The sequence below is a fragment of the Pongo pygmaeus genome, chromosome 11 (genome assembly GCF_028885625.2).
Source record: "Pongo pygmaeus isolate AG05252 chromosome 11, NHGRI_mPonPyg2-v2.0_pri, whole genome shotgun sequence".
Lineage (NCBI taxonomy): Eukaryota > Metazoa > Chordata > Mammalia > Primates > Hominidae > Pongo > Pongo pygmaeus.
This window is the reverse complement of record NC_072384.2, coordinates 24,864,323-24,934,927: the sequence shown is the minus strand read 5'-3', so window position 1 is coordinate 24,934,927 and position 70,605 is coordinate 24,864,323. Positions and strand designations below refer to the sequence as shown.

The following is a 70,605-nucleotide window of genomic DNA, read 5'->3' as shown; positions in this document are numbered from 1 at the left end:
CCAGTTACTGTCCACCATGAACTGAGAGTCAGAAGTCAGCATCATATACCCAGCCAGTGCTCCGCTTGAGTCACAAAGCCAAGATCTGGGTGTGGGCACTCCAGCGGTGAACCTGCATTCGAGTTCTGTGTTGGCAGGATGCAGTTCCATCGAGTTGTGGGACTGAGGTTCCTGTTGCCGTGCCAGCCATGGGCCTCGGGGTTCATTGTCAGCCCCCTGTATTTCCTGACTTGTGGCCTCCTTCAAAGCCACCCTTGGTGGGCTGTCCTTATGTCTGGAGTCTGTCTTCTGCCTTCCTTGTTTTAAGGGCTCCTGTGATTACTTTGGGTTACTCAGCTAACCCAGGATCACCTCTCTATTTTAAGGTCAGCCTGTTAGTAACCACAATTCCATCTGCAAATTCCTTACTTAGAATTCTGCTCAGTACCAGCGGTCAGGCCCAGCTCGGCTATTCCTGCCCCACAACGGCCACTGCTTAGCAAGAGCTGAGCTGGGTCTCCAGGGAGAGCGAACCCTTGCCTGGCACCCTCCACAGCAGACCAGGGTGACAGTAACACCTGGGCATGGTCCCAGTCAGAGCATCTGGAAGCTGGTGGGAGTTAGGTTTCCCCTGTAGCCCTCTGGCTGCAGGACATGGGATGCTCTTGTTGAATGTCCTCTGAGGGCCTGGCTTGGGACAGGGGGATGACCTGCGCAGAAAGCCCAGGGAAATTTTCCCTTTTGGCCGGATTCGTGGATTTGCTCACGTCAGCTTCTTCACAAGGAAGCCACAGCCCACCTGGCCCTTGTGCCAGCCTCATTGCCCACCATTACCCCTTGGTCCCAGTCTCTAAATGAAGAGCACGCTGTCACCTCTACAATAGCCTCCTCCCATCTCCCTGCTTCCCCCACTGCCAGCACACACACACCAGTGTGGTAGTGTGCCCGTGGGCATGGACTTGAGTCACCCCAGCCCCAGGTGCGAGTCCAGGCTCTGTGACCTTGACAGATGACTTAGTTTCCAGCCCCGATCTGTGAAATGGAGATAACTTCCCAAAACTGTGACGGCAAAAGGAAACAATGAAGGAAACGTACAATGCCTCCATTATTTTCCCCCAGTGGTGGCAGTTAACTGCCTCTCAGCAGCAGATTGTGTGTCCCCTCCCTCGGGTCCCACAGGGTATCATCCTGTTTGCTCATCTGACTCTCTGGACTCCCTGTGACTTTCTCAAGGACAGGGACCCATCTCTTATCTCTGTGTTAGCAGTTTCCAGCACAGGTTCGTACGCGGTAAGTGATTCTGGAAAGTGCATGCGGGCAGGAAGACAGGAGCTGATGTGACATCTCCTGTGGGCTGAGCAGCAGAGCATGGGAACCTTCCTGAGACAAAGCAGCTTGTCTGAAGCTCACAGGTCCCAGTGTTACAGGGAGGTGCTGCTGGGCTCGCATGAGGACCTTCTGGAGCGTGACAGCCCCTCACGCTCGCACATGGCTTAATATTTCAAAGCACGATATCATCTGGAGCTCACTTCAGAGACAGAGGTGGCAAAGCACTAACCTCATTTGACAGATGGGGAAACAGGCCCAAGACCCACAACCGTGGTTCTCTGCTAACTCTGCAGCTGCAGACTTTCCACAGGGCCCTGCTGTTGGCCAGGTGGGCGTCTCTGCCCTGTTTATCAGCTCAGTCCAGTGAGAATGGCTCCCTGAAGAGCCAGACTCTGGCTGGGACCCCTTGAGACTTAGGCTCCTGTTTTAGCAGCTTTTTCCTTCCTTAACCCGTGTATTAATTTAACAAATACATATCAGGCATCTTCCCTGTGCCCTAGGCCCTTGTCCTGGGTACACACGTAGCAGTGAACTCTTCAGGTGGCTTCTCCTGTGCTGGTCCCTTCTCAGTTCAGGTATCACCCCCTTCAGGGTCACCTCTCTGACCACCCCACCCAAAGTCATTGTCTCACTTGCGTCTCCTTATTTCTCCTTTTCTTATATGGTCACTTTAGAAAAAGCTGGAAAACACATACTCATTTAAAGAAAGAAAATGCTGTAGTCTAGCACCTACAGAAGATCACTGTGAACATTTTACTGTGTTTTTCCTTCCAGTCGGTCTACTCAGCAAAGAGGTGTCATCCTCCACATACCCATTTGATTCTGCTTTTTTACTTATGGTTAATTCTAAAACTCACTTCACATTTTAACGTCTCTGGATCCTGCACTGTACAGTGGCTGATGTTTTACAGGCACTGTCAGCTGGTGTTAACATTCATCTCTTTCTAGAGGAGGTTGTATTCGTTTCTGCCAGTCACCTGGGGCACTGCCAACTTGACATAACCTTAAACAAATTCAGTTACAGCATTTGCTTGAGGTGTTTCCAGACCATATGTTTGTGCAAATTCAGACTCAAACCAGCGTGAGTACTGGCTTGTGCACGTCCTCAGGGGCAGTTTTGTTCCCTCCCTGCATCCGGGTCCGTGGTTGGGACACTGGCTCTTTCTGCCTGACGAGGCTGCTTATCATTCTCCTCACACCAAAGAAATAGCCCTTTAGGATCCCAGCTTTACTTAGACGTCCCTTATTAGATAACCATTCTGAGTTTTTTTTTCTTCCTTAAAGGTACGTGAAATGGTGGTGTGTTCTCTAATCAACAGTGTTTTAAATGTGATGAAATGCCATAGATAGAAACACTTCTCAGATTTCCATAAACATGTGAGCATCTTTTCAATGGCCCCACAATATTACATTGAAAGTAGTGCAGTACTTTACTCACCCATTGCCTTGTGTATTTGAGTTAGTTTCGTTCTTTTATGAAATGAAGGGACTGTGCTCTATCTCACGGCTTCTTTGCATCCAGATTGTTTTTAAGGGTAGATTCTCAGATACAGACACACCATGGTGAAGGAATGAATACAGTAGTCCCCCCTTATCTGAGGTTTATCTTTCCAAGTTTTCATTTACCTGCAGTACACCAAGGTTTGAAAATATTAAATGGAAAGTTTCAGAAATAACTCCTAAATTTTAAATGGCACTCTGTTCTGAGTAGCGTGACAAAATCTTGCTCCATCTAGCCTGGGACGCGACCCCTCTCTTTGTCCAGCATCTTCACACCGGGCGTGCTCCCTGGGCGATCACATCAGCTGCCGCCAGATCGCTGTTCTTCTGTTCAGGTCACCCTTGTTGACTTAATAATGGCTCCAAAGCACAAGAGTACTGTGCCTAATTTACAAATTAAACTCTATCGTAGGTGTGTATGCACAGGGAAATACATAGTGTATATAGGGGTTTGGTACTATCTGTGGCTTTGGGCATCTACTGGGGGTCTTGGAACATGTCCCCTATGGATAAGGGGGGACAACTTCATTCTAAAGACCCTTGACACATAAAGCCTAGTGTATCTTTTTTTTTTTTTTTTTTTTTTGAGATGGAGTCGCTCTGTCACCCAGGCTGGAGTGCTGTGGCCCGATCTTGGCTCACTGCAACCTCCACTTCCTGAGTTCAAGCAATTCTCCTGCCTCAGCCTCCTGAGTAGCTGGGTGGTACAGGTGCACCACTATGCCTAGCTAATTTTTGTATTTTTAGTAGAGATGGGGTTTCACCATCTTGGCCAGGCTGGTCTCAAACTCCTGACCTCAGGTGATCTGCCGGCCTCGGCTTCCCAAAGTGCTGAGATTCCAGGTGTGAGCCACTGTGCCCGGCCTTTTATTCTGTTTTCTGTGTTATCTTTGAGGAAATGGAGTCAGTGCCACCCCGAGTTGGGGTGTGAATCTGCCTGTATTGATAGCAGCTGGCAGAGCTTATTTAGAAAACTCCACAGGGTTGAAGAATTAAAGAGGCTGCAATCAAAGGTAGACTCAAGTATAGGGCTGTATAATATTAAAAGTCAACTAAAAATAGGGCCAGTGTTGACCTGTTTGTGAGTGTGCACATGCAGAGGTCGGGGTTTTCCGGGTCAGATCACAGCCTTCAAATGTTATGAACAACACAGTGAGCACTGGGATCATTTAATTTGAGGCATTCAAATATAATTTAATTAATTCAAACTAATATTTTGTGGAGGTGAGTGGGAAGCTTCCTGAATTATGGAATTAGGCAATCCAGGTATCAATTGTACTTAAGTTGACATTACTAAAATATTTTCAGAAGTTTTCATGTACAATTTAAGTTTTTTCCCCAGTCTCATTTGCACTCAATTTACTCAGCAAAACATTTTTTTTCTTGGACAAAGGTCATTCCCAGCCCGGCTCTCACCTGGCTTTGTCATAAATTCCAAGAGAGTGTGATGTGGACAAATGATGTGCTTCCTGCGTCAGAAACAGACGTTTGTAAAATTGTAATCCTAATTTCACTCTGGGTTGCCTTTCATTCTTCCATTGCCTGGTGCAAAGCAGCAAAAAAATAAAATAAATGCCTCTGCACGCCACTGAGAGCCAGGCGCTGGAGTTACCCCGTGAACAGTGTGGGGTTCCTGACTTGAAGGAGCATCTAGCAGTAGAGGAAGCAGCACAGCCTGGTGACTCAGGGGCCACAGGAGCATGGCCCTCCCCTGTCAAAGCTGACTTCTCATTTCTCAGGACAAAATCCATACACTTTACCATGCCCTTCAAGGCCCTGGCTGACTGGCCGTGGCCCATCTCTCTGGCCTCACCTCACTGCCCGCTGGGCTCCTGTGGCCGCATCAGCTTCTCTCTGCTCCTCAGACTCCCAGACTAGAGCTGTTGCTGCCTCAGGGTGTTGTTTTATGTGTTTTCACAGATGCCTTTAGGGGAGATAGACTTAAAAGAGTCTGGGCAACATGCACAGCCTCCAAGCAGTTCACTCATCACTCAGCTACTATGGCCAGATTGCCTGCTAGTGCCTGGTATGTGCCAGGCCCTGGGGAAGGAAGCAATGCCCTGTGGCCCTTGTTCCCAAGGACCAAGCACTTTTCCATGCAGTTAAGGTGCACAAACACGAAACACTGAATAACCCTGAAAGAGCCAAAGAGAGGACCAGAGGTCACTGGGCTGAATATGATGAAAAGTCAACTAAAAACCAGAAAAAAAAAACGTCGAAAATAAGCTATAGGGCAGCGATCAGGGGAGAAGCTTGTGTTCTCGGCTGCAACAGAACCCCGAGGAGACCACTGCCGAGAAGGTGCCCTGGTGTAGTTAAGCATGGGCCAAAGAAGGGACCACCTGGGTTCAAACTTGGCCTCGTCATTTCAGCAGCTGTGTGTCCTTGACCAAATGGCTCAGCCTCTTTGAGTCTAGGTTTTCTCATCTGTACAATGGGGATAATAATATCTACTTCACAGGACAAAGGTGAGATAATAGAGATACAGGCCTGGCACATTCAGTAGATGCCCGCATGGACACGTACTCCCCTCCCACACCCCACCCTGTGCTGCTATAGAGGAGAGTGCCCAGGAAGATCTGTGCTCAAGTCAGCTGGGCATAACTAAGGACACCTTAAATTGTGTAACCAGGTGACAGGCACCTCATTCATTCTCCACCCTGGGGCTGTTTCTGCTTTATAAATTAAGGGGGCCAGGGTGGCCCAGAGGTCCCCAGATGCAGGTCCAAGTGCAGCATTGCTGGCTACACACAGGCAGATTCTGGGGCCTCACCCCGAGAATCTTGGTGATTCAGACTCACCAAGTCAGAATCCTTGCAGGTGAGGCTCAGAAACCATTTTTATAAGTCTTCCCAGGTGATTCCAAGTACAGCCAGGTCTTCGCACCGACACAGCCAGACGGCCCCTGAAAAGCTTTCTCAGCCTTTGCAGTCTGTTTCTGGCCCCATCAAATGTGCTGAGCAGTGTGGGTTTGGTTCAGTGTTCATCCCCCACTTTCATCAGAGACAGGGGGGTTCTCTTGGTCCTCACTCATGGGAGGAAGCTGCAAGCGGAGACAACTAAGTGGAGAAATAAATCTCTAGCAGCTGCCTGCTGCCCTGCTCTAGAGGTTGTCTGCGAGGAAGGGAAACAGCTAACTTCCAAGAACTGGGGTGCTTTCTCCCCGCCTATCAGCTGAATCGAAACTGAAAATATGCGTCCGAGGCTGGAGATCCGTGACAGGATTGAAACCTTGACAAGCAATCCCTTCTCATGCGGCTGCTTTCCACATAAGAAAGAAAATGAAACTCCTCGGAGTTCCTGCTGGTCTTAGATTTTTCTCTGGTAAAAACAAAAATTATTTACTGTCACTGAGGTTCTTTCCAGATTACCCCAAACAGCCGTAACTTTCCCAGCTTTATCTGGGGGGATATTTGGGGTGGTGAATTGCTGTTCGCATAGTGAATTCCTAATGCAGATCCAGCGTTACTAGATTTCCCCCGTGAAGACAGGTCATCTCTTGAGCTCTGAGTGCTCTTACAGAGCAGGGGGGTTGAAGAAAGAGGTTCTCCCTGATGGTTTCTAAGTGGGTGCTTTAAAAAGCTCAGTAAGCGCCTGGCACAGTGGCTCACGCCTGTAATCCCAGCACTTTGGGAGGCCGAGGTGGGCAGATCACCTGAGGTCAGGAGTTCGAGACGAGCCTGGCCAACATGGTGAAACCCCGTCTCTACTAAAAATACAAAAACGAGTTTGGCGTGGTGGTGCATGCCTATAATGCCAGTTACTCAGGAGGCTGAGGCTGGAGAATCACTGGAACCTGGGAGGCAGAGGTTGCAGTGAGCCAAAATTGCGCCATTGTACTCCAGCATGAGCAACAAGAGCGAAACACTATCTAAAACAAAAAAACAAAAAAACAAACAAAAAAAACACCTCAGTAAGAGTGGAAGTGGTTTACGACTATTGATGCCACAACAACAGATGCATCAGCAAAAGGGAACTTCAGGAACAATATGGTCGGGATGGAGGTGTTGGAGGTTGTTTTTCTTTTAATTAACAAAAAAACAGGAACACATTTAGAAGTAGAGGGCCCAATTTTCTCTTTTTGGTCTGAAAGGGGCTTCAAAAAATTGTTTTCAGTGTTAAATAGAATAACAATGGCAATGAAGATAGTGAGAAGCGCCACCATCTGTTTAGCATGATGTCCCCGTTGGGACTGGGGGAGAGATTTGCTCCCGTTACGGGGGAGACTGAGGCTCAGAAGGGTCAAGTGCCTGGCCCAGGCACCTCGTCCTGTTAGAGGAGGGCACAGCTGCCTGTCGCCGCTCCTTCCCCATCTCTGCCTCTCTAATCTTCCTTGAGGAAGATTCCATCAGAGGTTTTAGTTACATATTCCTACCCCATGCCTGGAACATAGTAGGTAGTCAATAAATCCAACTTTTCCTGAGTTAATGGTGAGGAAAAGCTGGACTCAGGATTAGGCTGCCTACGAAGCCTGGCCTGTAGCTTGCCAGCTGTCCCAGCCTCAGGGTCCTCACACCCAGACGTGTGCGCAGTAGCAGAGCACTTTTTGCCTGCAACAGGGCCTGGTTCCCAGTGTATGCCAGTTGAGTGATCCATATTATTATTTTATCTTAAGAGGACTTCCAGCCTCCAGAACTGTTGACAAATAAATGTTTGCTGTTTAAGCTACCAGTGTGTGATACTTTGTTATGGCAGCTTGAACAGACCAGGATATTCAGAAAATAATTATTTAAAAAGAACTTTTTTTTTTGAGATGGAGTCTCGCTCTGTTGCCCAGGCTGGAGTGCAGTGGCGCAATCTCAGCTCACTGCAAGCTCTGCCTCCCTGGTTCACGCCATTCTCCTGTCTCAGCCTCCCAAGTGGCTGGGACTACAGGTGCATGCCACCACGCCCGGCTAATTTTGTTTTTGTATTTTTAGTAGAGACGGGGTTTCACTGTGTTAGCCAGGATGGTCTCGATCTCCTGACCTTGTGATCTGCCTGCCTCGGCCTCCCCAAAGTGCTGGGATTACAGGCGTGAGCCACCGCGCCCAGCCTAAAAAGAACTTCTAAGCAGACATTTGATAGAGCACTGACGTGGGTGGACACTCATTCTGTCCCATCCCTGCGCTGCGGTGGAGGCGGGCTGCTCCGGGAATGGCCATGTGCAGGATTGCTGATGCCCGGGGTGGAGTGCCCTCCTGTTTAGAGAGGGGTGGTGTTACAGCAGTCAGGCTGTCTTTGATCTTTACCCATTGGTTCTGCAGACTCCCTGTGAACCTTGGCAATGCTTCGGCATCTTATCTGCCCCCTTTCTTTCTTGGATTAAAAAAAGGCCGTAGGCAATACCATTCAGGACATAGGCATGGGCAAAGACTTCATGACTAAAACACCAAAAGCAATGGCCACAAAAGCCAAAATTGACAAATGGGATCTAATTAAACTAAAGAGCTTCTGCACAGCAAAAGAAACTATCATCAGAGTGAACAGGCAACCTACAGAATGGGAGAAAATTTTTGCAACCTATCCATCTGACAAAGGGCTAATATCCAGAACCTATAAGGAACTTAAGTTTATAAGAAAAAAGCAACCCCACTCAAAAAAAGGGCAAAAGATATGAATGGACACTTCTCAAAAGAAGACATTTATGCAGCCAACAAACATATGAAAAAAAGCTCATCATTAGAGAAATGGTCATCAGAGAAATGCAAATCAAAACCACAATGAGATACCATCTCACGCTAGTTAGAATGGTGATCATTAAAAAGTCAGGAAACAACAGATGCTGGAGAGGATGTGGAAAAATAGGAATGCTTTTACACTGTTGGTGGGAGTGTAAACTAGTTCAGCCATTGTGGAAGACAGTGTGGCGATTCCTCAAGGATCTAGAACAAGAAATACCATTTGACCCAGCAATGCCATTACTGGGTATATAACAAAAGGATTATAAATTATTCTACTATAAAGACACATGCACACGTATGTTTATTGCAGCACTGTTCACAATAACAAAGACTTGGAACCAACCCAAATGCCCATCAATGATAGACTGGATAAAGAAAACATGGCACATATACACCATGGAATACTATACAGCCATCAAAAAGGATGACATCATGTCCTTTGCAGGGACATGGATGAAGCTGGAAACCATTCTCAGCAAACTAACACAGGAACAGAAAACCAAACACTGCTTGTTCTCCCTCATAAGTGGGAGTTGAACAGTGAGAGCACATGAACACAGGGAGGGGAACATCACACACTGGGGCCTGCCCGGGGGTTGGGGGTTGGGGAGGGATAGCATTAGGAGAAATATGTAATGTAGATGACGGGTTGATGGGTGCAGCAAACCACCATGGCTCTTGTATACCTATGTGACAAACCTGCATGTTCTGCATATGTATCCCAGAACTTAAAGTATAATAATAAAAAAAAAAAAAAAAGAAGGGAGAAAAAAAAAAAGAAAGAGGCCTTCTGGAAGTTGTGTTCTAACCCCTGTCAAGATCAGTGTTTTGCATGTAGCTTTGGAGATGGGATGGGAGTGTGAAAAATCACTTACTGTTTGGGTCTGTGCTAAGAGCCCACCCACTTCGTGCCAGTGGAGCACCTCCTGCAGTGTTCCACAAGGAGTGCCATCTCTAGATAGCATGTGAGAGGGTGGGCAGCACACGTCAGGGTGGAGAACCAGGTGCCATGTCCCCACCTGCAAGACTGAATTCTAGCTTTTATTTTGTCCCAACCCCTCATTTGGACACAGCTGGATTCCTCTCTTAAGATAAAATAATACGGATCACTTAACTGGCATACACTGTGAACCAGGCACTGTTGCAGGCAAGAAGTGCTCTGTTACTGCACACACGTCTGGGTGTGAGGACCTTGAGGCTGGGACAGCTGGCAGGCTACAGGCCAGACTTCACAGGCAGCCTGATCCTGAGTCCAGCTTTCCCTCACCACTAACTCAGGAAAAGTTGGATTTATTGAGTACCTACTATGTTCCAGGCATGGTGTAGGAATATGTAACTAAAACCTCTGATGGAATCTTCCTCAAGGAAGATTAGAGAGGCAGAGATGGGGAAGGAGGGGCGGCAGGCAGCTGTGCCCTCTCTATCAGAACGAGGGGCTGTCGGGCCAGGTTGAGGAGGACAGAGGCTGCAGAACCCCAGAGAGTCTTGGCTCTCCAGCTCAGGTGCAGCTGCCCCTTGGGCAGACAGCCTGGAACACATCCGCTCATTAGTGGCCTACCCAGGCAGCTGGCCGAGCGCCTGTCCCTGAAGGCCTCCCTGAGCTCAGAGGCTCACCAGCCCTGGCACCGAGGGTGCAATCCCCAGAGCTGCTTTCCCAGGCTTGTTGCACAGGCAGGTGCAGCCCAGGTGTCTGACAACTTTGGCTTCAGCGTCATGGCCTCCACATCTAAGCCCTTGTGGGACACCCAGGAGTTTGAGCTCAGCAGTGAGCTCGGAGCTTGAGCTTGGGTTGCAGAATCCAAAAATCAATTAATGTGGGGCTTGGGGGGAAATCTGTCTGACTGGTGGTTTGGCAAAATCTTCAATCACTGTGAGACAGAAGATGTGTGCTGCATGCTGTGGCTATGGCGTGCATGGCTGCAGCTCCTGCCAAATAGAAAAGGCCCCCACAGTGTCTCCATCCCCCAGCCCTGCCTTTCCTCCCAAGTGCAGTGCAGGTGTCTTGAGTCAAGGGGCTCTCTAGGCACTCTGCCTCCTCCATAGTCCTCCAGACCCCGTTTACTTGAAGACTAAGCAACTAGCCCTTTGGCGGTCGGTTCTAAGGGTGAGGGGCCTGAAGTGTCAGCAAGGGTCAGAGCCAGGCGCCTGGCAGAGGCTTGAGGGGCAGAGGCAATGGTGATGGGAGCCAATGAGGCCAGAGCATGAGCCAAATCTCCCCTCTGATCATTTTGGACCAAGTGCAGTGAGCATGAGTTGGAGGTGTCCCCAAATTGCAATCATCTGGGGTCTTCCTCTGTCTCTTCTTTTCGGGTTAGTTTGGCAGTGGATGTGAGGAAGGTGCTCTTCATCAGTCACTGGGTTCATGAATGATCCTCATTTCCTGAATCCTTCTGGATCGTTCTCTGACTTCAGCAGGGGCATGTCTCCCTGGGCTGACGGGTGGGGCTCCAGGTGCATCTGGCTGCAGCAGTCTGGGAGGGGGCCCGAGGTGCATGCAGATCTTGAGTGAGTCTCAGAGAAAGAGACACATAGGCCCCACGTGCGTGTGCACACGCACACATGGGCATGAATGTGGGTACGAGGCATGTGTGCTCCACACACTGACTTCACTGGGAACACTGACCCCAGCTGCAGAGAGACCAGAGCAAGGGTTGAGGGAGGCTGAGTGAAGGAGCGCTCAGCACTGGGAGGGCGCCTGGGAGGAGAAGTGAGTCATCGACCAGTGGTCATGGTGGGTTTGCTTTGCGGAGCCATCTCTGGAGCCTGAGGTCACAGGGTCTCTAGCGCTGGCCCTTCAAGTTCCTGGGAAGGGTTTTGACAGGGAAGTTGTCCTCAAGAGCTTTCCCCCGCTGGAACACTGCCTAGCCTGCTCAGAAACGCCCCATGTATGTGGCAGGCTTGGTGTTCCTCCTGCCATTCCAGACTTTCTGCTGCCCCTCCCCTCCCCTCCCTTTCCTTTCCTTTCCTTTTTTTAAATAGAGGTGGGGTCTCCTTATGTTTTCCAAACTGGTTTCAAATTCCTGGGCTCAAGCAGTCCTCCCACCTTGGCCTCCCAAAGTGCTGGGATTACAGGTGTGAGTCACCGTGCCCAGTAATTTGTGTAAGCATACCTCGGATTCTCTACTAAACCGCCTATTCTTGCCAGTCACTTCCTGGTTTTTCCTGCCTCCTGGCCTTCCTTTATCTCAGTCCCCGGCTGCCTGGAATGCTCTAGTTCTCTCTCTTTCTCTCCCTCTTTTGTGTTTGTCAGAATCCTCATTGTTTTTTAAGCTCACTCAAGCTCCACCTCTCCCAGGAAACACGGGGGCCTACTTTACTCGAAGAAGACTCCTAGCTCTGAAGTTCTTTGAAATCATCTCTTCCCCTGAGGCTTCAGTTTCCTTACCTGTAAAAATGAGACAATACCATGTCATGGTTTGTTGTGAACATTCCCTGTGATGACCTTCATAACAGTGGCCAGCACGCAGTAGGTGTTCAGTGAAATCCTCATTCCTTTCCTGCTTTACGCCAGGCACAAAAATACAGATGTGAGATGCAGCTCTTGGCCTCTCAGGAGGGAGCAGGGCTGGGGTGGAGGAGGCCTGGGCGAGGGGTTCCATACCTACCCAGGGAAGGGAAGGGATGGCAGGAAGCCTTTGAGAGGACCTGCTACTGGGTTGGGTTTGAAGAACAGTTAGAGGCCATCGGGAGCACCCGAGGAGCAGGAGTACGGTGAGGCAGTGGGGCAGGAGGAGGACAGGCTGGGAGGATGGGAGACGGGTGGTGGGAGGGGCTGGGTGCGGGGCACTGTCGGGGGCAGCGGGAGAGAAGACGAGAGCCTGGACTTTATGAAGAGGTGAGGAAGTCACTGAAGGAGTTGAGGATGGGGGCAACAAGTGGGAGAGCCTGAGCCAGGAGAGGCGGCTCAGTGGCCTGCAAGGGTGGGTGTGGACCAGTGGAAGGCAGCCCTGACTCAGGCTTAGTCAGAGATCCTGGTCCAAGGTCCCCTGCCCGCTCCCCGCTGCAGCCTCACAGCGCCCTTCCTGGAATAAAAGGCGGAAAATGCGAGTTTGCTGTTTGGGGCTGCTGTTCAGCTTGCGTGGGCAGGGAGGATGGTGGCCCTTCCTGAGGGCCGCCCGTGTCCACGGCCCTGCTCAATCCCCATCTCCTTGCACCCACTGTGGTAACCAAGCTCTCCATCCTGACAGCTGGCTTGCCTTTCCTGGGGCGGTTTGTCCCTCAGGGACTTCGCTCCTCTGTTCAGCCTCTGCCGTTTGCACAGCCTCTCAGCTGAGTCGGTTTCAAGTAAGCAGAGCACACAGGGGATTTGAACACCAGCCATGCGGGGCTGGGGAGGAGGGCGGGGAGGAGGGCAAGGAGGAGGAACACGCGCTCCACGTGTTCCTCTGGATGCCCCCCCCACCCCCTCCTGGCGCCCTGTGAGGGTCTGTGTTGGTCCCTGTTGTGCCCTGATCCCCAGCACCATGCCTGGGGAACCGTTAAATGGATGCTTATTGAACGCCAGGGTCGCTGTCTCCAAGTCCCAGGTGTATCGCGGGTGCACAGTACCTGCCTCGGCCTTGGATGCCCCTCCCCCACCGCAGTAGTATAATTGCCCAGGATGTGGGGCAGGGACAGAGCGACAAGGGTGGGGGAGATGACCCTCTCCGCTCTCCCCTCAGCAAGGCCCTCTGCCAGAGTCTCACTCTGTCCTCCTCCGTGCATTCCGAGAGGTAAGCGCGACTGGGAGTGTGGGCCCAGGTGACCTACGACTGTTCGCGGGGCATGGGGCAGTCAGGAGGGGCGTGGCCTCCACTCCATGCCTCTGAAATGTGCTGGCCTCTGTCTGGAAATTGCTCATTTTTCTTACCACTGAGCTTGGCAGCCATTGGGGAATTTCTGGAGGGAGGGGGGATCCTGGAAGGAAACCACCTTGGGACCTGTTGTTTCCCCAGAAGCCCAAACACAAAGAGAGGATGGAGTGGAGGTGGTGCTGCAGAGGGGGCTGTTTTTTCCCTTAAGAACAAGCCGCCTCCTGTCGGAAAAAGGAAGGCAGTTATCCTTTCATCTCATGTTTTTTTCCTCCAACCCCGGGTCTCTGTGTGGGATTTCAGCAGCGGGAGAGCGGGTGGCAGGAGGAGGTCTCTGCATAAAACAGCGGCAGTCAGGTGGTTGCCAGCCCTCGGTGTGGATTGCACTTCGAAAGCCCCACAGTGACCTTGTAACTTGCCTGTTGTTATCCTCATTTGCCAAAGGAAGCTCAGAGAGGTAAACAGACTTGCCTGTGGTCACACAGCATGTACTCATGGAGCTGCTACTTTTTTTTTTTTTTTTTTGAGACAGGGTCTCCCTCTGTCACCCAGGCTGGAGTGCAGTGGCGTGATCTTGGTTCACTCCAACCTCCACCTCCCAGATTCAAGTGGTCCTCCCACCTCAGTCTCGTGAGTAGCTGGGACTACAGGTGCATGCCACCACATCTGGCTATTTTTGTGTGTGTGTGTGTATTTTGTAGACACAGGGTTTCACCATGTTGCTCAGGCTGGTCTCGAACTCCTGGGCTCAAGGATCCGCCTGCCTTGGCCTCCCAAAGTGCTGGGATCACAGGTGTGAGCCACTGCACCTGGCAGGAGCTGCTATTTGAACCCAGGTCTGTGTGGTGCCAAAGTCATGTTAAAGCTTCCCCCTGGATGAGAAGAATGGCAGGCCTACACAGGCCTGCTATCACCAGTCTTATTCTAGATCATTCCAGGCCTTCTCTCCATCAGAGCTTACTGTTTCCATGACCTCGTGGCTGTCTTTCCTGTCATGCCTTCTCCTGCATGTGCTGCTGAGTCAGTGTGAGGTTGGCTTCTGGGCACCTGGGTGAGTGTGTGGGGACTTGGGGAGACAGCATCTGGTGGGATTTCAGGCTGCCACACACTCACACTCAGCCTTTGGGTGGACAGAGACAGCTGGGTTTGGGGGGACAGGAAGCCTATTGCTAGGAACTGGGAACAGAAGCAAAGTCGGTGCCCACAGTTGGAAAGGAGGCAGCAGTCACAAGGACTCCAGATCCACTGTCACGGGGTGTGCGTTTGTCCTTAGTCTTGTGGGAGCTGACGGGCGGTTTAACTTGGATGCACCAGCAGAAAGCCACAAGTCTGAGACTGCCCAGTGGCGAGAATCATGCACCATGTGTCTGGGCCCCTGCCTCCCACTCTCCCAGAAGGGCTCATCCTCGAGCCTGCCCAAGGGGAGAACAGAGGTGGCCCTGGCTGTAAATAATCCCCAAGAGCCACAAGGCCCAAGGTCCCCTGCAGGGAGAGAAACAGCCTGTTTGCCTCCTAAGACCAGAAGACCAGGGGAGAAAGCTCAGGAATCTAGTTCACAGGGTGAAGATCCATGGAGTGCCTGCTATGAGCGGGGCTCAAAGGTGTGTGGGTCCAAAGAGGAAGGAAGCAGCCTCCTCACACCCTCAGGATGGCTGCTATTAAAAGAGCAGAAAGGGCCAGGCATGGTGGCTCATGCCTATAATCCCAGTACTTTGGGAGGCCAAGGTGGGCGGATCACCTGAGGTCAGGAGTTCGAGACCATCCTGGCCAACATGGCAAAACCCCACTGCTACTAAAATATAAAAATTAGCTGGGCGTGGTGGTGTGCACCTGTAATCCCAGCTACTTGGCAGGCTGAGGCAGGAGAATCGCTTGAACCCAGGAAGTGGAGGTTGCAGTGAGCTGAGATTGTGCCATTGTACTCCGGCCTGGGCAACAAGAGCGAAACTCCATCTCAAAAAAAAAAAAAAAAAAAAAAGCAGAGAAAAAAGCAGAGAAGAGCAAGTGTTGGAGGACATGGAGAAATTGGAACCTTTGTGCACTGCGGGTGGGAATGTGTAATGGTGCAGTTGCTATGGAAAACAGTATGATGGTTCCTCAAAAAATGAAGCAGAATTAACATAAGATCTGGCAGTTCCACTTCTTAGTGTATACCCGACAGAATTGAAAGCAGGGTCTCAGAGATATTTGCACACCCACATTCACAGCAACATTCTCACACTAGGCCAGAGGTGGAAGCAACCCCAATGTCCATGGGCAAGTGAGTGGATAAACAGAGTGTGGCATATGCGATGGAATGATCCCTCAGCTTCAACAAGGAAGGAAGGACAGGCCATGACACAGGTGAACCTTGAGGACATTATGCTAAGTGGAATAAGCCAGTCATGAAAAGACAAATACTGTATGATTCCACTGCAACCTGGTACCTGGAGTTGTCAAATTCACAGAGACAGAAAGTAGATTGGTGGTTGCCAGGGGCTGGGGGCACAGGAGGGAAGGGGAGTGAGTGTTCAATGGGTGTAGAGTTTAGAGTTCTGGGGATGGATGGTGACGATGGCTGCATGACACTGGAAATTTACTTCATACCACTGAACTATACACTTAACAGCTAAGATGGTGACTTTCATATCATGTATATTTTACCACAATTAAAAATAATTTTAGGCCAGGTGCGGTGGCTCACGCCAATAATCCCAGCACTTTGGGAGGCTGAAGCGGGTGGATCATGAGGTCAGGAGATCGAGACCATCCTGGTTAATGTGGTGAAACCCCATCTCTACTAAAAATACAAAAACAAAATTAGCTGGGTGTGGTGGCGGGCGCCTGTTGTCCCAGCAACTTGGGAGGCTGAGTTGGGAGAATGGCCTGAACCTGGGAGGTGGAGCTTGCAGTGAGCTGAGATCGCACCACTGCACTCCAGCTTGGACGACAGAGCAAGACTCCATCTCAAAAAAAAAAAAATAATAATAATTTTAAAATTAAAACAAAACAAAAAATAAAGTGGCCTGGTGTAGTGGCTCATGCCTGTAATCCCAGCACTATGGGAGGCCGAGGTGGGAGGATCACTTGAGGCCATGAGTTTGACACTAGCCTGGGCAACACAGCAAGACCCCCATCTCTGTTTTTTTAAAAAGTAAATAAAAAAATAAACAAAATGGACGTAGACTAACTGGCTTCCAGGGGCCAAATTGGCATGGTGCCCTTGGCATCGTATTATGTAATCTTCCCATCAACCTCTGTGAGAGAGAGCTCCCTTCATTCAGATGCAGAAACCGACGCTCAGAGGCATGCCTTTTCTCGCCCAAGGCTTTCGCTGGTCTTTATGTCTCAGGTGAGCGCTGATTCGGTGCATTGTGCTGGGCTGTAGCATTGGCACTCCATCTGCCAGGGCTTCTGATTTCAGCTGGGGGCCCTCATGCACTCAAAACAAGAGAAGAGGACAAGGGCCAAGTAATTGGTTGTGAAAATGTGTGGACAGATCAGGGAGGCCTGAGTCATCAAGAAGGCTTCTTAGAGGAGGAAGTGGGAGAAGTCCAGAGGCTATGGCTGGGCCACCACTCTTGCCCTTACCAGGGCCACCACCCAGCCCTTACCAGGACTCTGCTGGGTGGGAACAGGCTGTGTGGGATTCCTCAGGAGAAGGGCACATGCCACTGGAGCCATGGGGAGGAGCAGGGCCTGGGGAGCACCTCCCTCCATCCTCCTGGTGCAGGAGAGCTGCCGCACACTGTCTCACTGGAGTCCCCAGCTGTCCTCACTGGGGGATCTTTTCATACCTGGGGAGGGAGTCCCTCTGCCTGAGAGCCGTTTCTTGGGCTTGCCACTCTGGCCTCCCCTCTCAGCAGCTGGGGGATTTGACGCTGTTGGTGGGTGTGGGCCCCTGAGATTTGCCCACCTGGAGATTCCTGGGCTTGGGTAGGGTTGTCAGATTTTGCAAATAAAAATACAACATGCCCAGTTAAATTTGAATTTCAGATATAAAAATGCATCATTCTTCATGTAAGTATGGCCCTTGTATTGCATCGGTGTTTCATGTGGCAACTCTAGTCTTAGGGCTGTGTCCACTAGAAAAGGGGCAGTGGATGATGCTCTGGGTGTTCCAGGGCCTGCCACAGACATTGGCTGTATTAGTCTGTTCTCACACTACTGTAAAGAACTACCCAAGACTGGGTAATTTATGAAGAAAAGAGGTTTAATTGACTTGCAGTTCCACAGGCTGTACAGGAGCTATGGCTGGGGAGGCCTTGGGAAACTTACAATCATGGCAGGAGGTGAAGGGGAAGCAGGCACATCTTCGCATGGCAACAGGAGAGAGAGAGAAAAGGGGGAAGAGCCACACACTTGGAAACAACCAGATCTTGTGAGAACTCACTATCTTGAGAACAGCAAGGGGGAAATCGGCACCCATGATTCAATCACCTCCTACCAGATCCCAACCCCAATATTGGAGATTGCAATTCCACACGAGATTTGGGTGGGGACACAGAGCCAAACCATATCATTGGACATCCAGGCCCAGGCCCAGGCCCAGCCTGTCCCGGCTCTGCTGAGACACCTGAGGCAGCCTTGGTTGGAGCTGCCGCTCAGTGGGAGCTGACCAGGCAGGTAGCAGGGGCTCATCATTACCTGCCGTGATGGCTCTCAGCCTCTGTTCCTGCCAGTGTGCTGTGTGTCTCGCAGAGCCTCAGCAGGAGACTGGCACTGTCAGTAAGCTGGGGTCAGTAAGCTGAGCTCTGCATGGGCCTCCCCCATCTCCTGCCTGTGTCACCAAGCCCTCCTGAATAGCACCCCTTTATCCTTGAGTCTCCTAATCACCCTTCTAGCCATTCCCTCATCCATCCATCCATCCATCCATCCATCCATTTATCTGTCCATCCGTCCATGGACAGATATTTGTTAAGACCTACTGTGGGCCAGATGCTGTGGCAGCCACTTTGATGTATAACACCCCAGCTGCTAGGAGGGATGAAAAGAATTCATAGATATGACCTCTGGTTAGCCAGAGGACCCAATTTCCCATGCTCAGGCATCAGGTGATCTGGGGAGAGATTGTCTAGAGGCAACCTTTAGACACCAGCCACTCTAGGAATGTTCCTGGAGGTGGCTTCAGGCTATGATCCAGTGGGAGCAGGAACACTGGGAGGCCAGGAGTCCCAAAAGTCAGGGAGCTGAGCTGGTTCTGCCAAAGGTGTGTGAAGTGCTTCCCCCGGTGTTCTCTGTCTCTTTCATGCGCCCTGGTGCCGAGCGCCCACTCAGGAAGAGGGAGAGCCGTGGGACCTTCAAGTCACACTTTTCTGGCCGCTGGTGCCTGGCACAGCTCATGCCGATAGCAGAGGCTCAGCATGGGCTTGTTGACTGACTGTCACTTTATAGATGAGAACACAAAGGTCCAGAGTGGAGGTGACCTGTTAGAGGTCACACAGCTTTGCAGCATGGGTGGGAAGGTGGTGGACTGGGGCAGGGAGCATGGATATGGTTGTCAGGCATGCTTGCTTTCAGGCTTGGTCTGCCTCTCACCAGCTGTGTGATTTTGGAAAGACATTGAACTCTCAACCTGATAGGCCTCACCTGTAAAGAGGACATCACAGCTCCCTCAGGCTGTGAGATCCTGAACTGCTGAGGGGAGGGGTGGAGTGCTCTGCAGTGTCACTTGAGAGAGTCCCCATGGCCACACCTGCCCTAAACAAGTCCCTCAGGGCCTGCCGAGCCCTGGGCCTCTTCTCCTACCTGTCTGGGGTCAAGGCAGGGAGCAGTGGGCCCCAACAGCAGACAGCAGGAATTGGACCTCCTGCTAGTTGGCCTTCCTGGCGCCCTGCGGGAACCAGGAGGCCTTGCTCCAGGGTGTGCACAGCTGCCTGGAGAGCTTTCTGTGATTTATGGCCCAAGTGCCAAGACTGGATTTACTGCCTGCACGGGTTGTGCAAGGAGGCCCCTCCCCCGGGGCAGGGTGTGGAGGGGAAGGAGCCCTGAGCCCCTGCATCTGGAGCTTTCCCAGTGGGGACCAGGCCTTGGTGGGGACCTGCCAGAGGTGCTGCCTTCCCGCTGTGGAGCCCACCCCAATGTCATTGCTGCTTTATTTTTGTTCCTGTCTGCCAGAGTTCTTCTTAGCCATTGTGAAAAATTAAAACCCGATAGAAAATAGGGAATCACCCTTTGATCCCCACCCCAGAGATGTGCATTTTAATGGTTTGGTGGTCTTACCTCCTGGTGGAGCGAGGGTCTGGGGCCTTCTCAGGTATGTCCTTTTACCCCCCACACCACCCTGCACTCCTCAAGCCTCTGACCCTTTGGCCTTGCCCTGCTCTCGAGCAGATGCAGGGAGGGAATGGGGCTGTCTATAAAAAAATCCACAGTTTAAAAAATGCTGCTGATAAAAATTCACCAGGGCGGGGTTTGGCATTTGTGGGTGGGAGAGAGTGACAGAGGCTGCATGGTGCTTTGGTGAGGGGCCAGTCCCAGTCCTGGGGTGGCCCATGGCACTGACCCTCCTGAGGGCTGGAGGAGGAAGGGGGATGGGCGTGGGAGACAGAGGGGCACCCACTTTCCCTTTGAAGTGCACGCCACCCCTCCCCCCATCCTAGAATCAGCCTCCAGCAGTAAGCAGTGACTAAAGGGCCCTGAGGCCTCTGTGACCTCTTGACTCTCTGAGACCCGGGGTCTCCTCTATGAAGTGAGGATTGCTGTGAGGGGCCAGGAGAGCACAGCTGAACGTCTAACAGTGCCAAGCCCACCACCAACATCCTTTCCTTCCTCCTCCCCCTTCCTAACTTGGGTCTTCATGTCCTCTTTGTCTGTCTGTCCAGCCGTCCAGAGCTGGTTGGCTGCTAGCGTCATGTGCATCTGCAGATCAGGAGCACCCCTGGGCCAAGGACCTGGATCCGCCTGGGTGCCGTCAGCATGTAGGATAGGTGGGCTGCAGGTGTGGCTGTGGTTCCCCAGGGAAGGGCAGGTGTCTGTGACTGGACCCTCAGGTGCTCTGACGTTTAAAGGGCAGCAGAGGTCACGGGGAGTGTGAGGGAGATCCTGTGGCTAAGTGCAGTCCCCGCTGCATCTGGTGTCGAGGCAGCATCCAGGGAAGCCCTTGTGATGCTGTCAAGAGGACAGCTTAGCTGGGGAGGGAGAGAGGGGCCGAGCAGGGTCCTGTCATGCTCTTGGATGAGGTTGGCTTCCTGGTAGGCTGCAAATCATATTTCACTTTGGAAAGAGCTCAGCACGGAATCTAGACACTTGAATCTCATTTTATCTCGCAATGGAGTACTTCGCAGCTGTCACCCCATGGCGGCTTTTATCTGGTTACCTGGAGGTCGGTACCAGATCTGCAGTGGTTGTTCCTGTGCAGGTTGTGGGAAGCGCATTGCATGCGTCTGCGGGAAGAGGGAAGGGGGAGGACACGAGAGGACATGCAGTGGGGATGAGCAACAGTGAGGAAGGCGTATGTCTCAGTTACAAGACAGACTTGACTTCACTTCTAGGAGATAAGTCTTTGTAAACTATGACAGCAGAAAGATAAGTCCAGCTAATTAAATAATTTAAAATTGAAATTGAAATGCATGAGTTTTTTTCCTAATGTGTTTCCCAAGTAGCTTTGTTCCTGTTGGAAGATGAAAGCTTCTCCTTTAGCAAATGACTTGGGCCTCTGACTTTCTAAGAGAGCAATTCCCAGGAACATCTGGTGAGTGCTTGCTGGCTGGTTGGGCTGTAGGGACCACCTTGAGAGATGGTGATGGGGAAAGAGAAGCCCACAATACCACACTTAGGGAAAAGTGGTTTTTAAAGTCCCTAATAAGTCTGTTATAGTGGCAATGACTAAACTGAGAAACAGAGTCAAGCATTTGAATATGTTTGGGAATCAGTAAAGGGCAAGAGCTTTTTTTGGTAGCTGCCTGCAAAAGGCTGCAAGGAAAGGAAGGCTCAGGACTACTGCTCAGGCTCTCCACGAGGGTTCCCGCGATGCATTGCCCTTACCTGGTGCTTTGCATGAGAACTCAGGAGTCTGAGCTTTTTTTGGATGAGGGGTAGATCCCTCCATCCTAGTGATGTGAATTAAAGATCTTAGGTCCTCCTCTAAAGACCTCCCACAGCCTAGAACTTCAGGTTTTCATCAAGTGCCCAGGACGGAGTGGGAATGGAGCTGTAACTAACCATTTATTCCTGCATGTGAATGAACCTGTGCAACCCGTGCCTGAGAACGGACCAGACAGCAGGAAGTGAGGCGAGAACATCCGGGCACTGAGGGGTAGCGAAACACAGAGGGGAAAGCTGAGAGAAGGGACGAGGGCAAGCTCCTCTTCCTGTGGCTGCTTGGAATAGTGTCTGTCCAGAATCATCAGCAGGTGAGAATGGCTGTTCCCCCATCTGTAGATTGGCAGCCTTTTTTCTTTTCTAATTGATGCAGTCACCAAAGATCAAATACCCACAGGGATGCCCACAGAAGCTTGCCGGGCCTCTTTCTAATAATACCGTCTATGTGTACACTCCTGCCAGCTCATGGAAGCAAGTCTCCACTGCTGGCTGATGTTCTGGGAAATCCATACCCTCCCCCATTTCCTTCCTGGCTTTTGAGTACCCATGTCCCTGGTGTCAAAGCACCTCTAGGGATCTAAACTTCAAAACTTGCCTCTGGTTCCTCTGGGGTTTGGCAGGAAGACTGTTCTGTTTGGTCTTCAGCTCTCTTCAGCTCTCTTGCTCCCTTCCTCCTGCAATCTCTCCAAATCTGTGATCTGAGAGCTGATTACCATGTCTAGCCCTCTGCACCCCACTGTGTGTGGACCCCCGGAACAGCATCCTAACCTTGGTTCCACATCCACCCCTCACAGCCCAATCTCCCCACCACAGCCAGAGTAATATTTTTTCTTTTTTCTGACAGCTTCTTGCTGGGTCGTCCAGGCTAGGGTGCAGTGGCACGATCTCAGCTCATTGCAACCTCTGCCTCCTGGGCTCAGCCTCCACCTCCTGGACTCACTCAACCTCCTACCTCAGCCTCCCTGGTAGCTGGCACCACAGGTGTTCACCACTGTCTGGCTAATTTTTTAATTTTTTTTAGAAATGGGGTCTCGCCATGTTGCCCAGGCTGTTCTTGAACTCCTAACCCCAGGAGATTCACCCTCCTTGGTCTCTCAAAATGCTGGGATTATAGGCATGAGTTACCATGCCTGACCCAGAGTAATCTTTTTAAAACCAAAATCAAAGCATGTCAGCCTCCTGGTTTCAACCTCGTGTTATCCTTTTTTTTTTTTTTAAGACGGAGTCTTGCTCTGTTGCCCAGGCTGGAGTGCAGTGGCATGATCTTGGCTCACTGCAACTTCTGCCTCCTGGGTTCAAGCAATTCTGTCTCAGCCTCCTGAGTAGCTGGGATTACAGGCATCCGCCACCAGGCCTGGCTAATTTTTTTGTATTTTTAGTAGAGTTGGGGTTTCACCATGTTGGCCAGGCTGGTCTCGAACTCCTGACCTCATGATCCACCCACCTTGGCCTCCCAAAGTGCTGGGATTACAGGCGTGAGCCACTGCGCCTGTCCGTGTTAGTCCATTTTGTGTTGCTATAAAGAAATACCTGAGACTGGGTAATTGATAAAGAAAAGAGGCTTAATTATTAATTAGCTCATGTTTCTGCAGGCTGTACAGGAGGCACTGGCATCTGCTCCTGGGGAGGCTTCAGGAAGCTTCCAGTCATGGCAGAAGGCATAGTGGGAGCAGGCGCATCATATACTGAGAGCGGGGATGAGAATAGACAGGGAGGTGCCACGCACTCTTAAACAACCAGACCTCGTGTGAACTCAGAGCAAGAACTCACTCATTGCCAAGGGGTAGCACTAAGCCATTCATGAGGGATCTGTCCCCATGATCAAAACAGCCCCCCACCAGGCCCCGCCTCCAACAGTGGGGATTACATTTCAACATGAGGTTTGGAGGGGACACACATCCAAACCATATCAAACCTCTTCAGCAGTTTCTACCGCACTAGGAGTAAATTTCAAACCCCTCTGTATAACCAAGAAGCCCCTGCATCATCTGGCTCTTGCCTCCCCTTCCAGCCCTGTGTGACTCACTTTCCGCTGCTCACCATTCCAGGCCTCCTGGCCATTCTCAGCAGTACCAAGCTTTCTTCTGCCTCAGGACTTTGCACAGGCTTATGCCTCTGCCTGAATTACTCTCCTGTCCTTCCTCCCACCCCCACCTTTTGCTAAGATTGGTTTTTCTCATCCTTGAGGTCCTAGCTTAAATGTCACTTCCCAAGAGAGACCTTTTTGATCACCCAGTCTAAAATAATTTGTAATGACATAATTTGTAATTATCGGGGAGCTTGTCTGTTTACTGGCCTCTTCTCTGTCCTTTTGTGTGAGTTGTTCATCTTGCATCAGTCAGAGCAGGCTAAGCTATGTGCAGTAACAAACAACTCCCACATCGTAGTGTCTTCAAACCATAAGGGCTTATTTCTCAGTCATTCTAAATGTCCATCACAGGTTGGTAGGGGGCCTGTGCTCATTGTAGAAACCCTGGCTGATGGAGCAGTCACATTTCCTAACATTCTCAGTAGCCATACCAAGGACAAGAGACCTCTGGAGGGTCTTATATTGGCAATTAATTTCTCCAGCCTAGAAATGATTATGTGTCATTTCTGCTCACAAGTGATCGGTTAGAGCTAGTCACATGGCTCCACCCAACTACAGGGCTAGGAAGTTCCCAGTGCTCAGAAAAGAGGAGTAGAAATGTTTGTCAGACAGCACTAAAGACTCCCACAGTAATCAATAAATACTTTAGAAGGATGGAGTGTCTAGAATGCTCTTTCCATGGCTGCAGTCGTTTACAGCATCCTTAAGGAGTCCTGCTGGGGATCTTGTATTCCTGCTGCTTAAGCCCCTGGCTCTGCTGGGGGTCAGAGTTCTGGTAGGGAAACTCAGCAGACAAAAGGTCCCCTGAGACCTGGAGTGAACCACCTTAGAGGCAGCCGAGGCTGGTGGCCTCTTGGTTCCCTTCTCCCATTGGGACACGTTTCCCCTATTGGTGTCCTGTGTGAGACAGCCCCACCAAAAGGGTCCTGCCACTCCACTCTGAATATACTACACAGCTCAGGGTCTGGCATGTCCAGGATCTGAACAGATGATCCTGCTGGAGGAGTCCCAGTAGGACCCCTCCGAGTTCTAGGCAGGCAGAGAATGAATGCAGCATTTCTCAGGAAGCCCTGTGCATCCTGTTACCAATGCAAAGGAATGGCACTTCAGCACCCCAGAAAAGGTGGGGAAACCTCCTGCATCTGCTGTGGGTCCTAGGGGATGGGGGGCAGGTGGGAACAGGAGAATCCTGGCCTGTGGCCTGATTTCTGACCCTGTTCCCTCAACTACCATACCCTTTTCACTTGAGTAGGCTGCTGCAGCTTCTCTCCTCTCTATACTTGCATTTGACAAAGGCTACCACCACAGCAGGCCCTTTCCACCAGGCGGCACGCGGTCACACTTGATACAGATGGGCTTTGGGAGATAAGGCTGTGCCAGATTGGTGATCACGCACTTGACTGTACATCATGGCCTCTGGTGGCAATCACTATGTAAGCTCACATTCCTGAGGCACTCACCAAGTTCCTAGCACTGTACTGAGAGCTCTACGTGGACTTTCATGTACATCTTCATACCTATAGCATGGAGGTGCTGCTATTGGGCAGCTGGCGAAACTAAAGCCCACAGAAGTAGTTTCCTAATTAAGTAATTGCTAGTCATAAGGTAGAGCCCTCCTTTAATCCTATGCTTCCAGACTCCAAACCTGTGCACTTAATTGTTACTCCGTAAGAAAAGGTTTGGGTCTGATTCCTCTTCTAGGTTATAAATACTACGGAGCTTCCTCTTTGAGAAGCCTCCTACCCCATCTCCTTACTGTACCTAGCAAAGTGTCTGTCATACAATTAGCACTCAATAAAAGTTTTAAATGTGAATGAGAGTGGTAAAAGCAGAATACTTAAAATAGTAGGCTAACACTAGGATATTCTTCTGATTGCACGTTTTTTGTTAAGTTGGTCACTTAAGACTAAGGTAAAGCTTCTGTGCTTTTTGATATAGATGCTGATGGAGGGACTGGATCTGGTAGATACATAGCAATCTAATCATGGCCCAAAGCCTCCAATATAGTACACATGCATCCTAACTTATAATGATCAACAATGAAAGAATTAATTACACTGTGCTAGCAGCCATGGATATCACATTGCATAAGAGATAGTTCCCTCCCTTAGAGATAAGAGAGGCAGACATTTAAACTGTCAGTTGCGATGGCTTGTGACTCTCCTGAGGTCTGCGTAAGGGTCAGCACGGTCACAAAACCTGTGGAGGCAGAGATGGTTAGGAAGGAAAAATCCACCGAGATGAAGCTGTATTGGATACAAAATCACACGTTCCTGGGCTTTGGCAGGAGAAAACCTGTTGGCCGGGAGCTTGCCCACTGCACTTCCTGCCTCGAAGGCTATGGCTGGGGTGGGATTCTGGCCCTTGTAGGCGGCCTGGGTCCAGTCACCGCGATGCACTCAGTAACTCCATTAATGCTAATGGGATGTCACCAGCGAAGCGAGTGGTGGCCGCAGGTGGAGTCCCGCCCCAAGACCCCCTGGCGGCGTCCCCATCGCCGCGCTCAAGCACTCTTCGCCACCTCGTAATTTTCTTCTGTTTCTGTATGATCAGGTCTGTCCTTCGCTTTTGCTTTCCATTACTTCGTCCTGGCCCTGGCCTGAATCCCACAACTGGCGCCCCACCTTGCGCGTCCGCACCCGCCCTCAGTACCGGCGGGCAACTCCTCCACCGCCGCAGGGTTACCAGCTGCGTGTCCGGGGGGCAGAAAAGGAAACAGAGGGGGGCGGGGCAGGCGTGCCGGGCCCGCCCCCCCGTGCCTGGGGCAGCTTCTCATTGGTGAAACCTCTTCCCCGGCCGCCCGCTGCTTGGAAAATCCGCCTCGGATTGGCTGACAGCCCCTCGACGGGCGTGGCTTCCGAGGAGACGGCAAGAACGGAAGCGAGGGCGCGCTCTCGAGAGGAGGGGTTGCCTAGGCGACGCCGTGGGCGCGCTCGGGGGTGGGAAAGCGAGCCCAGCTGCTCAATGACAAATCGGCGGAGGACGGCTGGGGTCTGGCCCCGGGAGGGGGCGGGGCGCATTTAAGAGCTGCGGGCCGGGTGAGGACGGCGGAGGCGGCGGGACTGGTCCCTGGTAAGGGTGCGGCGCCCGCGGGCCCCGGGCGGGGTGGGGCGCGGGCTGGGGAGTGGGGTACGCCGCGCGCCCGCAGCCTCTTTCTCCGTGCCGGGCTGTGACCGGGTGGCGGCAGGACACGTCGCGCCCCGAGGCCGGCGGAGGGCGATGCCCCGGCAGCGGCCCCGCTTCGCTCGGGGGGACTCCCTGGGGGAGTCTCGGCCTCCCGGGCTGCCTGGGGCTGAGGAAGTGGGGGCGGCCTCCGCCTCTCCCTTGTCGCCGCGGTTCCTTCCCTATCCCGCAGATGGCTCTGCTTCCACTTCCTGCTGCGGGCCTCCCGCCCGGGACCGTCCACTTCCTCAGTCCTCTGGCCGCGGCTTGGGCAGGGTCAGGGCTTGGGAAGTGTTGCAAAAACTTACTGCCCTCGGAACTTGCGCGCGCCGTGAACTGGGCGGTGTTCCTAAAGGGCTTCGGTTTGCTGATTTTGTTTTGGTTCTGTCTTGCAAATGAGCATAAAGTTGTTTCTCCCCCAGCTTCCTCTCCTTTCCTTTCTGATAGGGACCAGCGGCGAAGGGGCTTCTAAGGGGAAGCGCCTGGACTGGGCATCGCCTCCCCGGTTCTCGCCGCCTGTGGGGGTGTGAGGTTAACCGTGCTTTGTGCAGGGTTGCGGGGCGCGGAGCTTGCTGCGTCCACACTGCTTGTGTGAGCAGTGTCCTCTCTGTGCTCATTTCCAACGAGAAACGTTGGAACTTTGGTGTTCTTATCAGGTGAGTCTTCGGGAGAGAAGTGCTTGTGCCTGGCGGACTGAGTGAATTGGCCGTGGAAGAGACTTGGCTGATTGCTCATCTGGGTTACCTGTGACTCGTCTTCAGCCCTTGTAGAACAGTGCACTTTCTGCTCTGTCCTGGTTTCCTAACCTCATTTCTTCTGAAGTTTTGGGGATGGATGTTGGGCATGGAGTATCAGAGGGGATAGTGAATCTTTTAGAGGTGCCAATGACTGATATTCCAAGCAGAGCCATAAGATTGTTGGATGTCAAAGCTCAGAACCGGTCAAGGCTCAGAATGCTCCTTAAACCTGGAGCAATAGAAGCACAGTATCGAAGTTCCCAGAAATGGGGCGACCATGAAAGGTAGCACTGCATATTGGGAAAAACAGGAGGGGTGAGTTTGAAGACCTGGGTTTGATGCAGGTTCTGAGAGTTTACCGATGTTGTGATGTGGAGCACGGTCTTTCCCCCTCTGAGCTCCTTAAACCTCAGAAATAGGAGCGGGGGAGAAGGCCAGGGAGACACATCCTTTGTGCGTGGCTTTAGTTGTCAGCCGGTCTGCTTTATTCTGACCACATCTGGGGCTTTCCTTCCTTGCCCATTCACATTGCTTCCCATTGGAAACAGCACTCTTATCGGAGATCTCAGCCAGATTTCCCTCTGCCCGAGGGGTAGAACATTTTCCCAGGATTGTGTGTGGAAAATAGTGTACGTTATTAGATATCTTTTGGGAACTTGGGACCTGGACCATAAGGATAAACAGGATTTAGAGTCTTTTACGGCATATGAAGAGATTTTGGTAGGAGATGAGAGTAGAAAAGTTCTAAATTCTTGCCTTGGCTGAAGATGGCTTGAGATTCCATGAAAAATTTTAAGCCTGAGAACTGAGATAATCCTTTTTTTTTTTTTTTTTTTTTTTTGGAGGCAGGGTCTTGCGCTATTTCCCAGGCTGGAGTGGAGTGGTGTGATCACCGCTCACTGCAGCCCCCACCTCCCAGGCTCAGGTGATTCTCCCACCTCAGCCTCCCGAGTAGCTGGGACTACAGGCTTGAACCACCATGCCAAGCTAATTTTTGTATTTTTTGTAGAGATGGGGTTTCACCATGTTGCCCAGGCTGGTCTCGAACTCCTGGGCTCAAGCCATCCTCCCACCTTGGCCTCTCAAAGTGCTGGGGATCACAGGTGTGAGCCACCCCGTCTGGCAGGGATAATCCTTTGTTCCAAATCACGTAATCCTACTATGCCTCTTTGCATTTAGTTGCTAAATTCTTACCCCCCTCATGTAATTCATGGAAGTTAGAAACATCATTAGAGACCTTTCTTGAAAGCTAAATTTGGGGACAATGTAAGACTAGAGTGCGAAGAGATCTAGGTGAACTCTGTAGTTTTCCAGTGTAACTTGTCTCCAGATGGTATACAGGAGTCCCACTTTTCCTTGGCTCCAGTTACTGCTAAACAGTCCCTGCTCTAGACATGCAAGACACTTGGTTTTTTTTTCGTTTTGTTTTTTTAAATGAATGCATGTTGTTCTGAATGTTTTCGCAAAGAGAGCCGAGCACAGAGGAAAAGGAACTCTTTCTTCATCACATGGCGGAGTAGTTAAGGAGGAGAGAAACTAACAGTTAACTGAGCATCAGCTGTCTGCTTGGCACAGACCACTGATCCAAGCCATACCAGTTAAATATGTGGCCTTGGAGATTTGACCATGGGCTGTCTCCTTTAGCTCCTCAGTTCTTTTGGCACCTAGGAATATAAATATTGGTGTATGTGTACACATATTCTTAGATATTCCAAAAAGCAGAGGGGCCAGTAGGCAAGAGGGTTAATGAGCCTTGGATAGGTGACAGTGGAAAGAAAGATGAAGAGGATGTGGAAGTGAGTGTCAAAGAGGGACGGTATATGTGCTTACTACAGCAATTGCAAAATTCCAACCAGGTCTCAATTTCAAGTTTGTCACTTTAAAAAAAGTAGCTGCTTATAATTTTCCTTAGTGTTCTCCTGGCTGTTTTTGTTTTTGGTGGTGGTGGCTAGTTGTTTTTTAGTTGAAATCTAAATGCAGAAAAGTAAAATGCCATTAATTGATAATTACCAATATACTGTTTTCATTCTTGCTTTTGTCAGTGCTTTGTGGGCGTTTTTTATATATAGCATTGTTCCAAGCTATGTGATTTTACTGAGTATACGGCATGAGTTGAAGGAAATATAGTAGTTTGGTCCTGCATGCCTGGCTGCCTGTAAAGTTTGCCTACCTTTTGAATGAGTTTTCTGTTGCTGCATAACAAATTTCCCCAAACTTAGCAGCTTAAAACAACAGACATTTATGATCTCACACAGTTTCTGAAGTTCTGGAATCTGGGGACAGCTTGGCTGGGTGCTTCTGGCTCATGGTCTCTCCTGAGGTTGCAGTCATCTGAAGCTCGACTGGGACCAGAGGATCTGTTTCCAAAATGGCACACTCACATGGTTGTTGGCTGGAGGCCTCAGTTCTACACCATGTGGGCCTATCCACAGGGCTTTTCACAACATAGCTTTTCTCCCCAGAGCAAGTGATCTGAGCGGGGTGGGGAGAGAGGGAGAGAATGAATATGATAATGATCAAGATGGAAGCAGCAGTATATTCGTGGCTGATATGGTTTGGCTGTGTCCCCACCCAAATCTCACCTTGAATTGTAATCCCCATAATCCCCATACGTTGTGGGAGGGACTCGGTGGGAGGTAATTGAATCATGAGGGCAGTTTCCCCCATACTGTTCTCCTGATAGTGAGTTCTCACATGATCTGATGGTTTTACAAGCGTCTGGCATTTCCCCTGCTGGCACTCCTTCTCTCTCCTGCTGCCCTGTGAAGTGGTTCCTTCTGCCATGATTGTAAGTTTCCTGAGGCCTCCCCAGCCCTGCGGAACTGTGAGTCAATTAAATCCCTTTCCTTTATAAATTACCCAGTCTCGGATATTTCTTCATAGCAGCATGAGAACAGACTAATCCAGTGTCTCATCTTGGAGGTGGCATACCATCCCTTCTACCAGCATTCAGACCAGACCTGGCACAATGTGGGAAAGGACTACAAGAGGGGAGGTCAGGGCACATCAGTATTCTTGGAGGCTAGCCACCACAACTTTTTTAAGGTTTAGTCCAGACATCATTGAGAAAATCTTTCTTTCAGATGTTTACTGAAGGATACTGTAGGAGATGGAAACACAGCTGAGGTCTTTACTATTGTAGAAGCTTTAATACTATATGTGAAACTTTTATGTTCTTTCTTCTGGTTCTTTGTTAGATGCTGGAATTAGCCAAGTATACAGTAGCTTTGGAAATTAGAAATTCAGATCTTGCTGGTCCCTAAACCAAAAGGAACATCTGAATTTTTTTCTTTAACCCCAAAACAAGTTGGTAAAAAAATATTGCCAAAATAATCTCCTTTGATGAATGGCTTAAAATTAGTCGTCATTCATTATCTGTGTGTTTTTTTTTTTTTTTTTTTTTTTTTAATTTATGAAGTATTTATTGATGATTCTTGGGTGTTTCTCAGAGAGGGGGATATGGGAGGGTCATAGGATAATAGTGGAGAGAAGGTCAGGAGATAAACACATGAACAAAGGTCTCTGGTTTTCCTAGGCAGAGGACCCTGCGGCCTTCTGCAGTGTTTGTGCCCCTGGGTACTGGAGATTAGGGAGTGGTGATGACTCTTGAAGAGCATGCTGCCTTCAAGCATCTGTTTAACAAAGTACATCTTGCACCGCCCTTAATCCATTTAACCCTGAGTTGACACAGCATATGTTTCAGAGAGCATGGGGCTGGGGGAAAGGCCATAGATCAACAGCATCCCAAGGCAGAAGAATTTCTCCTAGTCAGAACAAAATGGAATCTCCTATGCCCACCCCTTTCTACACAGACACAGCAAGTTGGTAAAAAAATATTGCCAAAATAATCTCCTTTGATGAATGGCTTAAAATTAGTCGTCATTCATTATCTGTGTGTTCTTAAAAATAAAACTCATTGGCAAAGTAGCTGAAAAATTTTGGGGAACCTAAACCCTCTTACTCCTCCCCATTATTTTAAAACTTTGGATGCTGCTTGTTTGCCTAGCAGTTCTTCAGTTCACTTTTGAGACCCTTATACATTTTGATTATTCACTTGGATAGAAGGGCGCCATTCTTTTAGCTCCAGATGAAATCTTTCTGAAGTGCCTATAGGTGGGGAGAAGAGTTTCTGAATCCTGAGCCTGAGCCTGGCTAAGTGACCTCTAAGTCCCTTCCATCTCTAAAAATTCTATGATCCTTATTTTTTTTAATAACGAATATCCTTTGAGTTGTGCATATTTATAACAAAATATTTCATTAATCATGTTAAATTGCAACCTGAGAAGACAAGCTTTTCTGAGAATAGCTTTTGTTCTTCCCAATCCAGTTGAAGGTTGTTAGAGTCACTGTTAGGCAGAGTTGAAAAGTCAGCACTATTTTCACTTCCTCTGCTTCCTATTTTTGGCCCCTTGCCCATCTTCTGCCCTAATTTATGAGCTAGTATCTTTCTTTTCTTTCATTCTACTTTCCTTGTAATCCCCCTCCTTCCTCCCACAGGAAGGATTGGTGGCCAGTGCTTTACTGCTGATAGCTGATCCTATTGTTAGGAATGAATTTTAGCCAATGTGATACCTCTAGTAATACTTGCATGGCAAGGCTTTTAAAAATCTCAAATTATATCTGTTCACGTAGTAAACACTGCCATTTTTTAACATCCTAAGTAGGTCTAAAATTTAGTCACTTTCCTCATGTGCATTGTTGTCTCCTTGGTCCCAACTGTGTTGCCGGCCTGGCCTGGTGCATACCCACATCTGCTCTTGACCCGTTCTGTTTTCCTACTCTGTAGCCAGAATTACCTTTTCAACATTCAAGCTTAATTATGTTACCCATTGACTTGAAACACTTCAGTGGCTTTCCAGTGCTTTCAGTCAAAGGTCCCAAATGCCTCAACTTGGCCTACACTGGAGTCTTGATGATCCCGCCCTTCCTTACCTCCTCAGTGTCATCTTGTACTGGGCTCTGCCTCTTTCTCTCTGCTGCAGATAGCTGTGAAGGTCTTTCTCGAGTTTCTTGACTGGAACATGCGTGGGGGTGGGGGGATGTGGGAGGAGTCCTGCTTCAGGCCTTCCTGAATGCAGTGTGTGTGCGTGTGTGTGTGCACACACGCGTGCGTGGGATTGGGGGGGTGTGGAGGAGTCCTAGGTAGGAAAGCGGTTGGCACATTCACAGGGCTGGAAGAAGGCAAGCAAAAGGCCACGGAGGCCGTGGCCAGTGGAGGGTTTAGCTGCTGCTCATGATGAGCCTTTAAGGAGCGTTAAGCACAGTTTCATGTGCAGTGTTAGAAGCCCCATTGGAAGGGCTGTGTGGAGAACAGATTGAAGAGGGGCTGGAGTGGTAGTGAGGGGTCACTTAGGAAGCTGGGGCTGTTGAATGAATGGTGGCAGAGAAGATGGAAGAAGTGCGTGGATTTGAAATGTATGTTGGAGATGGAATCGCTAGAAATGGTCATGAATTGAGCTGGGGAGAGGCAGTGGGAGTCAAAAATGACTTCCAGGTCCCTGGCTTTGGTAACGATATGGATACTAGTAGTGACTTCAGTAGGTAATAAATGGGGGATAGTGAAGGAGCAGATTTTAAGGGGGAAGAATCAAGAATTCTATTTTGGGAATAAGTTGAGAATCTTGTGGCAGCCCAGTGGGCAGGGGCAGCAGCAAGGCTGTGAGCCTGGGGCCAGGAGAGCGGTCAGGGCTGCACCCTCAGGTTCGTAAGTTGTCTGTATAGCCACTGGGCTGTATGTGGTGCAGATGAGGAGGGAGCAAGACTGAGCTCTGAGAAGTGCTGACATCTAGAGGGGGAGGAGGAGTGCCTGGCAAGTGGCGCCGAGAAAGGGCCCAGAGAGCCACCCGGGAAGCGCTCAGCCTGTGGGAGAATGTGGGCTGTGGAAGCCAGGAGGGATGGCCTCAGGAGGGGGACGCTGGGAGGGGCCCTATACCGGCCTGCTGCGGGCCTTCCCTTTCCAGGCAGCGTTTTATCACTCTTGCTACCTGCTCTTTTAAAGAGGAGGAGGGCATGGGAAGGAAGAAAGAAGAGTTTTTATTGGAGCTAGCTACGTGGAGTTTGTAGGTGATCTTGATCTCACAAATTTCTGTGAGCTTATGTTGGGAGGAAGTTGGATTGGAATGGTTTCCGTAAATAGTGAGGGAAGGAAACAGGCTTTTGCTACCCAGTGTGGGGTCTGTGGGTCAGGAGCATGATTAGAGACTAGGTTAGTGGTGCCAGATCTTGAGCTCCACTCCAGACTTACTGAATCAGAATATGCGTTTTCACAAGATTCCCAGGTAAACTATGCCTTAAAGTTTGAGAAGCATTAGCATAGATAATTCCTATAGAGGAATCGTGTCATTAGCTAGAAGGATATATGGGGGTCAAAGGCAAGCACGCATGTCCGAATCTTTAGGGTGAAGATTCAGTAGAACGTTGTCTACATGCTGTTGGGGATGATCCTGTAGCAAAGTAAAGACTGACTGATGCTGCAGGAAAAAGGGTAGTGGTAGGAATTAAGTTCTTGGGCATGGTGGTGGTGGAGGGCTTGGCCTTTGCTAAGAGCAGGAATGTGCACTCCATGAGGCTGGAGACAAGGAGAAGAAGGGTGTGGAAGGTTTGCAGATCTGGTGAAGGAGCTCTCAGAGAGTTAGGGCTTGATGGCTTGGTGTTCTCTGGGACAAATGAGGTTAGGTTATCTGTCAAGAGTGAGCAGAGGGAAGGCACAGGGGAGAGTCACAGCGAGATTACTAGGAAGCGTGGGCGAATGCCCATAGGTGGTTTGTGATCATAAGTGCATTGAGAGTGGAGTGCTGGGAGGCTGCTTTCTTGAGTTTCTTTCCCTCGACAGCAGCATTTTCATGCCGGGTACAGGTGCTGAAAACAGTGAGTGAGATGGAGGGGAAGGGAGCAGGGAGATGAGGTATCTGCAAGAGAACTTTTCTCATGTCAGGCTTTGGGATCTAAGCTGGTGAAGGGAGGCAGTGCAGCCCAGAGGGTCTTGTTATGCAGGGAGAGAGTGCTGGAGGCCAATGCTTGCAGGTGTCAAGAGGGCAGAGAATTGTGTGTGGGGGTGGTATTTGAACAAGTGAGCAAGAAGGATGGAGGCTGAGGCTAGAGGGTTAGAGGAGATAACTGTTTCTGGTGACGGTGAAGTTCAGGTTACGACCATGATAATGTTAGATAGAAGGAAAGAAAGGGTTTTTGGAGAAGAGAGGATCAAGGACTTGAGAGGGGCCAAGGTTGGCTGGGACATCCATATGCACAGATGTCACTGGGGAAGACGACAGGAGTTGGGTAGAATGAAAGTCTGCAGACCAGAAGCAGATGTCCTCAATAAATGAGGGAAGTGACCAGGAGGTCTGTAGTGGATAGTAACAAGGTGAGGGACAGGCTATTATGGCTAGAAAGCCCGGGCCTCAAAGGTGTGGGGGCTTTTATAAGACGGAGGGGGCTAACAGAGGTACTGAAGTGCAGGTGACATTGGGGAGGGAGGAAGGACACATATCTGGTCTGTCTGGCCCTGAAGCACATGGCATGGGAGGAGAAATAGCATCTGCTTGATGTGGTGTCCCCAGGGCACACCCAGGTCTCAGAGCTAGAAGGTAGAGGAACATTCTTAGAAGAGGTGGAGGCTCTCGAAGGGTTTGCTGGGGTGCCTGAGGTTGCAGGGACCAGGTGGGTTAGCCATTTCAGGAGATGGATGCAGTTCTGTTGGGTTGAGAGCCCTAGTCATAGGGAAGGGTGGTGACTGTTCAGGACAGATGTTCAGCAGTGTGCTCCCCTTAGGAGGAGGGTGGTCCTGTTCTAGCACTGTAGTTCCCAAACTTGGCTGGGGAGGTGGCAGCTTCCTTGGTGGTCCTCTCAGGCTTCATACACTGACACAGCAGGGAAGAGAAGGCAAGACTGTTTCTGTTAGAGCCGTTTCGGGAGTTGCTGGGGAGATTTAGGACAGGGACATCCTGAAATGCCCATTGGTTATGCCTCTAAGGCGAATTACATTGTGTTTTGGGTGATGAAGAAAGAAGGGTGTGAAGGGCTTCTGTTGATGAGAATATGCCTGTGCTTGTTTCCGGGTGGAGTATGCCTTTGGTACGCGTTTTCCATGTGTCCCTCTCCACTGCCCTGAGAGTAGGCAGGGCAGATATTGTCAGTGAGCGGGAGTGACTTTCCTAATCCTCTAGTGAGTCAGTGGCTGAAGGAGGACTCGAAGCCAGGCCCCTTCATTCCTCGGGACAAGGGGGACTGCGTCTGAGCAAAAAGTCTCTTGCCTTATCTCTTTCTTATGGACTGGCAGCTTTTCCTGCCTTAGCATATATTTGGCTCTGAGGCCAGTTTCTTTCTCAAGACTTTCTAGAAGATTAAGTGATATTTATTTATTTATTTTGAGGTAAGTTCTCACTGTTGCCCAGGCTAGAGTGCAGTGCTGAGATCACAGCTCACTGGAGCCTTGACCTCCCTGGGCTCAGTGGTCCTCCCACCTCAGCCTCCTGAGTAGCTGGGACTACAGACACATGCCACTACACCCAGCTAATTTTTGTGGAGATGGGTTTCGCCACGTTGCCCAGGCTGGTCTTAAACTCCTGGGCTCAAGCGGTCTGCTTCTTTGGCCTCCCGAAATGTTGGGATTACAGGCATAAGCCACTGTGCCCAGGCTAGAATGATATTTAAAAAGCAGCTAAGTGCTTACTGAGAACTTCTTTTAATAGGTATTCCTTCGTTTAATCTTCATAACACTCCTAAGGATATTAGCCCTCCTGTATTTCATTTTATTTTTGAGACGAAGTCTCGCTCTGTCACCCAGGCTGGGGTGCAGTGGCGTGATCTTGGCTCACTGCAGCCTCTGCCTCCCAGGCTCAAGCAATCCTCCCACCTCAGCCTCCAAACCCAGCTAATTTTTTGTATTTTTGGTAGAGATGGGGTTTCACCATGTTGCTGAGGATGGTCTTGAACTCCTGAGCTCAAGCAGTCTGCCCGCCTCAGCCTCCTAAAGTGCTGGGATTATAGGCATGAGCCACTGCGCCTAGCCTGTCCTATATTTTATTTTATTTTATTATTTATTTATTTTTTTGATACAGAGTCTTGCTCTGTCGCCCAGGCTGGAGTGCAATGGCATGATCTCGGCTCACTGCAACCTCTGCCTCCTGGGTTCTAGCGATTCTCCCTGCCTAAGCCTCCCTAGGAGCTGGGATTACAGGTGCACGCTACCACGCCCGGCTAATTTTTGTATTTTTAGTAGAGATGGGGTTTTACCATGTTGGCCAGGTTGGGCTCGAACTCCTGACCTCAGGTGATCCACCTGCCTCAGCCTCCCAAAGTGCTGGGATTACAGGCATGAGCCAATGCGCTAGCCTATTTATTTATTTATTTATTTATTTATTTGAGATGGAGTCTCACTCTGTTGCTCAGGCTGGAGTGCAGTGGTGTGATCTCGGCTCACTGCAAGCTCTGCCTTCTGGGTTCAAGCAATTCTCCCTGCCTGAGCCTCTTGAATAGCTTGGATTACAGGCGCCCACCATCACACCCGACTAATTTTTGTGTTTTTAGTAGAGACGGGGTTTCACCATGTTGGCCAGGCTGGTCTCGAACTCCTGACCTCAAGTGATCCATCCACCTCTGCCCCCCAAAGTGCTGGGATTACAGGCTTGAGCCACCACGCCTGGCCTTGTCCTGTATTTTGTAGATCAGACTGAGGACAAGAAATGTTAACTAAAGCCATTAGCTTCTTAATGGCAGAATTCAAGTCAAGGGTTTGTTTTCCTGTCCCACACTGTAGTTGGTATATAACTACTTTTAAAAAATTCTGGTAAAATGTACATAAGATAAAATTCAACATTTTACCTATTTTCGGGGGTACAGTTCAGTGACATTAAGCATATTTACTTTGTTGTGCGGCCATCACCACCATCCATCTCCAGAACTTCTTCATCTCAAACTGAACCTCTGCACTCATTAAACACTGACTCCCCACTCCCCTCTTCCCCCACCCCCTGGCAGCCACCATTCTATCCTGCTTTCCGTCTCCCAATGTGATTGTTTTGGGTACCTCATATAAGTGGAATCATAGTATTTGTCCTTTTGTGTCTTGCTTATTTCACTTAGTATAATGTCTTCAAGGGTGATCCATGTTGTAGCATGTGTCAGTTTCCTTCCTTTTTAAGGCTGAATATTCTACATTTACACCACATCTGATTTATGTGTTTATCTATTGATGGACATTTGGGTTGTTTCCGCCTCTTGGTTATTGTGAATAATGCTGATGTGAACATGGGTGTATAAATATCTGTTCAAGTCCTTGCTTTCAGTTCTTTTGTATATACAGCCACGCATCACTTAATGACACAGACGTTCTGAGAAATGCTTTTAAGCAATGTCATTGTTTTGCAAACGTGAGGGTATACTTACACAAGCCTAGATGGTGTAGCTTACTACTCACCTAGCCCGTATGGTTACAGCCTTTTGCTCATGGGCTGCAAATCTGCACGTCATGTTACTGTACTGAATACCGTGGGCAATTGTAACACAATGGGGAAGTATTTGTGTAAACATATGTAAACGTAGGAAGGGCCCAGTAACAGTACAGTACTATAATCTTATGGGACCACCGTTGTATTATGTGGTCTGTCATTGACTGAAACGTCTTTATTTGGTGCATGACTGTATTAACAACTATTTTTGTTGTATATTTTCTCTCAGGTCTTTGTTTTAGAGCTTGTGCTCTGTGTTGCCTGCCTATGCATTTTTATCCCTCTTTAGTGAGCTTTCTGACCCATAGATCTGTGTCCTTGAAATAAGTTTCAACATTTCACATCATACTTGAAGCTCTTCCCCACCCCACTCTAATCCACTCATAGAGCACAGACCATGTAGTGGCTCAGAGTGTGGACTGTTAGGGCTCCAGTCCCAGCCCTGCCATCCACTAGTTAAGTGACCCTGGACAAATCATACAAACTCTGTTTGAGAGTATGCAATATACTAGAGATGCTATAGAAGTAGAAGTAGTAGTAGAATCTGTTTAAGTCTCTAAATAGGATTTTATTTGAATAAGTAATTCAGGATAGGGACATGTATGCTAATTCCAAATTTGCCTTCAGCTGTTAGGAGTCCAGTAGCTCTGATGTCTCCACGGCTGCCTCTTCAGGTAGCAGGAACTTCAGAGTGAATCTGTATAAATTGGTAACCGTCTCTAAGGCTAGCAGAATCCCAGATTCCATGGGTGGGTGGAGGAGGACTTTATTTCAGAAATAATTATATTAAAATAAGCTTCCAAATTACTCCCACCATTTATTGTTGCTTTATAGTTCAAGAAAGTTATCAGATAAATGAATTAATGTTTCAGAGCTTACTAATCCGCACAGTGGCTCATGCCTGTAATCCCAACACTTTGGGAGGCTGAGGCAGGAGAGTCACTTGAGGCTAGGAGTTTGAGACCAGCCTGGACAACATAGTCTCTACAAAATTTTTATTTTATTTTATTTTATTGTTATGTTATGTTATGTTATGTTATGTTATTTTTTGAGATGGAGTCTTGCTCTGTCGCCTGGGCTGGAGTGCAGTGGTGCGATCTCAGCTCACTGCAACCTCCACCTCCTGGGTTCAAGCAATTATCCTGCCTCAGCCTCCCAAGTAGCTGGGACTACAGGTGTGTGCCACTACGCCCAGCTAATTTTTATATTTTTAGTAGAGACGGAGTTTCACCATGTTGGTTGGCCAGGATGGTGTCAATCTCTTGACCTCATGATCCGCCCACCTCGGCCTCCCAAAGTGCTGGGATTACAGGCGTGAGCCACTGTGCCCTGCCAAAAAATTTTTTAAATTAGCTGGGCATGGTGGTGTGTGCCTGTGGTCCCAGTTATTTGGGAAGCTGAGGTGGGAGGGTTGCTCGAGTCCCAAAGGTTGAGGCTGTAGTGAGTCATGATCACACCACTGTATTCCAGTCTGGGCGACAGAATGAGACCTTGTTTCAAAAAAGAAAATAAATAAATAAAAAGCTTACCAGTTACCATTTATCCTTTTGAGGCCTCACAACCCAGGTGGAGAACACCAGCTCTGGTGTTTTATCTACCAAATGTTGAGCGTCCCCTAAGTACCAGGCACGCTGGGCACACAAAGATGAATGGGCTTGAAGTGTGGTGGGAGAAACAGACCTCATCTTGGGGGAAATCACCACTTTCCCTAGGTGAAATGGTAGACAATATTGACAGGCATGGGGGCCCCGTGAGACTGGGAGGATGAGCTGGCTGAGGATATCTAGGAAGGTGAGGAGGAAATATTGCAGCTGAGTCTTAAATTATAGGCGATCCTCCTCCATCAGGAGGAAGGGCAGTCCTGGCAGAAGGAATAGCATGTACACAGAGGTACAGACCAGAAGCAGCCTCCTGCTTACCAGAAGGGACTCCAAAGCCTTCTAGTTTTTGTTTTAGTTAATTTCATTTGTTTTTGTTAATTTAGTTTTTCTTTTTTTGGAGGAGGAGCATGGGAAGGGACAGGTAAAGAGGTATCCATTAGGGAATAGAAATACCTAAAACAAATTTCCTTAGGCATACAGGAGGGCTAATTAGAGTTGTTTTGCATATCTAATGTCAGAAAAAAAACAGTCAAAAATTGAAAGATAATTTAGATCACTTAATTCAACTTTCTGATTTTTATAGACATGGAAAGTGAGTCATAACGTGTATGAGCATATAAACATTTTCCATCCCCTGGTGCTAATTAGAATAGCAGCTACACAAGGGAAGGGGAACTTGACCCAGGAGGTCACTTGACTCAGGCCAGGGTCTGGGTATGAGATCGGGAGGGCTGGGCCCATCATGTCTGAAGCAGGGTCAGGGAGCCAGGCAAACGGGTGAGGCAGGTGGAAGTAAGAGTGTAGCAGGCTTACGCTGGCTTTCAGATAGTGTATGTCCCTTCCAGAAGCGGCAGCTGCTCCACAGCACCAGCCGAGTGGGACTTACGAATGTCAGACTTCTTGATTTTTTTAAGAGATGCCAAAAATTTGGACTTTTACGTGAAATCGTTCTTTAAAAAATGTAAGTAAATGAATATATATATATTTTTTTCCAGATGGAGTCTCACTCGGTTTGCCAGGTTGGAGTGCAGTGGCGTGATCTGGGGTCACTGCAACTTCCGCCTCCTGGGTTCAAGTGATTCTCCTGCCTCAGCCTCCCAAGTAGCTGGGATTACAGGCATGCGCCACCATGCCCAGCTAATTTTTGTATTTTTAGTAGAGATGGGGTTTCACCATGTGGGCCAGGATGGTCTTGAGCTCCTGACCTCGTGATCCGCCCAAAGTGCTGGGATGACAGGCATGAGCCACCGCACCTGGCCTAAATGAATTTTTAAAAGCACTGTATGAGCAAACAAAGCATGTCTGCAGGCCACCACATTTTACAAATTGGCATCTCTGCTTTTGCCAAGTGGTGAAAGCTGATCCACAGCAAGGAAGAGAGAGAGCCAGCACGTGGCGAGAATCACGGATGGTCTGGCAGCTCTCAGGGCCCTGTGTCCAGTTGCTTGAGTCCCAGCACTATCCTCGGCCTCCTTCCTGTAGCATAGTTTTTCGTTTTGAGTCAGTGACATACGTTAGTAATCTGCTAGTAAATCCCCCTTTGTGGTATAAATTAATTTACCTTATGTTTGTTTTTAGTGGAAATTTTCAAACATATACGAATATGTTTGAAACAGAGAATAGTACATAATGCACTACCTTGTCACCATCAGTCAATGAATGGCTAATCCGACCAGATGCCACGGCTTACGCCTGTAATCCCAGCTACTCTGGAGTTGGGGGCAGAGGGCCCAGGACGGGAGTGTGTGTGGGGGGTGTTGCTTGAGCCCAAGAGGTTGAGACTGTAGTGAGCCATGATCGCACCACTGCACTTCAGCCTAGGTGACAGAGCAAGAACCTGTCCTAAAATAAATAATTAAAATCCAATCAGTGTTCAGATTTCCTCAATTTACTTTGTTCAAATTAGGCAAAATAAGGAGTATGTGTTTTAAAAATTTTTTTTAAAGCAGAAGAAGAGACCAAGGCAAGTTTCAGAGCAGGAGTGAAAGTTTATCAGAAAGCTTTAGAACAGGAAGGAAAGGAAAGAAAAGAAGGAAAGTCCAACTTCATTGTTGCCAGTATCAACTGTGTATCCTACAATAATTCTTTGTTTATATATAAACAAACAATTTTTTTTAAACAAATGACATTATATGTTTTCTGCACATTTCTGATAGAATTTGGATCATTGCCATTTTGTACCTCCTCCTAAATGGATACATCTGGACATTGTTCCCGGTCAGTGCATATAGCACTTCCCCATTCTTTTCAATAGCTGGATAATCTAAAATTTGGTTCTAATTTGGTTTGTTCCTTCCGTGGGTTCATCGTCTCGCTGACTTCAAGAATGAAGCTGCGGACCTTTGTGGTGAATGTTACAGCTCTTAAACATGGTGTGTCTGGAGTTTGTTCCTTCTGGTGGGTTCGTGGTCTCGCTGACTTCAAGAATGAAGCTGCGGACCTTTGTGGTGAGTGTTACAGCTCTTAAACATGGTGTATCTAGAGTTTGTTCCCAAGATGTATCCAGAGTTTGTTCCTTCCGGTGGGTTCATGGTCGCTGACTTCAAGAATGAAGCTGCAAACCTTCGCAGTGAGTGTTACAGCTCTCAAAGGTGGCACAGACTGAGAGAGTGAACAGCAGCAAGATTTATTGTGAAGAGTGAAAGAACAAAGCTTCCACAGCGTGGAAGGTGACTGGAGCACGTTGCTGCTGCTGGCTGGGGTGGCCAGTTTTTATTCCCTTATTTGGCCATACCCATGTCTTGCTGATTGGTCCATTTTACAGAGTGCTGATTGGTCCATTTTAGAGAGCACTGATTGGTCCATTTTACATTGTGCTGATTGGTGCATTTTACAAACCTCTAGCCAGCCGCAGAGCGCTGATTGGTGCATTTTACAATCCTCTTGTAAGACAGAAAAGTTCTCCAAGTCTCCACTCGACCCAAGAAGTCCAGCTGGCTTCACCTTTCACTATCATAATTTATGCAAGAATTCCCCATTGATGGACATTTTAAAGATTATTATAGCATTCTTTGTAGTGACAAAAAATTATTCTTGTAATTATATCCTTATACTTTTGTAGAATAAGTTGCTGGAAGAGTTTTACATTCATATAATTCTTTTAGTAGTTGCTTATTTTTTCCCAAAAGGTTGTGGCAGTTAATATTATCAGTAGTATTCATTTCCCCAAACTCTTGATGAACCCAATCTAATGTTTTATTTACATTTCCTTGACTACTAGAGAAGTTGAGTTTAGCTTCATATGTTTGTTATCTGTGCCCACTTTTCTGTGAAGTACTTCTTTATTTTTTGCCCATTTAAAAAACTAGGTTGTTTGACTTACTGCTTTGCAGGGGCTTTTTATATATTAGGGATATTACTTTGTTTTGTGTTGCAAATATTTTCTCCTTATCTGTTTGTCTTTCAGTTCTTCTTATAATTCTCCTTTGCTTTTCAAATTCTTTTCCCCTTTTTTAGCTGTTGAATTAAACATTTCTTACCATATTTTGATTCCCTGCATTTTTCCATTACTGCTTCCTGTTGGGAACGCTTGTTTGAAAAAAATAACAGGAAGTTGAATTTTAACTCTACTGTTGAGTTTGAGCTTTTGTAAAGTCAAAAGACAAAATTATCACAAATGTAGTTTCAAGATCTTAACTGGCTTTATTTGCAGTTCTAGTATCGGGCAGCATGTGATTCCATAAGATTGTGTTGGAGTGAGCTGAGGAGAGGAGGCTGGCTTTGTGGAAAGAAAAGGGCTGAAAAATGCAGAAACATAGAACCCAAAATAGGTCATTTCAAAGTTACTTTCTTTGTAAGGCCGGAACAGGGAGACAGAACAATGGAAAATAACTGGTTAAAATCAGGTTAGTTTTTGTTGTAAGGATTAAAACAAAGGAAAGGTCATTTCTGTGATTGTAGGAAAATGTGAATTTTCTGACTCAGGTGTGCCCTCCACTTTGACCAGTCTCCTCTTGGTGTTCTCCCGAAGCAGAGCCCTCCCTTCTCCCTTGTTTATTTAATATTTATTATAGTTATGGATTTCTGGATTCCTAATTTTTCAGGGGTTTGTTTTCAATACTGTTCTTGTTTTTGTCCCTGCATTGTCCCAGGTTTAGGATTGCCAGACTCAAATATTATGATTATGGCTTAGTAGGTGACCTTCAGTTCGTACTGTCTGGAGGAGTGCTGAATGCAGTTATTTGCAGGTGTGTAATGTTTGACTGCTTGCTGTGTGCTTCTGTTGCCATAATACTCAGGACACAGAATTTTAGGAAGGGGACTGAGAGATTAGGTTTCCCCTAGGTTTTCAGGTTCTCATTTGTGATTTTTATGACAACCCTATGATACTGCAAGGTGGCATTTGGACACGACTTACCAACGCATTTCCTCTTTGCTCAAGCTTAACAAAATACTGACTATATTAGCCTATGGGACTAAGGCTGGTAGAAACCACCTCTTCCTCCTAACATGTATGGTTTCATATACTGTGATTTGCTTTCAAAATACATTTTACTTCTCAAGTGAATATATGTTCTGGTATTTGGTTTTATGCTAAGTGGTAGAGAGCCCTATCTAATATTAGTGTTTCATATAACATTACATAGAAAAACCATTTCCCAGTGCTCTTGCCCCGCTTTCCCGACAAGTCATCTAAGTGGACATCCTTAGTTTGGAGTGTCTTGTTATTCTGTATCCTTGTTGATTCAGTGCCTTACAAGCTAAGATGGGCTGGAGGACCCGCCTAGCAATGACTCCCTGTTTTCTCTAGAATCAAAGTTTCTGAAGATGGCACTTTAGGCCCATTTGTAGACAGACAGAACTATCTTTGGAGACTCATTACTCAGGCACTTCCCCATCCCATACCTTATGCTTCAATATTATGTGACTCCTGAACCCACTGTGATGTTTCATGCCTTTGTTGCTTTGCACGTGCTGTGTGTTAAGCTGGAATATGTTCTCACTCCCATCTGCTGAATGGACTGTTACTAACCTTTGGAGCCTTTCTGATTCCCTTTTCCTGGAGTTCATTATGCTTTCCATTATATCTTTTACCATCTTTATCATTGCATGTGAGAAATTACATTAAAATGCTTTATTTATAGAAGTCTTTCATTGGGAAGACTGAATTTTCTAAGGGGAGAAACCCAAAACTTGGCACAAAGTAGAGCCCAAATGTTTTTTGAACAAACTTGAGTCAAACAACAGAGCTTTTGGGTGAGTAGATAGAAACATGTTGAAGGGTACCATCTTAACTCAGGCTGACATAACAAAATACCATAGACTGGGTGGCTTAAACAACAGGAATTTATTTTCCCACAGTTCTGAGGCTGGAAGTCTGAGACAGGGCACCAGCATGGTTGGGTTTTGGTGAGGGCTCTCTTCCTGCCTTATAAGAAGAGGAAGAGATACCTGAGCTGCCTTCTCAGTGTGTCCTCACATGGTGGAAAGAGCCCAGGTATTGCTTCCTCCTCTTATAAGTGCACCCATCGAATAGGATCAGGGCCCTACCCTTATGACCTTATGGTTTGCAAGTGGTCCCTGCCCCACAGATGTAGTTCTGAAATTGTTAGTGAATTCAGTGGGGGAAGTCTAATTGCTTTGGGGAAAATGAATGTCTGTGCTTCATGTTAGGGACAAAGTAAACGGATACCTGCAATTTACACTGAAATACATCAGAAAATGGGATGCATTGATGGGTAGAGAGAGGGATGACAGATGAATGGATTTGTGATAAAGCAAATGGAGCAAAATGTTGATTGTAAAGTCCAGGCAGTGAGTGTATGGATTCACAGGACAGTTCTTTCAACTTTTCTTAGTGTTTGAAACTTTTTGGGATAAAATGTTGGGGAAGATATCTGTATTTTTTTAAGAACACATTTATTGGCTAGGCATTTCCATTATAGCTATTAAATCATTAACATGAGCTTCCTAAACTTAACTGATTTTTTTTTTTCCTTCCTGCTCTTTCTCCTCCTGTCTTTATCTAGTCAGTTCCTTCAGATCTTAGTTCATGTGATGTCCCTCCAGGAAATTTCCCCTGACCTTCCAGCCTGATACAGATACGTCTTTCCGTGTTCCCAGGGCACCACTTGCATACTTCTGCCATAGAATTTATTATCTTGTACTGTAATCATTTACTTACTAATCTGTCTGAACCACTGGTCTTTGAGTTTTTTCAGGGCAAAGACTATGTTCTGGAATGTTTTTGGTACAAGAAAAAGCAAACACAACAGTGGACTCTCTGTGGCTTAAACAGTTAGAAGTTTCTTATCTCTAATACCTTGTGTCATCGCCTGTTGGGTCTTCCTGCCCACTGCATAGACAAAACCAATTCACTGAGACCATGGTATTGCAGTAAAGAGAGTTCAGTGGACTCGAGGCTGGCCACATGGGAGAACTGGAATTATCAGTCAAATCAGTCTCCCTAAAGGCTCAGAGTTTAGAGTTTTTCAAGGATGTTTTGGTAGGCGGGGGGTTAGGGAATGGGTGCTGCTGGTTGGTTGGGGATGCAATTATAGGGGTGTGGAAAATGGTGCTTGTGCACTGAGTCCACCTCTGGATGGTGGCGAGGAACCACAGGACTGGTTGAGTCGTAAGTCCAGGTGGGGTCAGTCTGAAAAACATCTCAAAAGACCAATCTTAGGTTCTACAATACTGATGTTATCTATAGGAGCAACTGGGGTAGTCCAAATCTTGTGACCTCTGACCACATGACTCCTGAGCAGTAAGGGATTATAGAAAGGAGGCCTATATTTTAGCAGAACTCAGGCCCCTCCCATAATCCTAATCTCATGGCCTTTTACTAGTTTTGTAAAGGCAGTTTCAGTCCCTGAACAAGGAAAGGATCAATTTTAGGGAGAGACTATTATTATCCTTGTTAAACTAGAAATTCCTCTCAGGGTTGGTGTGGCCTATGCCCAGGAATAAGAGAAGATGCCAACCTGTGAGACCAGAGGCAAGATGGAGTCAGCACGTTGAGCTTCTTTCACTGTCAGAATCTTTGCAAAGGCAGTTTCACCCAAAGTCTGGAGGTTGCTGTTTCTAGGATTGGTTCAGTGAGGGGCATGTGGTCAGCACCTCCTCTACCTTCCCTGTTCTTTCCCTTAATTATGCCAAGTTGACTGAAGCAGTGATATAGGCTGGAAATATCCACCATGGTTATTTCAGTTTTTGAACTTTAAGCACAGATATTTTGGGAAGTATCTGGGTGTGTTGAATAGTTTTCAATTCATTTATTATTTCTGCTAGAGAAATTGACTTTGTTTTTGAAAATAGTTCAGAATTAGATAACTACACGTGTTTGAAAGGATCCCCCCCCAACCTGGAAAAATATCCTTTTCAGACAGCCATAATAATTCATAGAACCAGGATTGATTCAGAGACATTGTGTGACAGGTTGATGGTCTGGAGATTCCAACCTCATTCACAAACCTCAGCTCTGTAGGAAACAGTGTGGACCAGAAATGAGGCCAGAAGTAGTTTCACCTTCCTAAACTCAAGCCTTTTGGGGAGGTCTGCCTCTTATCCCATTTATTCTATTTTAGCCACATTTCAGATGTGCTTACTTATCTAGTTACTTGCTTAGCTCACTTATTTAAAACAAAAGCACGTAATTTGCAAAGGGGGAGTGGAAAGAACGCCTGGTGTAGGCAGGTGGTCAAGAGTAGTGGGGAGAAGAGCAAATGTGATCTGGACTCCTGGTAGCCAAGGCCTTTCACTAACTGATGAGTGCCGTGAGGTCGTCAAGAGAAAACTTGATTATGTTCAGTCTCTGCTATTTCAGAAGACAGGGAAATCTAATACATGAAAAGTAACTTGCAACACTACATAAATAATGGCCTCAAACAGGTTTTAAATATAGGAAGGTATAGATAAAATTCTGGTATGCACAGTTAATAGTGAGTATCTCTGGGTGGTAGGATCATAGGTGCTTTTTATGTGTATTCTGTAAATTTGCTATGAGCATCGTTACTTTTCATTTAAAATACTTAAAAAGTATTTTAAGCATTCAGAATGCTTCTTTTTCAACTCCATCTGGTCTTTCAATGATGTAATTTTTTTCACATTTTACTTTTGTCTTTGTTAAAATTGAACAACTAATACTTTTTATAATACTTGCCTGAAGAGTCCTGCTTGTTACTGCCATTGACTGTCAGGAATTGCGATTTGCTTGTGTTTTGTGAGCTGGAATTTTAGGCTTTAGCTGTGAGACTCCCGAACACTCTTCATTGCCCCTTGTTCCCCCAGAGAGGTTTCGTTTAGCATTGCCTGGGGCTCCAGCACTATGAGCAGCCTGGGACCACTTTTCATGTTACTTTATTGGCTTTGGAGGAGTGTTATGGATATAGGTTTTCAGGGGGGAATTCCCTACAGCCAGAGCCCAGACAAGCTTCCTTGTCATTTTCCTCTGTTGGCGCATAGATGGTGTGCTCCTTCAAGGGTCTTGACTTCTCAGTTCTCAATTGAAAAGGTGTCTCAATTCTAACTGCTACCTTGTGTGTATGTCTGGTTTCCCAGCCATGTGAATGTGTGTGTGTGCATGCGCACACACGCACATGTACGTTAAATCCTAAATTACCAAGACCAGCAACCATCCAGAACTGCAGGAACTGCCGCTCGCTCTTACTGCTCTGATTCTCTCCTATTTGGGGATCCTTACTTTCTTTTGAGCTCAGCTGTGTGTTTAAGAGCAATTCTAAGCCTTGGCTGCTCATGAGGATCACCTGGGAATCTTTTAGAATTTCCCATGCCCAGGTTGCATCTCAGACCAGTTATTTCAGAATCTAGGGTGGGACCCAGGTGTAAGGATGTTTCTGGAGCTCCCTGCATGATTCTGTTGTGTAGCTAAGAATGGGAACCACTGATTTAAAATGATGTTGTTTTATTTCGCCCAATGATGTGTGTGTGTGTTGTGTGTGTTTATTTTTCCAGTGGGGATGTTTTCAGGCTATCTCGTCAGCAGTAAGGGAAATAGGAGTCCACCATGTTGTAGTTAGAACGAACACTCTCGTAAAGTGGCCTCACTCTCGTAAAGTGGCCTCGTTGTCGGGAGTGACACCCAGAGTTCTTGGTCTCATGGCCAAGGAAATCAAGGATGCAGACACACCAAGGGTGAGGTTTAGAGCAGAAATTGAATAGGAGAAAGAAAGAGAACGGTTCTCTGCTACAGAGAGTAGTCCTGGAAAAAGGGTTGCCATCCTGCAGTGAAATGAAGGGGTTTTTACAAATGTGCTAGTGGGGAGGCAGTATCTGACCTACATAGGGTGTGGAAAACCAGTTAGGACCAAGTGTGCCATCTGCATAAGGCATGAATCTCTGGCAGCACCCACCACAGTCTTTTATTATGCAGGCGAGTCCTCAGCCTGAGCTACTCTATGTTGCTTATTTCTTTCCTATTGCACATGTGCTAAAAACAGGGGAGGTGGAACCCCCATGGTGGACATGCCTGGCCCCAGGTAGCCCTTCTATTGGTGCAGCTGCTGGCATGCAGCTGTGCAAGCTTCCAGCTTCCTTATCTATGTTTGTAACCTGATCTTCCAGGCTGCTCTTTTTTAGAAAAGAAGTGATTTCTTGGGCTGCTTTTTGTTAGAAGGGAAGTTCTGGCCAGGTGCAGTGGCTTACACCTGTAGTCCCAACATTTTGGGAGGCTGAGTTGGGGGGAGGGGGGTGGATCACTTGAGATCAGGAGTTTGAGACCAGCCTGGCCAACATGGTGAAACCCCATCTCTACTAAAAATACAAAAATTAACCAGGCAGGGTGGTGCGTGCCTGTAATCCCAGCTACTCAGCAGGCTGAGGCAGGAGAATCACTTGAATCCAGGAGGCAGAGGTTGCAGTGAGCCAAGATCATTCCATTGCACTCCAGCCTGGGTGACACAGTGAGACTCTGTCTCAAAAAAAAAAAAAAAAAAAAAAAAGGAGGAAGTTCTGCCAAGGACTCTTTGCCCTCACTGTCTCCTTGGTCTCTTTCTACCTCCTGTATCACTCTTACAATTAGATGGGATGGAAAACAACATTGGTTTATTCCTACTGTGTGCTGGGTCTGTGCCTTGGTGTTTTCCATGTATATCCCATTTAGTCCTCAGAACATTCCTGCAAAGTAGGTGGTGGTTGGTTTTATGCACATAAGAAAACTGGCTTGGAGACATTGAACTAGTTCTAGGGTCACACAGCTCACAAATGGCAGAACCAAACTCAGGCCTGCCAGATGCCCAAGCCCTGCCCTTTCTTGTTGTGTTTTGGTATATGTGAAATAGATATTTCCATACAAATTGGTTAAAATAAAGATTGGCACTTGGGTTACGGTAGATTCCAGGTCCCTGTTAAATATACTTACTTGGGATGCTTTGTCGTCCCACAATACTGGAGTTGCTCTACTCATTTTATCTTCCTTCTGATGAGGGCAAATTGATTTTGAGATTTCTCCTTTTAACTCTCATGTGTCATGAAGGGGTATTTGTTCTTGAACTCATTTCTTTAATCAACCAGAGGGATGTGTGAGGCTGTGTAAGAGTGTGAGAGCATGTGTGTGTGTGAGAATGTGTATGAGAGCATAAGAGTGCGTGGGAGCGTGTGTGAGAGCATGTGTTCTGTGAACATGTATGTGTTAGAGCATGAGAGCATGTGTGGTATGAGCATGTGAACATGTATGTGTGAGAGCATGTGTGTGGCATGGGCATGAACATGTATGTGTGAGATCATGTATGAGCATGTGAACATGTATGTGTTAGAGCATGTGAGAGTATGTGGTGTGAGCATGAACATGTGTGTGGTATGAGCATGTGAACATGTTAGAGCATATGTGTGTAGTTTGTGTGTGTGAAAGCATGAGTGCACCTATGAGAGGACAAGTGTGTGATAGTGTATGGAGTGTGTGTGTTGTGAGAGCATGTGAGCTTGTGAGTGTACATGAGAGCACAAGTTTGAGAGTGTGTTGTGAGAGCATTGTGAACGCGTTATGAGAGTGAAAGTGTGTGTATGAGTGTGTGTGATCGTGTGTGATAGTGAGTGTGAGAGCTTGTGTGTGAATGAGCATGTATGACAGTGTGTATGCGAGCATGTGTGAGCGTGTGATAGTGTGTGAGAGCGTGTGAGAGCAAGTGTGTGAATGTGTGTGAATGTGAGAGTGAATGTGTGTGAATGAGAGCATGTGTGAATGTGAGAACATGTGAGCGTGAAAATGAGTGATAGTGTGTGAGCGTGTGTGTGAATGTGTGAGTTAATGTGAGCGTGTGTGAGTGTGAATGTGTGTGAATGTGAGAGTGAATGTGTGTGAATGAGAGCATGTGTGAATGTGTGTGCGAGCGTGTGTGAGTGAGCATGTGTGAATGTGAGCGTGTGAGCGTATGTGAATGTGAATGTGAGAGCGTGTGTGTGAATGTGAGCGTATGTGTGAGTGTGAGCATGTGTGTGAATGTGGGCATGTGCGAGTGTGTTAGTGACCGTTTGTGAGTGTGAATGTGAGAGCGTATGTGAGTGTGTTGTGTGTGCGTGTTGTAGGGTAGAGGGTAAGAGGGCAAAGCGAGGAGTGAAGCTAAAGAGCTGGGGATTGAGGTCCCGAGCTGTTCTCCGAGGCAGCCGAGAACCGAGCAGAGAGGTAGGAAACTGGAGCTAAGAGCAGTTTGGTCTCTGCCTCAGTGAGGCCCTGCTGAGGGTCTGATGATTTTTGGTGACTGGGTGTCGTCTTCACCCTGCCCAGTGAGGCGGGTGTGCGGTGTGTGCTCCCGTTTCTCCCCTCTAGCCTTGGCTTCGCCCCAGCTCTGCTGGGGTAAGTGACTTCCAGAGTTGTTGGAGGGCTCGCATCTCTGCCCTGAGCCTGGAAGGATTACTTTCCTGTTGGAATGTCTGGGTTAGTTAGGCTTTAATGGAGGATGTGAATGACATTTGGTTTTAGCTAGTTTGAAAGTAAATCGCCTCTAAATCTTTGTCTTTGTCATCAGCAGCTCTTCACTGGGTCATCTGTGTGTCGCAGCCTCAGAAGACCAGCGAGATGGCTGCCAACAAGAGTAAGGGCCAGAGCTCCTTGGCCCTCCACAAGGTGATCATGGTTGGCAGCGGAGGCGTTGGCAAGTCAGCCCTGACGCTTCAGTTCATGTATGACGAGGTAAGCCCTGCTAGGCACAGACCACCTTCCCATGGCATTGGCCATAGCAGTGTCCCTGCTCCCGCTGTTTCTGTGCCGGTCCTCCCGTGCACAGGGGTTCACGGAGCAAGTCTGTGTTGAGGTGGCTTCTGAATAGCTTCCTAGGAAGGTCTGATCAGCGTAAGATCTGGATTGCTGATTCTAGGTAAATAATTTCAACTCCGGCAGGGATGTGAGAGATCTCTGCTTGCATCGTTTCCATTGTTACACTGCGAGCTTTCTTTCTGACAAAAGCCCAGGGGAGGAGAGAGAAGCCTTTGTACAGGTTTTCCAAACAACACAAGCATTTAGCCTTGCGATTGTCAGTCAATCGCAGAGTGAAAGAGAGTGAAAGGGGAGCTGAGCTGTCATACAACTTAATCCTTTCCCAAGTGATAGACATCAGATCCAGCTCTCCCGTGCGACAAGGTGAAGCTTGCACTATCCTTGCCTAAAATTTACGTCACCTACTTAATGTGGATAACATCACTGGTGTTGAGTTCAGTGTGACAACACAGCCTTGATCCCCGGAGCCACAAAGGCCCTGCTTGAGCTGTTTGCTAGGATACTCGGCCTACTGTGGGCTCTACATCTGCAGATTCAAGCAACGTAGAATGAAATGTTGCAGAATGAAAATATTCGGGAAAAAAAAACCCAATGAAAAATAACAATGCAATGATAAAAACAATACAAATTAAAGCATGCAGTGTAACAACTATTTGCCTAGCCTTTACACTGTATTATGTATTATAAGTAATCTAGAGATGATTTAAAGTGTACGGGAGGATGTTACATGTAAATGCTGTGCCATTTTAAGTAAGGGACTTGAGCATCTGCAGATTTTGGTATCTGGTGGTGGTCCTGGAACCATTTCTCTAAGGATACCGAGGGATGACGGTAGTACAGGCAGGAAGAGTGTTCCGAGCAGAGCTTAAACCTCAGGGCCTCTCACTTGGCATTGCGGCCACATGACTTTATGAGATTTGCGAAAGAAAGCTATCGCAACCACGTCAGTTAAGATCACTACCTCTTTCACTAGACTTTCCCGTTGTCCTGCTTCCTCTTATGCTGGGTGCAGCTGGAGTGGCCATGGGCATTTTCGGCCTCTAGCTGAGGGAAGTTGTGTTGGGCTGGGTTAGGTGGGAATAGTGGTATGTGTTGGTGTGGTTTGGAGTCACGCGGCGTGTGGCGATTATCGCTGGCTGCAGGAGTACTCCAGCCGCCCACTGTGCTGACGTGAGAGCATCGTGATGTGAGGTGCAGGGCCAGGGGTGGATCCCGATGTGAACCTGTCCTGTGGCACCTGACACAAGTGTGTGAGAGCTAGAAGCTAGAAACTGGGCCAGAAAAGTCTTTCAGATCTTACAGGTTGTACAGTGAAGCTCAATAGAGGTTTCCTAAATTTGGCAATAATCCCAAAACTTTCGTTACTAGAAATGCCATGTAGTCACATGCACACGTATGTTTATTGCAGCACTGTTTACAATAGCAAAGACATGGAACCAACCCAAATGCCCATCAAAGATAGACTGGATAAAGAAAATGTGGCACATATACACCATGGAATACTATACAGCCATAAAAAAGAATGAGTTCATGTCCTTTGCAGGGACATCGATGAAGCTGGAAACCATCACTCTCAGCAAACACAGGAACAGAAAACCAGACACCACGTATTCTCAGTCATAAGTGGGAGTTGAACAATGAGAACACATGGACACAGGGAGGGGAACATCACATACTGGGGCCTTTTGGGGGGCGGGGGACAAGGGGAGGGAGAGCATTAGGACAAATACCTAATGCATGTGGGGCTTAAAACCTAGATGATGGGTCGATAGGTGCAGCAAACCACCATGGCACATGTATACCTACGTAACCTGCGTGTTCTGCACATGTATCCCAGAACTTGAAGTAAAAAGAAAAAAAAAAAAGTCATGTAGTTGTGAAGCTGAAAGAACCTCTTCTAAGCCGTCAGTACAAAAGACATTTTCATTAACCATGCTAAAGGAAAGACTAAATTATTTTTTATTCTCTATAGGAATGTTTCAAAATCATTGGCATATGACAAGAAAAAGTATACAGCAAACAAAAAAGTAGAAGGTATTCTAGAGGTATGTCAGGCAGTCTAATTAATAAAAATATTGTTATTTTGCTGGATTTTGTCATGTCAGTGCTGTTTGTATTATTTTTTTATTACTGTATAATAATCACAAAGTTAGCAGGTTAAAACAACATACATTTATCATTCCATAGTTTCCACGGGTCCAGAATTGGAGCCTCAGCTGGGTCCTCTGCTCAGAGTCCCACAAGGCTCCAGTCAAGGTGTCAGCTGGGGCTCTGACCTCTTCTGAGGCTTGGGGGGTCCTCTTCCAGGCTCCCTAATTGTTGGTAGAATTTAGTTCCTTGTGGGTGTAGGACACAGGTGCTCAGATTCTACAAGTTGCCTGCAAGCACCTGCCATGTGCCATCTCCATAGGCAGCTCATACCACAGTGGCTTGCTTCTCCAAGGCCAGCAGGACAGTCTCCAGTCTCCAGCCAGCCAAGACGGTCTTATAAAATGAAATGGAATCATGGGGGTATTCCCTTCGCCTCACTGAGAGTCACCTGGGGGTGAGATTGCTGGAGTACTCATCTTTAAAACTTTATAATGGATTATGATTTCTCATTCAATGTCAACATTTACTTTAATGTCCAGTATTACATGTGTAATTTTGTATCTTAAAGAAGGGCCCCCATAATGAATAAGCTTCAAACCCAAACCTGGATATCCTCCTGGGTCATGCTCCCCATGTCTTATAATGAGACACTTTTGTGTTTGATATCTGCTTTTCTTTATCTTATTCTGGGGGGTCAAACTGGATAAATCTAATGTAATCTGCTGAATTTCCCCAAAACATTTTTGCATAAGAGAAGCAGGTTGGGAGATCTGCATCTGCTTTGGAGGTCTTTTGTTTGTTTTTGCTCAAAAACTTATAATTTGCTTACTAAAGCTTTTTTTCCCCCCTATAACAGAGGTTGGGGAAGAGAGGGGGTGAGTAGGGGAATTAGGATTAGGGAGATAGGATTAGCGAAGTAGTTGTTAACAGAGGCGAGAGAGGGGGATTTTGCTTCCCCAGGGAATATTGGTAAGTGCCTGAAGACATTTTTGGCCGTCACAGCTTGGGGGAAGATGCTACCAGCATCTAGTGCGTGGAGGCCAAGGATGCGCTCAACATCCGACATCACACAGGACAGCCCCCAACAAAGTATTAACCAGCACAAAATATCCACAATGCCAATGTTGAGAAACTTGCATTAGAGGCAGAGCCATGGCAGATCCAAGGAGAGAAGATTCCCCTACAGTGTTAGTGATTGAGAGGCCCTGGGTTGCCAGTTCCAAGAGCAAGTTCAGATACAGAGCTGGGGCCAGGCGCAGTGGCTCATGCCTGTAATCTCAGCACTTTGGGAGGCCGAGGCAGGCAGATCACCTGAGGTCAGGAGTTCAAGACCAGCCTGACCAACATGGAGAAAACTCATCTCTACTAAAATTACAAAATTAGCCTGGTGTGGTGGCGCATGCCTGTAATCCCAGCTACTTGGGAGGCTGAGGCAGGAGAATCGCTTGAACCTGGGCGACGGAGGTTGCTGTGAGCCGAGATCGCACCATTGCATTCCAGCCTGGGGAACAAGAGCGAAACTCCATCTCAAAAAAAAAGATACAGAGCTAGCACTGCTGGGGAGACTAGGAGAGCCTGGTCTGGAGGTTTCCGGGTGTGTGTGTGTGGGGGGAGGGGGAGGCGGGGGTAGGTAAGAGGAAGGGGCAGATGCATGAAGAAGATTCGAGAGTTTCTTCTCTTCTTTCTGTTCTCTTCACAGAGACCAGGGAAAGCTGTGCCTGGCTTTAGTCTGTTTTTCTCATGGGCTAACATATTTGAGAACTGGAAAGTGGCAGTTATTGAAGAAATTGTAAAATAAAATTGGGGCAAGGAAGGAATAGAAATGAAGTGATGTATGTTTGGGGGAGGAGTTCTAATTGATTTTCTAAAACGGTGCTAATAGAAACTTCCATGATGATGAAAATGTTCTGTATCTATGCTGTCCAATACATGTGGCTATTGTGCATTTGAAATGTGGCTGGTGGCTACTATATTGGACAGAATGGTTCTAGAATCATAATTTTTTAGCTCGAAGAGACCTTAGCAGTAATTGTCAAACCTAGCTGATTATAGAATTTCCTGGGAGACTTAAAAAAAAAAACAAAAAACCTCCTGAATAATATTGGTGGAGTTGGAGAACTGGGACTCTTTCAGTGGTGCTCTCCTGGTGGTTCTGCCACGTGGCCAGGTGTGGCAGAACTGGGACTCTTTCAGTGGTGCTCTCCTGGTGGTTCTGCCGCGTGGCCAGGTGTGGCAACTCCTGCCTGAGAGATCATCTAGTCAGGAAATTGAGCTCTATGTTCAGGGAGGCCAGCTGTCTAAATCAAGCTTGTCCAGCCTGTGGCTCAGGGTGACTTTGAATGTGGCCCAACACAGATTTGTAAACTTTCTTAAAACATTCAGAGATTCTTTTTGCAATATATTTTTTTTTTTTTTAGCTCATCAGCTATCGTTAGTGTTAGTGTATTTTATGCATGGCCCAAGACAATTCTTCCGACGTGGCCCAGGGAAGCCAAAAGATTGGACACCCCTGGTCTAAAGTCTCCTGCACCATTCGGACTCTTTGTTCATAGTGCATGCTTAACCCTTATTTAAAATTTTTTAGCTTATATGATGGAATTTTCATGAAGATTAGATTATGGAAGGAGCCATAGTCCCAGAGTCTTTATTCTTGTCCAAGTTCTGACTTTGAGAAAAATTGGAGGGAGCTGCCAGGGTGGCAGCAGTCAGATTTTAAGCTCCTTGTGCTCGGCCTAACATACTCGTTTTTGCCTTTTTTGGGAGAGTAAGATTGGGGATGGAGAGGCTTTGGCAGCAAGCGTTTCAGACTTTCAGTCTCTGGCAGCTTAGAGGAAAGTCAGCTTAGAAAGAAAGGGTCTGCGTGAAGTTTGTCTTAGACTCGTGTGTCTTGGGCATCTGAAACTGAGCCATGCAGAGCTCTGCAAGGCCAGTAGGGGATACATATGGTTCATGCTAATGGATACAAAGACTGTGATTTTCTGTTTCCAGCTGAGCAATGTAAACATCAGGGTTGTAATGGAATGTTGGGGTAATCAGCATACTTTTCATTGAGTACAGAGGTATGTAGGTACAGCAGGACATTCTGACTTCTGTGTCAAAGGAGCCAGTGGAACTCTGGCTGGCTTTATCCTTGGAAGCTCAGAAATATACAGTTGAAATAATTTATGGTAGAACTCAGAGATTTTCAGGGGACAGTCGTGTTTTGGATTTTTTTGGCATGTATTTTTCTTTTTGGAAAGGAGTTAAAAGACGGACACTTGAAAGCATAGGCAAGTTTTCACATCTCTGTTTGGAGATAATTTATTAGTACACATTGAAGAGAACCTAATACTAAACATGTCTTAATATTTTTATTTTTGAGTAGCTGTTAACTGACAATACAAGGCCCTTCTAAACAGTCTTCCTCAAATAACCTTTAATTCACTTGGACATTTTCAATTCCATTTTTAAGTTAAAAAATTTTAAATCACAGCCTTATTAAGAGGTAATGCACATGTGATGAAATTCGCTCTTTTTAAAGTGTACAATTTTTTTTTTTTGAGATGTAATTTTTCTCTTGTTGCCTAGGCTGGAGTGCAGTGGCACGATCTTGGCTCACTGCAACCTCCGCTTCCCAGGTTCAAGTGATTCTCCTGCCTCAGCCTCCTGAGCAGCTGGGATTACAGGCGTGTGCCACCATGCCCGGCTAATTTTTTGTATTTTTAGTAGAGATGGGGTTTTGCCATGTCAGCCAGGCTGGTCTCGAACTCCTGACCTCAGGTGATCCACCCGCCCCGGCCTAAAGTGTACAATTTAATAGTTTTTTTTTTGTATATTCATACAGATGTGCAACCATCACCATTATCTAATTTTAGATCATTTTCGTCACTCCAAAAAAAACCAACCTACATATTAGTAGTCATTCCGCATTACTGCTTCCCCGTCCCACCCCTGGCCTCTGGCAACCGCTTTCTGTTTCTATGGATTTGCCTATTCTGGACATTTCATATAGATGGAATCATACAATATGTGGCCTTTATGTCTAACTTCTTTCACTCAGCATCATATTTTGAAAGTTCTTCCATGTTGCAGCGTGTGTTGGTACTTCATTCCTTTCTCAAAAACCCACACCACTGAAAGCCTCTTGGTACACTGTGTCAGTTCATTCTCTTGCTGCTGTGCAGAAATACCCAAGACTGGGTAGTTTATAAAGAAAAGAGGCATATAGCCTCTGTTCTTCCACAGGGCTGGGGAGGCCTCAGGAAACTTACAATCATGGCAGAAGGGGGAGCAAACATGTCCTTCTTCACAAGGCACCAGGAAGAAGTGCAGAGTGAAGTTGGGAAAAGCCCCTTATGAAACCATCAGGTGCTGTGAGAACGAACTCACTATCACAAGAACAGCATAGGGGTACCGCCCCCGTGATCTCATTGTCTCCCATAAGGTCACTCCCCCAACACATTGGGATTATAATTCGGATTACAACCTACATGATGAGATTTGGGTGGGGCTGCAGAACCAGACCATATCATACATCTTGCCAAATTACTTTTCAGATGAGTTTTATACTTGTGTTATGAATAAGAACTCCAGTTTCTTGATATACCTAATGTTAAATGACGAGTTAATGGGTGCAGCACACCAACATGGCACATGTATACATATGTAACAAACCTGCGTGTTGTGCACATGTACCCTAAAACTTAAAGTATAATAATAAAAAAAAACTCCAGTTTCTCATCCTTGCAGGTGTTTGTATTATAATTTTATACTGACAATAGTATTGCCAGGTGTTCTGCTCTGTGCCTGGTTTCCTCATCTGTAAACTGGGATATCTGCCCCTATTGTTTAAAAACAAAAAATGGCAAAACAGAGCTATGAAGAACAGAAGTGTTATGTAAAATGTTACTTCTGTGGTGTCCTGTTCATAGTGTGAAGTGCCCATATGTGGAATTTTGTTTTTTGGCAGATGTTATTCCCCTTAAGACTTTGTTAATTACCGATAATGTTTATTTCCTCAGTTTGTAGAAGACTATGAACCTACCAAAGCTGACAGTTATAGAAAGAAAGTGGTTCTTGATGGGGAAGAAGTTCAGATAGATATTCTGGACACCGCTGGGCAAGAGGACTACGCAGCCATTCGAGATAACTACTTTCGGAGTGGGGAAGGGTTTCTTCTTGTGTTCTCAATCACAGAACATGAATCGTTTACAGCAACTGCCGAATTCAGGTATGTCTGAAATGAAAGAAGCCCCTAGGAGACTTTTTGCCTTTTCTCATATGTCTTAGGCTTATAAGGAATTTGGGGCTGAGCTTACTAGGAGAGGGCTGAGCTTGTTCTCAGGAATAATTCTGTCTAGAGAATCTTCTGGGGCTTTCTAAATCTTGGCACATTATAGACCATGATGCTTATAATCTTTTTGGGCTTTCCTGATCTGTGATTTCTGAATAAAATAATTTTAAGAGTCTTATTGTCCCTGAAAACAATGAAGCTATTCCATATACTCAAGAACATATAATTTTGTTCCTATAAATCTTCAGAGATTTTCATTGATAAATTAACTATCCTTCAAAAATTTTACTAAAAAAAGTAGCAGGTTCAGTCTGTTTTGAAGGTTATGAAACAATGACCGGAGAGTGAAAGATGTGAGTCAAAATGACCATTTGCTGCTATTTAAGGACTTTTAGCACAGTGGAGGGGTGAGAACGAGGCTTTAGAATCAGGAGACCTGGTTTGAAACCCTGCCTTGCCGCTCACTGACCATTGGGCAAGTTTACTTAGTGTCAGGATTTTGTTTCTTTCTCTGGAAATGCACTTGTGAGTTGAGAAATGAAATGAAAGGATGCATTAGACTGTGAATTTCATGTGGGCGAGAACCTGGCTACCCTCCATTGTCCCCTGTCACAATGTAGACACATGGTGCTTCCATAGTGAGTAGAATATCCATTGTTATTTATTTTAAAATATGGCAACTATTCTCCATGAAGGTGTTAGAGAAGAAAGAAAAAGAAAATATGGCAGTGAAAAATACCTGAAGTTCATTTTGTTATAAAGAATTAGCCTTTTGGGCATAATTCTTACGCTCTGTAAATGTCTCTTTACCCCATGCCCTTCCCATTTCTCCTACGTAATTGTATTTTAAAAAATCTATTCTTCTTATAAACATATCTATCTAGATGACTTTTTTTTTTTTTAGCAGTCAGAACTCACATATTTATCAATTAAGCCCACTGCCTTAAATGGGCATGGTTCATAGCACCTTAATTATGACAGTAACATTGAAGATCACTGATCACAGATCACCATAAGATACATAATAATGAAAATTTAAAATATTGCAAGGATTACCAAAATGTGACAAACAGAGTGAGCACATGCTATTGGAAAAATGGTGCTGATACACTATGTATACATATGTAACTTACCTGCACATTGTGCACATGTACCATAAAACCTAAAGTATAATAATAATAATAATAATAATAAAAGAAAAAAAAAAGCAAAAAAAAAAAAAAAAGAAAAGCGGGAAAACATTTACAGTGCATACAACAAAGATCTAGTCTCCTTTGTATCTAGATGACTTTTTAAGAAGCAGATCTAGAGTTTAGTAGGGAACTGAAGAGAAAAAACCCAAAAATCAAATCAGTTTTTTTCATTCTTTAGCAAGTTCTGGTCTGACAGTAAGGTGGTCAACCAGAGGAGAAAAGGAGAAAGCTAACTATCCTTCCAGGGCTTGGACGGACGCATCACTGCGCCAGGGAGGACTTGGGTGAGCTCAGGCCACCCAGCAGGGCGAGTGAAAGATAATAGGGAGGTGCTCAGTGATGCTTCATAGCTCCAGGCTTCAGAGTCGAAGACCTACTTTTCTGGAAGCAGAGTGCGTGTGGTGCGGTGACCAGTTAAATGACTAGGACTCATTATGAGAAGTCCTGTTAATTTTTAGACATTTCAGACCTTCCTAAGGGCTGCTCTGTTTGAATGTAGCCCATGTATTTATAATTGTTTGCATCTGCGTGGTCCTGTTTTTAATGCCTCATAGAGGGTAAAACAGGACAGATGCACACACTCTTTTCTTTTCTTCCCTGTCCTGAGCCTTTTGATTTCCTGTGACTTACTTAGAAGGGAAGTGGGCAGGAGAGTCCTCTGCAGAGGATATGGAGAAATACAGGTATTTCAAGTGCCCCTTGTCCTCTCCTCAGTCACCACACATGCACAGATAGCACTCGCGTGTTCTCGCAGAGTTGGAGCAGGGCTCCCCTCATCGTGGAAAAGGGTTTTAGTTGTTAGGTGGAAAGAGGGATCCTTAGAAGAAAAAGGACAGATGAATACCTAAAACCAGAAAGAAGGGGAAGTTAGTTCTTCTGACTTGACCTCTGTTTAGGTTTCTCACGTTGTTGAGAACAGAAGAATGCAGGTCGATTATCTGAGCCCTGTGGCTAAACTCAGTCACTTTACTTCATGTCTGTTAGCAGTTTTAAAACAGCATTCCTGTATTATCTTCCAAATAGAAAGTCCCCAATATAAAATGACATGTGAATATGCTGTCTTCCTTGAAACTTTTCCTGGAAAATATTTTATGAACTAAGATAAATAGGCCTGTCATAAGAGACCAGAACTTGGTACTCCCATTTTTGGATCGATACGTTTATCAATGAGGTAATTTTGTGTGCCCCTGCAAGACTAATGAGCCAGAAAGCTATCAGTTTTTATTGTTCATAGTTTATAATGATCACATGACTTTAAATGTATCATGTTCTTTGACCCCAGTTCAAATGTAGGGTATAACAAGGCTACACAAAGCCAATTTCAAGCATCTTTTCATCTTTTTTTAGTTTGTTTTAAAATATTTGATATCTGGCACTTAAATTGACTACATGGAAATTTTAGTTTTTTTTTTTTTTTTTGTAGGTACAAGGTCTCCCTGTGTTGCCCAGGCTGGTCTTGAACTCCTGGGCTCAAGTGATCCTCCCTCCTCAGGCTCCCAGAGTGCTGGCATTACAGATATGAGCCACCACGCCTAGAAAATATTTTTATTATTGTGAAATGTTACCCTATACCATATAGAAATCAATGCAGATCTCTACAAAATACATTTTTGAAGGGGACTCTTTTTAGAATGTATTGGAATATAAAAGTAGAAATATTCTTATTGGTCCAAAATAATGGAAATGGGATATTTAATTTTTTTTAATATTTAGTTTTGATTAGTACTTTCAGATAGCTGATAATTTTTAGTAGACGTAAAATTTAATGTGCTATGAGTAATGGTATTTTTATAGAAGGCACTTTTGAAGTAGTTTTCCATAGGGCTTGTAGTATTTCCTTTCGTTTTTTTCACTTTGTAGTAGAAAAATGGTACATATTGGAATGTGATTACTGCCTAACGTATCTGTCTTGATTCTGTGGCCTGTAACATTACTGTGTCTGCATAGAAACTGGGGATGGGATGACATACTTGTTGTGTACATATTGCAGATCTAATCAAAGCTGAAGTTTCAAAACAAAACAATATTCACCTTTCCTACTTGAGATTCCCTTGGATATTTCTGATCTGTTCAGTTCTATTCTATAATCTATTTCATTGGGGGCGGGGGGAAACTGCTGGTTGTGACCCACTAGATTGGTTTTGTGATCTACTAATAGGCTGCCATCTTCCATATAGAAAACACTGGATTTCATAGCTTTTATGTCACAAACAAATGTTTTCAGGGGAATTAAGCATTTTATGGAGATAGTTCCCTTAGCTTGTTTTTATTGCAGAGATTGACCATTTTTCTTCTTTTTTTTTTTTTTTTGTGCATAAGTTGGGGACCCTGTTGTGATGCAAAATCCTGGGCTCCTATCCAGACACCTACTTCTGTAAGACTGAGCCCAGAAATCTGCATTTGTGATGAGCATCCCAGGGGATTCTGATGCGGGCAAACTGAGAAGCAGACTTGGAAAACACTTGTCTCGCTCATGACTGCCTCTAGGGAGTGCTTTCTCAGAACATGTCCTAAATCTAGTGATTTTTCTTTCCTTCTGCCTTAGGAAAGCCTTTTATTTTAGATGGGTTCACAAAACCGGGGTTCGTTCTTTAGTTTTTTTAGCTGCTGTATTTTTGGTTTAACACCTTAGGGAACAGATTCTCCGTGTGAAGGCTGAAGAAGATAAAATTCCATTGCTCGTCGTGGGAAACAAGTCTGACTTAGAGGAGCGGAGGCAGGTGCCTGTGGAGGAGGCCAGGAGTAAAGCCGAAGAGTGGGGTGTGCAGTATGTGGAGACGTCGGCGAAGACCCGGGCCAACGTGGACAAGGTAGGCGTGCACTCTGTGTGTTTCTCAGAAACATACCTGAGAAACAGCAGAATGGAGGCATCTCATCTGCTGGGTTTTAGGGAATCATTTATGAAAACTAGGTGAAGATTCTGATTCCTATGAATGTCTAAGCCATCATCATGATTATAATGAGAAACATTGAGAGGATGTCACCCTGTATTTCAGACAACTCACAGAACCTTTCACTTTGTCTTGAGGCTTCATTAGAGTATGCTTAATGTGTTATTTTGGGTTTTTCTTTTTTGAGACAAAGTCTCACTGTGACATCAGGCTGGAGTGGTGTGATCTCAGTTCACTGCAACCTCTACCTCCTGGGCTCAAGCAATCCTCCTACCTCAGCCTCCCAAGTAGCTGGGACTACAGGTGTGCACCACCACACTGGATGTTTTTTGTGGAGATGGGGTTTCACCATGTTGCCCAGCGTGGTCTCAAATTCCTGGGCTCAAGTGATCTGCCTGCCTCAGCCTCCCAAAGTGCTGGGATTACAGGTGTGAGCCACCACACCCAGCTGACTATGCTTACTGTTGGTGTGGTCCTGGGAAGGATGGTGGGATGAGGCCATTGGTTTGTGAAGGCTGGGCTGGAGGGATGGACATCATTAGCTTCTGTGTGTGCTCTCACCTTCCACAGCCTTGCTCTTCAGGAGCAGGGTGGGCGGGCCTGGCTGCTTCTAGGAGGTTCCCCTGGAGGTGCCCTTGAAAGATACGTGGAGCTTCTTGATTTTGCTCTCATTGAGTTATTGGTCAGATTTGTTCTTTTCACCTTACTGTTCACTGACAGAGCCACGGTGTTCCGTCTTTGTAGTGTAGTCTCTAAACAGTATTTGCTCTCAGAAATCAACTCTCTGGGATCTCTTTTTTTTAATCTCTTATGCCATCCCAGCATACTTTCTCATTCAAATCTCTGAAGCTAATAAAAGGGTGACCTTGAGTGACAATGATGAATGCTGACAATTTGAAAATCCACCTATCAGGGATTGCTATTGTTAGGCCTTTTTTCTTTTTAAAATTAAGGTTCAAGATAGTTGCCACACAGCTAAAATCTTAACGCTGTACCTTAAAGATGAGGCTTTCCTTCTGCCTTGACCTCATTCACTAGCTCTCACTGCATATCCATGTGCTTGTAGAATCTAAGCACATAGCACTTTGGCGGCCGCACAGTGGACACGTCTGCTTTTTGTTCTGTGGCATCAGCATCTGAATTCCCCATATCCTGTCTTCTGTTTCTCTTTCTTGTGCAGAAACATTCCCCTTTGCTTCATTACCTGACAAGGGAGAGATTTTTATCCAAGCTTTATTTTCACTTGAAGTGATGCTAGAAGAACATTGGTATTTAGAATGTTGGTATTAGAAGGGGTTTGCTTTAGACTCACTTTGGCAAGATACATCTATTTGTATGTATCGTACATAAAAACATGTATCTTAGACATATACATGTAGGATAGATATACATATAGGATACATATATTCTACAACCTAAGTCCATTTAGTTGTAATCTGCAGTGGGAAGCACGTGTTCCATCATCAGCTTTTCTTTATATTGTCATCTCTCAAATCTTATACTCTTATATTATTGTGCTACTTAAAATATTTTTATTAAATTATTTTCCAGCTGTGGAAACCACACAGGAAATCCAGAAATATGGCTCATTTTAAAAAAATCGGGGAGACTCTCTCAGCTTGGAACTGTGGATGTGTATTTCCTGGATGGGTTGTCGTGTGGGGGGTCTGTGTTGTCATCTCCCCTCGTCTGCTGGACCAGCTTGACCTGCCAAACAGGAACCAGCAGAGACTTATGACTGGCAGCATTGTATTCACTTGTAAAGAATTTATATGAAAGATGTGATAAGATCAGCCCATGAACAAATTTGTCATCATTTTAAGTTGGATGCACTCCATTCCCCTCCTCTTGTCTTTTGCTGTTAGGACAAAAAGACAAGCCTGTAGCATTTGAAGCTGTTCACTGTTGCTGTCTTGGGCAGTGCTTTTCTGAGAGGCTGGCAAGAAGGGGTGTTTGAGTTGGCCTGATCTAGCTGGGGGCTGGGGTTGGGGATGCTTTTCTGTGCCTGGAGCTAGTGGTAAATGCATGTGGAACCCCGCACTCCAGAGGCCTGATCTTGCTTTTCGCCAAGAAGAAGGTGTGGCCATGAAGGAGCTTGTGGTTTTGTGTGAATGTCTGAAGATAAGGGCTGTGCTCAGTCCCACACTGGCAGTCTCCGTCATTCTCTATGAGAAATCTCAAATGTCTCTTCGTAGGGATTCATATTTTGTCTGCTTGGGTATAATCAGTCCTCTGGCATGATTGCTGGTAGCAGAGGGAAAAACCCAAACTACTATGACAAAAGGATAAACCATATCTAAATAACACACTGACCTTCAAAGGCCAAGTCTCATCAGTTCTTGATAAAGTTCCTCTCAGCTGACATCACAAGGGTCGGAGGAATGGTTGTCCTGAGATTGAGGGTGGGGGAGTGTGCGTGGGGAGGGATAAGGTGGCCAGAAGGACATCTCGCATCCCCCGTCTTCTCAGTCCCCTAGTGCAGGAGCTTTAGTTGTTGATGCTTTACGCCCTCCTCTTCCCATCCTACTGCCTCCCCAGGGTGGCTGTTGTGGAGTTAGCTGGGAAAGCTGTCATCCATAATGATGTTCCAACCTCTGTGGGGTCCTTGGAAGGATTAAATCAGATGCAGGGGTGTCAAGAGCACCTGGGAGCAGGGACTCATTATGGCATTCTTCCCTTCCCTGGTAGTTGGAAATGCTAGAAAGTCTGCTTGCTGTTATTATTCTCAATATTTGTAAATTTTATAAATGTATAGATCTGTTATATGCAAAAGTACATCTTACCCTTCATCACACTTATTTTAAGATTTTATCATTTTGAAAGCAGCTGTTAGGCCGGGTGCAGTGGCTGACGCCTGTAATCCCAGCACTTGGAAGGCTGAGGTGGGCCAATTGCTTGAGCTCAGGAGTTCAAGACCGGCCTGGGCAATATGGGGAGACCCTGTCTGAATTAAAAAAAAAAAAAGAAAGAAAGAAAAAGCTGCTGTTGCATGGCAGTGACAGTATGATGATTCTGTCCTTGGCTTGAGCAGTTGTGTGATATGAGCAGTTGTATGAGAGATGTTTGCTTTGTATAATTAGAATTTTTTAAGGTTAATTTTTCTTATTTGCCCCAGAGCTATTGTTTCTGTTGACATATGGTTTATAAAAATCAGTTTGACTTTATGCTTTAAAATATAACTACATATCCTGCTTAGTCAAATTACTTCATTGAATCCTTAAATGCTGTGTTCACAGTGTCAGGTTAACAAAAGAAAAAAGTCATTAAATGGCTCTTTCTTCACTGTTCTTTTTACTCTTTCCTCCTCACCCCCAGGTGTTCTTTGACCTAATGAGAGAAATCAGAACAAAGAAGATGTCAGAAAACAAAGACAAGAATGGCAAGAAAAGCAGCAAGAACAAGAAAAGTTTTAAAGAAAGATGTTGCTTACTATGAATGTCAAGGTGACGGATGAAGCCAGCTGCTCCTAAGGACACAGGGCTGGGTTGGTAAAGAGAAGGCTATGGTTGACTTCTTGCTTGTGCTTCCCGCTCTCCCCAACTTCATTCACTCAAACTTCTTTAAATGGGGAAAAATATTTGTGACTCAGTGGCTGGCAGAAGAATAAGCCCATGCAGGTGGAAGGGCTGCTTTGTCAGGAGGTTGTGGAGTTTCTTTCTTCTCCCCTTCTTCCCTCCCAAAAGCTTAGCTATGTATAAAGTGCCACAGATAGGAAACAGCTATTAATTACAAAGAGAAAGAATTGTCATAGCATCTTATTTTGTTCCTAGTTTTATAACATTACGATCCTTTGTTTCGAACTACAAATGTTGTAGTGGGTTTTGGAGGAGGGAGTGGAGTAAGATGCCCTCCCACTTTTATCAGTTTAGTAGTAGTACTGAGAAAAATCCCTTCAGCTCTAAGAACACTGAAAAATCCACCGATTTTTTGGGTAAGTTTCTTGGCAATACCCTGTGGATCTGAAACAGCTAAAAAAAATGAATTTGAATTGCGCCAAATAGGTCAATAACAAGCTTCTGAATCCTCCTCACATATGAAAAGTGAAAGTTGTGAGTTGTTTTCCTCTTATTTAAATATTGGCCTATTATAATCTGTGTTGGTTATTTTTCTCCTGTAAGCATCCTGATTTTTATGTAGGAACTTTTCTTTGGCAGATCAAGTGAAGACTCAGGAATGGTGTGCATTATAAATGACACACGTTTCCAGTCATGTAGATATTTTTAAGTTCTTTGGCTAAGTCCTCTCCTAACCGCCTGTCCTCTGGTTAGGCCCCTCCCTCTCCACTAGTGGTGAATGCATGTGTCTCTCTGATCAGCATCACTGCACACGGAGGTCTAGTGAGCCTCTTGCTAAGTGTCACATACACTCTTCCCAAAGACGTGATGAGTTAAAGTTGTATTCTGAAATCATGAAGCCAGAGCCTGTGCCAGACCTTCAGACCTTCTGCTACCTCTCATAGAATTGCTCTGTAATTCTAAATTTAAAATTAGAAGTGGAGAGAGATAAGCCATTGCCCGTTTGCCTCTGAGAATTGGCTGCTGTTTCTAATATAATTATTTTCTAAGATAGCCAGATAGTTAGAAAAAGATTTTCATTGATGAGATATTTTTAAACTTTCTTGCATCAGTATTCTAAGTTGAGCAAACTGAAAGATTTTCATCAGGAAAGGAGCACTGTGGTAAAAGCCCAGTATTCACATTTTTTCCCATTTTTCAGAAGTGACATTTCATATATAGGTGCCAAAAGTGAATCGGGGTGCGGAGAGCGGGAACCTTTTGAATTTATGATTATCACAGAGATTGTAGAAATTATGATCTGACTGGAAAACAATCCTGTATCCCCTCCCAAAGAATCATGGGCTTTTTTTTGAATAAAAATGCAGACAAATAGACTTTCTCGGGATTTCAGCCTTTTTATTTTATCCTTTTGTCATACATGTGAAATGCAAGTACTGAAGGAATGGCCAGTTATTCATTATTCTTGTCAGGCGTTCTTCAATATCTGACAAACTATTTCAATTAATACTTGAGTTGAGGGAAATAAAATGATAAGTATCAACAGTCATTTAAACTTCATCTTTCCTCCATCTCTTCTTAAAATTTAAAAAGTTGAGGGTAATGACACTCTTGAATTTTTGAAACAAGCTTTTTGTTTTCATCCTAGTTTGCCTTCCATTTGATACCAGTTCTAGTCAAGAGTGGGTAAGTTTGAGCCGATCACAGTGGCTCACGCCTGTAATCCCAGCACTTTGAGAGGCTGAGGTGGGCAGATCACCTGAGGTCAGGAGTTTGTGACCAGCCTGAGGGAAACCCCATCTCTACTAAAAATATACAAAAATTAGCCGGGCGTGGTGTCGGGTGCCTGTAATCCCACCTACTTGGGAGACTGAGGCAGGAGAATCGCTTGAACCCCGGAGACAGAGGTTGAAGTGAGCCGAGGTCGCGCCATTGCACTCCAGCCTGGGCAACAGAGCAAGACTCTGTCTCAAAAAAAAAAAAAAAAAAGTAAATTTGGAATATGTACAAATGAATTAAAGATGTTATGACTTGTTTCATGCTATAGAAATTATACTTGATATATTCTATTAGTATATTTCTAAAATTTAATTGGCTAGCCATTAGAAATGGATCTTCTAACAAAATAACATACATATGAGATTCTTAGCTATTGAAAAATAATGAAGCCGTGCTGCTTATAAATTTGAAACACACTCACTGAATGTTTAGATATTATGTCCATAGCTTAGTGCTGTTTTAAAAAATATTTATTTTAGAACTATTTGAGCACCTACTTGGTGTCAAGCTCTATTCTAGGTGCTGGGGATGTGGTGTTGAACAAGATAGGCAAGATCTCCACTCTCCTGGAGCTTAAGCTTTAGTAAGGAAAGAGAAACGAAAACATCAGGATAACTGCTTTGATGAAAGTTGGGTAATATGACAGAAAATGTGTCTAAGGTATAGAGCTGATTTAGATTGGGTGGCCAACAGGCTTCTCCGAGAGAGTGATGTGTAAACAGAGACTTGGTGACCAGAAGCAGCCAGTGCTGTGAGGAATGGGTGGGCTGGGTGCAGGAGCTTTCCAGACTAGGAGACAGTTAGTCCCAGGGTCCTGGAGCGTTCAGGAAGAAACCAACAACCAGGATACAGCTGGAGTACAAGGGAGCCGGAGCAGAGTATTAGAAATAGATGTAACAATCTGGTTTCATCAAATAATGTGGGGAAAAGTATAGTATGTTGACATAATTTTCTACAAGTGCCCTATTAAATCTAAGGCACCCTGTTTACAAGATAACATAAACAATTTATGTACCACTGGGAACCCTGCCAATTAAATGAATTCATCTTGATTCCAATGACATAAAAATGTGGGAGAAAATGTGTTTTTTAGATTAGGTCAATTGTGGCATATAATTTAAATGACAACTGAAATACAAAACTCACCTCTGTTGGTCTATGAGCTACTTTCTAGTAAAGCACCATAGAAGCTTGACAGTGTTTGAAAAGTACTAATATGTTAATGTTATAGCAGTAAACTTGACCTTGATATTTTCATTTTAAAAGTTTATTATTATTACTATTTTTCGAGATGGAGTCTCGCTCTGTCGCCCAGGCTGGAGTGCAGTGGCACGATCTCGGCTCACTGCAAGCTCCACCTCCTGGGTTCATGCCATTCTCCCGCCTCAGCCTCCCAAGTAGCTGGGAGTACAGGTGCCCACCACCATGCCCGGCTAATTTTGTTTTTGTATTTTTTTTTAGTAGAGACGGGGTTTCACTGTGTTAGCCAGGATGGTCTCGATCTCCTGACCTCATGATCCGCCTGCCTTGGCCTCCAGAAGTTCTGGGATTACAGGCATGAGCCACCACGCCTGGCCAAAATTGTTATTTTATGTTTGTTTGAGATGGAGTTTTGCTCTTGTTGCCCAGGCTGGAGTGCAATGGCGTGATTTTGGCTCACTGCAACCTCTGCCTCCCGGGTTCAAGCGATTCTCCTGCCACAGCCTCCCAAGTAGCTGGGATTACAGGCATGTGCCACCACACCTGGCTAATTTTGTATTTTTAGTAGAGGCAGGGTTTCACCATGTTGGTCAGGCTGGTCTCAAACTCCTGACCTCAGGTGATCCACCTACCTTGGCCTCCCAAAGTGCCGGGATTACAGGCATGTGCCACCACTCCCGGCCTAAAATTATTTTATCAAAATTCTAACCGCATGGGCTTTAAAGTCCAGTGGCCTGGAAGTTGTTGTGATGGAAGGTCTTCAGTTTCACTCTTCCCTGCTCCAGCTTCAAAGCTCACATCTAACCCTTCCTACTCTCAGCTCATTCATTGGGTACTCCTGTATTTCTAAATAATCATCTTATGCCATTATTTCTTTTCAACCTCAGACCTTTCCAGTAAGGATTTGACATAACAGACAAGGATTTAGCTCACCTGTTCCCCTCACCCCCAGTTATGACCATCAGCAGTAATTTCAGTTTTAATTCCTTTCTTGGTGACTGCTATACCTTTAAAACTGTATATTTAAACTTCTGTTTTCTTATTTGGTCAACTCTCAAAAGCATTGTGAGGTTCCCCACTTGGAAAGGCGAGGGTGTGAGCAGTCCTGCCGCCATCTCTTGACCCCGTCTCCTTCCCAGCTCTTGTCAGTTCTTTCTTCTTTATTTACATTATCA

General features: G+C 46.4%; 1 protein-coding gene and 1 long non-coding RNA gene across 5 annotated transcripts; one reads left to right on the top strand and one right to left on the bottom strand.

Annotated features, from left to right (window-relative positions):
- Positions 1 to 2,746: 2,746 nt before the first annotated feature.
- LOC134737675 (uncharacterized) lies at positions 2,747 to 5,959 on the bottom strand. Its single transcript, XR_010122785.1, has 3 exons — positions 5,610 to 5,959; positions 4,225 to 4,350; positions 2,747 to 2,934 (listed from the first exon to the last, which is right to left on the bottom strand). It is a non-coding gene; the product is annotated as an uncharacterized LOC134737675 (long non-coding RNA).
- Positions 5,960 to 26,289: 20,330 nt separating this feature from the next.
- On the top strand, positions 26,290 to 67,827 carry RALB (RAS like proto-oncogene B). 4 transcript variants are annotated; one of them, XM_054478282.2, is made up of 9 exons: positions 29,594 to 29,655; positions 29,955 to 30,059; positions 40,166 to 40,281; positions 41,477 to 41,537; positions 41,646 to 41,767; positions 51,245 to 51,405; positions 58,581 to 58,789; positions 62,678 to 62,855; positions 66,252 to 67,827. In XM_054478282.2, exons 4-9 carry the CDS (start codon positions 41,512 to 41,514, stop codon positions 66,369 to 66,371), a joined length of 816 nt encoding a protein of 271 aa, XP_054334257.1. In that variant the 5' UTR covers positions 29,594 to 29,655; positions 29,955 to 30,059; positions 40,166 to 40,281; positions 41,477 to 41,511; the 3' UTR covers positions 66,372 to 67,827. The 4 variants fall into 4 exon arrangements, with proteins under 4 accessions (XP_054334258.1, XP_054334259.1, XP_054334257.1 ...); XM_063647361.1 differs by lacking the exons at positions 29,594 to 29,655; positions 29,955 to 30,059 and having other exon boundaries at positions 40,170 to 40,281; positions 51,242 to 51,405; XM_054478283.2 differs by lacking the exons at positions 29,594 to 29,655; positions 29,955 to 30,059; positions 40,166 to 40,281; positions 41,477 to 41,537; positions 41,646 to 41,767 and adding an exon at positions 26,290 to 26,444.
- Positions 67,828 to 70,605: the final 2,778 nt, after the last annotated feature.

Excerpts from the sequence above, each read along its gene's own strand:
- RALB (XM_063647361.1), top strand. The coding sequence starts at position 41,512 with ATGGATACATCTGGACATTGTTCCCG. Across the intron at positions 41,768-51,241 it reads TGAAGCTGCGGACCTTTGTG|CAGCTCTTCACTGGGTCATC; the intron begins GTGAGTGTTACA and ends CTTTGTCATCAG. Across the intron at positions 62,856-66,251 it reads CCCGGGCCAACGTGGACAAG|GTGTTCTTTGACCTAATGAG; the intron begins GTAGGCGTGCAC and ends CCTCACCCCCAG.